The sequence below is a fragment of the Rutidosis leptorrhynchoides genome, chromosome 1 (genome assembly GCF_046630445.1).
Source record: "Rutidosis leptorrhynchoides isolate AG116_Rl617_1_P2 chromosome 1, CSIRO_AGI_Rlap_v1, whole genome shotgun sequence".
NCBI lineage: Eukaryota > Viridiplantae > Streptophyta > Magnoliopsida > Asterales > Asteraceae > Rutidosis > Rutidosis leptorrhynchoides.
In genome coordinates, this window is record NC_092333.1 from 450,191,295 (window position 1) to 450,263,383 (window position 72,089).

The window sequence follows — 72,089 nt, forward strand, 5'->3', positions numbered from 1 at the left end:
ACAAAGCATTTTGGGCTTTGAAATCATGTAATCTTGATTTACATGAAGCTGGACGTCTCCGATTAAGTCAACTAAATGAATTAGAAGAATTAAGACATGAAGCATACGAAAATTCGTTAATCTATAAAGAAAGAACGAAGAAATGGCATGATAAAAGAATCAGAAGTTCAAAAGAATTTAAAGAAGGAGACAGAGTTCTTCTTTTCAATTCACGATTCAAGCTATTTCCTGGAAAATTGAAATCAAGATGGTCTGGACCATTCATAATCAAAAGAGTTTTCCCATACGGAACGATAGAATTAATAAATTCAAATGGGATTGAATTTAAAGTTAATGGTCACAGAGTTAAACACTACATACATGGTCCGATGGAAGTTGACAACGAAGTTAATCACAATTTCGATACCACAGCTAACTAAGTGTGGGGAGAATCAAGTCTTTAAAGGATAATATGTATTTCTGTTAGAGTTAGATTGTCTGTTTTCATGTAGTTCTCGAAAATAGAACCCGAATGGTCTTTCCCTAGCAGACCCTAAAGAACTAGTCTTCTCCCCCCATTCTGAATTTTTATTTTTTTAGGTTTTTACAAAATGAAGACTGCCTGTGAACTAAACCATGGTCTAATGCTACACGCTTTGATCACTAAACGTAATAATGACATACTCCCGAGTGAATTAGTATCAGTAATCAGAGAAAGAATGGACGGAGTTAGAAAAGAATCCATATGTGAAGATAATAAGTTACAATTTGGTAAAGGAAAATCAAAATCCGCAGCGAAAAGAAGAGCACGACACCTAGAACGATGTCACAAATGCGGAAAATGGTCACATGGAGGTAAATGTTAAAATAATCAAACCTATTCAAATACCGAATTTGTTACTTTATGTAGAGACGGACCGTTCATATGTTTAGAAGAAAAGACATTGAATGCTCGAGGTTACGCCTATGTAGCTATGGAAAATCAATTAAACCGACTATCTTATGAATGGGATAGATCATATAACTAAGAATACTATCTCACAGGTAAGTCTGTACAGTTTTTATTTTTTATTTATTTTTATTTTTAACCTTTTGATAATAAACGCTAATTTGTTCGCTATAAAGTATTAAATTGGTATTAAATAAAATTAGGTTTGGCGACCGAAATTATTGATATCATTCAAAAATTTATTACATCACTGCGAAATTTAACGTTTATTCTTAAGGTATAAATATCTTTAATCAATCAACCCAAAATATTTCAAAAATTCGTGAGTTAAATTAGGTTTTGGAACTGAAATTACTTTACCGAAAAGAGGGGCCCATATTTTTGATAATATTTGATTGATTAAAGGGGGATAAAAAGCCAAAAAGATTTTTAATTTTATTTTTACCATGTTTTTAAAATTAATATTTAAATCTTAAATTAATATTGTAAACTTTGTAAAAACAATATATTTAAAATTGTAAATATTTGAAAAATTAATATAAGTTTGGTGTGAATTTATAATGTGAATTTTTAAAATTAAATTTGGTGTGAATTTTTAATTTTTAAAATATGAATTTTTAATTTTATGCATTTCAAATTTTAAGTTTGGTGTGAATTTTTAATATTAATTTTTAATTTTATATTTAAGTTGTGTGAATTTAAAAACAAAAATTTACTTTATCTCATTAAGTTAAAAATATGATTTTTAAAATTCGTCGTAAGTTGAAGACTAGGTCTTTGAACCGAAATTACTTTACCCGAGGGAGGGACGAGAACTATTATTATCATTATTTTTAATCTTATTGAATTAAAGTATGCCAAAAACATTGAAAAAAAACCCAAAAATCTTAGCTTTTAAAACAATCGCTACAAAAAGACAAATTTTAAAATTTTGTCGAGGGTCGGACTAGGGCATCGTTCCAAAACGCCCTCATTCTTAAAAGAAACAAAATTTTAAAATTAATTAATATTTGTTTTATAAGTTAAAGGTTTTAAAAAAAAAAGTATGTATATATTTGTTTGTAGTTTATCTTATAAACAGGGTAAAACAACGCGTTTCCAAAGACTGGCATTAAGTTCAGCAAAAGTAACTAATTTTAACAACAAGATGCAAAATTATATGTGATGTAACAACAAACGGAATGAACAAATGACGTGCACCATTTATCATTCAAAACAAACGCCAATATGTTTGGAAGTTTTGGTAAAATTTAATTACTTTACTACGCTAATCACCCTCAATAATTTAAATTGTTACTGATTTCTTGCAAATGAGGGCATTGCATGATCTTAAGTGTGGGAAGGGGTTAAATTATTTCGGATTTTAAAATATTTTTTTTTTGATTTAAACACTGGGTTACCATTAAAAATACTAGTAAAGCAGTAGTTGTATTAGAATCTAGTGCTCTCTGGTAATAAGGAACAGCCCTAGTCTTATATACTGACTACCCACTTCTAGTAAAATTTTTCAAAATTTTCAACAAAATGAATTCAAAATCATGTTTATACATATTTATGAACGATGAAAACTAGGTCATTGAGCCGAAATTATCGTTACCTCGAAAAGGACATAAATTGAGAAACAACCCAAAATGTTAGAATTCATTTAGAATGGAATAGAAGAGAATAAAAAGGCAAATTAAGGAAAATAAAAGCCAAGTGTGGGAAATTTTTACCAAGTTATTCAAAACATATATCACATATTTTTGTACAAGATTATTGCAGGTACTTTTGCTTTGGACAATACTAATCAGTTTTACCCAATTTACTGTAATATATTTAAAAGAATAGATGGATCTACACGATGAATCAATTCCATTATTAAAAGGAAGTAAAGTCTTCCGAAAAAGACACGCGCTTCTTGATTTAGGTCAAGAAGTTGTCGTCCAGACCAGCTGTAGGTTGACGAAAAATCTAGAAAAGTCATCACTAAAATCGGCTGGAAATCCACGGACCTCAGCATCAAACAGGGTAGCCAAGTGGTCAGATTTATCCTAACCATGAGAAGGATTTATCTCGTACAATGGGGGGGCACCGTGCAAATTAGCTGGATAAGACTAATGAATCAGATCCCCAGAAAGGATAATCTCCTTAAAGATTAAAAATCAACTTTTAAGCCTGATATTAATCAATCCTTGAGATTGACCTTAAAGATTGAGAATTCAAACTCATGGAATTCGATGATATCTAAACTCGAGCTTGAACGAGAAAATATTTTGATCAAAAATTACAAACCGATTTGTTTTCTGAAAAACCATTTTCAATGCGTTCATTACCATTGAACGTAAAATCCTAGGAATTCACCTGGAATTCATTAGGTCACCTGAACCAAATCTGGTGTCAACCGTAAGAACGGTGGTTGCATAGCATGGTCGGAGACAGGACCTTGTGCTAGACCGAAAAATCATAGGATGATCTTTACTATCGCTCCTACCAAGGATAGTTCTAGCATCCGACACGTTAAAAGACCATAATCATCTGCATGTCACGGGACATTGCCTTAACAGTTTCTTGTTCATCGCTTTCCTTTACAACCGGACGGTAGTTTACCGAAAGGTAATATACGGAACAAGTAAACTGGATGTGTGCTATTCGATACCGGGATAGCAGTGGATTACACGAACCTAAAAGTTTTAGCCAAAATATTGATCCACAAATATATTTTGCAACACCGATGATGGATCAAATCAGAAAACTTGTCTAGGGTAAAATCTAGCTTGAATTTTTAAAAGATCAAATGTTTTCATAAAGATCCAATTTCCTTAAAGGATCTAAATTTTTATAGTCATGTGGGACTGTAAACCGCCTTTCAAATGTGCACTTTGCTTTGGAAACCGAAAGTAAATTGGCTATTTGATTGCAAGTGTCGTTGACCTAAACCCAAGGCAACTGTGGATGACACACCCACCTTTAACCATATCGTTACTATCATTGTTTATACCACCATATCAAAATCACTGATGTATAAAGTGTGAAGAATAAAGAAGTGATTTGTATGTTTTTATTTCAAGACTATATTGCTTGAGGACAAGCAACGCTCAAGTGTGGGGATATTGATAAGGCTAAAAAGGAACATATATTTCATAGCATTATCCCCCAAGAAAGACAAGATTTTAGTTGCAATTGTTCCATTTTCAAGTAATATTCGTTTATTTTAAATAAGTGCGAAGACAAAAGGTGAAAACGACGATTTGAAGACAAAAAGGTCCAAAAAGCTAAAAAGTACAAGATACAATCAAAAAGGTTCAAATTATTGATGAAGAACGTCTAAAAATGACAAGAGTACAAGTTAGAAAACGCAAAGTACACGATATAAAATTGTACGAAAGGACGTTCGAAAATCCGGAACCGAGGCATGAACCAACTCTCAACGCTCGACGCAACGGTGTAAAAATTACGAGTCAACTATGCACAAGAATAAAATATAATATTTAAATAATTCATAATAAGAATAATATTAAATAATAAAAAGTTGTTAATTGAGCATAGTTCAGGGGTCATAAATGAAAATTCAAATTTATAATTTGCCTATAAAAGGCTATGTAATTCGATCGATATAGGGATACCTTTTTCTATCATATTTCTATCTATATATCGATCCATCTATCTATTATCAATATCAATTATCAATATCTATATTCTATATCTCTATCATAATGTTAACTTAATAAGATATAACAATAATCTTAATTTTAATTTTAAATTATGATAATAATAAGATTTATGATAGAGATCGTTTGAGTGTGTAAGTCGAAATTCTGTCCGTGTAACGCTACGCTATTTTTAATCATTGTAAGTTATGTTCAACCTTTTTACATTAATGTCTCGTAGCTAAGTTATTATTATGCTTATTTAATCCGAAGTAATCATGATGTTGGGCTAATTACTAAAATTGGGTAATTGGGCTTTGTACCATAATTGGGGTTTGGACAAAAGAACGACACTTGTGGAAATTAGACTATGGGCTATTAATGGGCTTTATATTTGTTTAACTAAATGATAGTTTGTTAATGTTAATATAAAGATTTACAATTGGGCGTCCCTATAAATTACCATATACACTCAATCGGACACGATGGGCGGGGTATTTATATGTACGAATAATCGTTCATCTAACCGGACACGGGAATGGATTAATAGCCACTAGAATAATTAAAACAGGTGTGAAATTATGTACAAGGACACTTGGTATAATTGATAACAAAATATTAAAACCTTGGGTTACACTCAGTCGACATCCTGGTGTAATTACTAAACAAAGTATTAAAATCTTGTTACAGTTTAAGTCCCCAATTAGTTGGAATATTTAACTTCGGGTATAAGAATAATTTGACGAGGACACTCGCACTTTATATTTATGACTGATGGACTGTTATGGACAAAAACCAGACGGACATATTAAATAATCCAGGACAAAGGACAATTAACCCATGGGCATAAAACTAAAATCAACACGTCAAACATCATGATTACGGAAGTTTAAATAAGCATAATTCTTTTATTTCATATTTAATTTCTTTTATTTTATATTTAATTGCGCTTCTAATTATAACACTTTTATTTATTGTTATTATATTTAATTGCACTTTTAATTATCATACTTTTTAATTATCGCAAGTTTATTTTATCGCACTTTTATTATTCGCAATTTCATTATCGTTATTTACTTTACGCTTTAAATTAAGTCTTGTATTTATTTATTATTTTACATTTAGTTTTAACTGCGACTAAAGTTTTAAAATCGACAAACCGGTCATTAAACGGTAAAAAAAACCCCCCTTTATAATAATATTACTACTTATATAATTATATATATTTTGTATAAATATAGTTGTTAAAAATATAGTAAGTATCACCAGCTCCCTGTGGAACGAACCGGACTTACTAAAAACTACACTACTCTACGATTAGGTACACTGCCTATAAGTGTTGTAGCAAGGTTTAGGTATATCCCATCCGTAAATTAATAAAACTTATGTCATATTTTGTAGTATTTTGTATTAAAAATAATACTATTTCGTACCCTCACGCTACATCATCAGCAACATACCAATCGTTAAGGTTCGTTGGAATGCACGAAGGAGTCCCGAGTTTACTTGGGAATGAGAGGATCAGATGAAACAAAAGTACCCACATTTGTTTCCCGAGAACGCAAAATAGGTACAACTTTAAAATTTCGGGACGAAATTTATTTAACGGGTAGGTACTGTAACGACCCGGATTTTTCCGATCGTTTTATACATATAAGATTAATATTTACATAAATTAAACATTACCAACATAATAAGCAATCTAAATTGTTGAGACTTATGTTTTTGAAAAGAGTTTTACACAACGTTTGACCGTCCAATTTGACTGATGATATCACGAACTATATAACATACGATAATTATACGTTTGTGTATATATATGTATTTATATATATTTAACATGATCTAAGGATGGTTTAACATCTCATTGTGTACCAATAACACTGAGTTATAAGTATACTTTGAGACTACTAACTTAAGTTTTCAAAACGATAACTATACGTAACGTTCTTTAACATATATACTTGTAACCTATAATGCTTATACAAGTATCGTATAAATATGTATTTAATCACTTTTAAAGGACTTAAATACATAAAACAATATAAGTATATTCACAAAAGATAGCTATATTTGAATTCTCGTTCCGATTTCTCAAGATTTCTATACGTATATCTAAGGTATATGTACCAGTATCATACCCAGCTTCTATACGTATTTACTATTAGTATATACATATCAAATCAATATCCTAATCAACATTATTACTGCCCTAGATATGAGGTAATTAGGGATTGGAAGCTAGCATAGATTTTTATACAAAATAACAAACTAAAAACTTGTCCTTGTCCCCCCCCCCCCATTCACGTTTTTAAGGGCTTCACCCATTTCATTTTTAGCTCACCATTCTTACTTCCAAATTACCCTCTAACTCACCTACTTACAAGCCATAAGAAACCCACATCAATTCAGCAAGTAACCATGAAGATCCAGCTTCAAAAACAAGCCTTAATCATCATAAGAAATTCCTTTCAAGAACACTTCAATAATCCTTCCAAGTATACAAGTTTACTTCCAACCTTTTGATCTAACTCCACAACTCTTTGATTCCAAGATTATTTCTTATCTCTTGCAGTAACTTTGTCCAAGTAACTTGAGGTAGTAACCTTGTTCATAATCTTATTCAATTCATATTCATATAGCTATCTTATTTTGTGTTATAAAATTTTAATAACAAGAACATAGTTTGAATGATTTCAAACTTGTTCGCAAACTAAATAGATCCTTCTAACTTGGCTTTTAAAACATGACCTGTAATATATCATAATGATATGCTAACTTAACAATATAAACCTTGTTTTTACAAAGAACACCTTAAAACTGAATCTACGTCGTCGGAGTGCAACCGGGGGCTGTTTTGGGTTGGATAATTAAAAACCATCTTGAACTTTGAATTGGAAGTTTATATTCTGGAAAAATGATATTTCTTATGAATATGTTAATATATAAAAATCTCATGGTGTAACTCAAAGTGTAAGTATTTTTGTAAAAATGATCATCTAGATGTTGTTTTTACAACAGAAATGATCACTTTCATAAGATTCACCAAAGTTTGACCTATAACCTGTGATTTTGAATGCAAACTAAGGTATTTACAGTTCATATTCATAAATAATGACTCGATCCAAGGAAGTGGCAAGTTGAACCAACAAAAACGGAGTTATATTGAAGAAACTATGATATTTTATATATATTTACTTATGATTTGATTTTATATATTTCAGGACCACCCGTAAACAACACGAGAAGATTAATTATAAGACCTCATGATTGTACGCAACACGTCATTTGAAAACACGGTACTTTATGTACGCAACACGTCATTTGACAACATGGTACCATGGGTCGAGATTAATTGTGATCAATACGAAAACGATGGGGTCTTTATTTATTTTATTGAGCAACTAATTGTGGACCACTAACATCGGACTGCTAACTACGGACTAATAGATATTAAAAGTATTATAAGTATATATGTAACGATTATTTGAAAATAAAATATGTTAATATATTATATATATGGTTAGGTTCGTGATATCAATCGGAGACCAAGTCGTGTTTATTACCTTCAAGGCAAAAGTGAGTATATAGTCCCACTTTTAAACTCTAAATATTTCGGGATGAGAATACATGCATTTTATGATTTACGTTATGGACACAAGTGATTAAAAATATATATTCTACGTTGAGTTGTACCACTGGCATACTTCCCTGTAACTTGGTAACTACTATTTACATGAGGTATTGTAAACGCGAATCCTGTTGATAGATCTATCGGGCCTGACAACCCCAACCGGACTGGACGACCAGTATTCAACGGTTGCACAGTACTTCATTTCGGTAACTACACTTGGTACGGTGTAGTGAGATTTCATAATAAAGGGAATATGCGACGTTGATTAAATGTTAAGTATGGTTATCAAGTGCTCAACCACTTAGAATATTTTTATTAAAACGTTTATGTATATTAAATCTTATGGTCTATATTTATAACGCTGCTAGCATTAAACCTATATCTCACCAACTTTATGTTGACGTTTTAAGCATGTTTATTCTCAGGTGATAATTAAAAGCTTCCGCTGCATTATGCCGAATTTAAGCAGGATTTGGAGTATGCATATTTGTGTCAAAAATAAAACTGCATATCGGAAGATTTGTAATGTGAAATATGTTGGAAATCGTATTGTTATTATCAAATGTAAAGTTTGTAAAACTAAGATTATCGCTAAACGATAATCATTATTATACTGTTTGAACCTTTGATTATAATAAAGGTTATTTTTTGTATTATAAAAACGTATGCAGATTTTAAAAAATGTCACATATAGAGGTCAATACCTCGCAATGACACCAATGAGTATGTGACGTTTATATTCGATATGAACGGGACGCTTCATATATAAAAATATACTTTCATATATCTTAAGTAAATAAATTTATAAAGTTCATTTAATATCATAGAAATATAATGATAGGTATTATTTATGTAATTATATTACGTGTAATAAAATATCTTTGTATTACATATTTATTTGATAAAATAATATCTTATAATAATAATAAGTAAAAGTTGTATTATTTTGTAATAATAATTATTATTATTCTATTAATAAAATATCAATATTTATAATTACAAAAAATGATATTATGATAAAATGATAATTCTAATTATGATAACTTTAATATTTACGATACTTTTTAATACTATTTTTAAAATAATAATTCTATTTAAAATGATAATAATAATGATATTTTATAATAACAATGACATTTCTATTAAAATGATAATTTTTGTTAAAATGATAGTTTTAATACTAACGATACTTTTAATAATAATAGTAATGATAAAAATAATAAGAACGATAATTTTATCTAAATCAATATCTTATAATATTTTAATTTCATCATAACACTCATACTCATTATTTCCTAATCGTTTCATTTAATAGCTTTTAATCGTCTTTTATATCGTGTTCATAATACTGATAATAATAGTAATCAAAAGAATTAGGTGTTACTAATATTAATTTTAATTACAATAATACTAATAATGATAATTACTATGATATTATTAATAATACTAATATCTATTTTAATGATAATAATAATAATAACAAAAATAACAATAACCATTTTTAAATAATGATATATATATTAATAATAGTAATAATAATAATAATAATAATAATAATACTAATTATAACTTTAACGATAATAACGATAGTAAAAATAATAAAAATAACAATTTTTAATGATAATTCCTTTTATTGATAAAGATAATAATAATAATAACAATAAAATAAAACTAGAACGACGATAATAACAACGATAATATTAATCATTTTTAATAATAATACCAAATTTCAATTGACTATAACTCCAAATCTGTTCATCGAAACCATTCAATATCTAAATGAAAAGTTCTTAATTTTTCGCTAGCTTTCCAATGACATGCATATCTTATACTTTATCTCAACTGATACGACCCGCCCTAATCCATAAGGACGAATACAATAACATATGATTACATCGCGAGGTACTTGACCTCTATATGATACATTTTACAAACATTGCATTCATTTTTAAAAGACGAACTTTCTTTACATCTAAAGTTGACGGCATGCATACCATTTCATAATATATCCAACTATAATTGACTTAATAATAATCTTAATGAACTCAATGACTCGAATGCAACGTCTTTTGAAATATGCCATGAATGACTCCAAGTAATATCTTTAAAATGAGTAAATGCACAGCGGAAGATTTCTTTAATACCTGAGAATAAACATGCTTTCAAGTGTCAACCAAAAGGCTGGTGAGTTCATTAGTTTATCATAAATAATTATTTCATAATTTTAATAGACCACAAGATTTTCATTTCCATTTCTCATAAATATACGTCCCACGCATAGAGACAAAAATATCATTCATATGGATTGAACACCTGGTAACCGACATTAACAAGATGCATATAAGAATATCCCCTATCATTCCGGGAAATCCTTCGGACATGATAAAACAACATCGAAGTACTAAAGCATCCGCTACAACGGATGGGGTTCGTTAGGCCCAATAGATCTATCTTTAGGATTCGCGTCAATTAGTAGACTGGTTTACTAATTCTTAGGTTACCAAGTAAAAGGGGCATATTCAGCTTCGATCATTCACCCATATAATGTAGTTTCAATTACTTGTGTCTATTTCGTAAAACATTTATAAAAATTACGCATGTATTCTCAGCCCAAAAATATAAAGGGTAAAAAGGCAAATGAAACTCACAATACTATATTTTGTAGTAAAAATACATATGACAACATTGAACAAGTACAGGGTTGGCCTCAGATTCACGAACCTATATCAGTAATATATATTAAATATATAATCACATAATTCCATTTATTAATTATGTGCTATTTATTTAAGTGTTTTAATTATATAATAATCATTCTCAATTCTATTTAATATATATATATATATATATATATATATATATATATATATATATATATATATATATATATATATATATATATATTATATCTTCAATTATGTGTTACATATATTTATTTTGTAAAATAATTACTATTTATAGTTATATTAACATATGTATACAAGTAGTTAGTATTATATCAAAAATCAGTAATTTGTTATAGGTAATATTTATATAATTAATGTCACTATTTTCATTCTATAATCTTATGTAATACTAATATAATTATATTATGTATCAAATATATATTTTTATGTATCTAATATTTATTTAATAAAATAATGTTAATAATAATAATAATAATAATAATAATAATAATAATAATAATAATAATAATAATAATAATAATAATAATAAGTAGTAAGTAAACTACCTCAAAGAAGTATCCCTTAAAAAATTTTCTCAAGTCCGGGTTTGAACCCGCGACGTCCCGCTATCTTGACATTCCCTTAGACCAGCTGATCCAGCCTACTTTTCTTGTTTAATTCCATTTTCAAACATAATTAACCCATTATTTCTCTTCTCTTCTTCTTAAAGAAAAAAAATAATAGCCACAGCCCAGCTCGAACTCGCGACCTATCGTTCACCTATCACATTCCCAGACCCTCCCTCTGATTATGTATTTACATTCTTATCATCGCCTAAAAACTATATAACCTATATTTATTTGTTTCCTAATTATCATCATCTATTCTTTATCAGCATCAAGTTATCATAATCAAATTATCATCGTGAATCTCGCGTTTAATCTTCATATCAAACACAAAATTATCAAATCCTACTTATTTTCTTCACCATCAATTATATAACATCACCAATCTCATCTCATCTCATCATCTTAATGATCCTCATAATTATTTTATCATTAGCAATACCGTAACCCTTATCATCATAATACTCTAACTATCATCATCATCTTAATCATCCTATCGTCACCATATCTAACTTCTAATATCATAATCATATCCGTCATCAATTATCTAACTTCGTTATCATGACATTTTATCATATCATCATCAGTTTTATTTTTCAACCTCACAACTAAACAAACTCGGCCCATTGTCAAACTTCACGGCCCAACTAGTTTCGGCCCAACAGGAAGTACAAAATTTCGGCCCAACAGGAAGAATATAAACTCTCAGCCCAATATCCAAATAAATAAATAAAAACTCTCGGCCTATAATTGATGTACTTTACTCTGAAGCTTTGCTGTGTTTCGGCTATATGAAAAAAAAATTATTTATAAAGCAACCAATTGTAAATGCCCAACATATAGCCACTACTTCACTCATTTAACTTGGATTTAAAAATAGTGGGACGTAAAAGTGGAGTGGCACAATCATTAACCTCGTACCTTCTTTTTAATGGTATCTCATCATTTTATAATTTATAAAGGATCAATCAAGAAATTTGTCTACCATGGGACTAGCTTTGTTCCACTTGAATAATAAAAAAAAAAAAAAAGAAACCTTGTATAATATACTCTATATATCCAAGTTGTCACCTTTAAATTGTGAGCATAATCAACTCATTTCGTTACTTTATGTAACTCGACCTCCTTATTTTTCTCGTATTTAATCCACAGAAAGAGCAGTCCCAAAAGTTTTGGTGGTGATGTTGGTTTGTTTACGAAAAAGAAAAGGAGAAGGAAGGTGGTGAAATGAGTGATTCAAATGAAAAGGGTGAAACCATGGTGGTTATCTGTAACAGAAGAATAGAAAGAAGATTGCTATTCGATTCTTGGGTTTGAGGTGAGTTTTCAAAGGTGGCGAAAGGTTGTGATGGAAAATGGTGAAGCTCGATGGTGAAAGTTATGTGGTATTGGAGTATTCAATGGTGAGGTGAAGGTGGCGATACCGGTGATGCAATGGGCTGGGGTGTTGACGGATGAGAGTGGTCATAGAGTGGTGATCAAAGTGATTGTAATAGGTGCTCGAGTTGTGAGATTTCTTCCACGAGTGATATTAGTAGGTGTTTGTAATTTAGTTAACTTGTTACACTATATTCCGTATATGTACACCCATGCTCCAACCAATTTCTAAATGATGTGGTTCTCGGTTTGCAATTTGATCACGAGTAAACCAAAAAGGAATATTAGCAGTGGAAAGTTGCAGTGGTCGTCGATGGTGGTTGTAATGTGGAGGCCGATGGTGACCGGTTGTCTCAGGAGAAGAAGAACACTAGAAGATGGAGGAGAAGATATATGAGTCTATCTATATCTAATGTGCATGTGTATATTTTCATATTTGAAATAATGATCAAATCACTCATAGGGTTTTTAATAATTCAACCCATTCACGGGTATGATTAGAGACATAATTCAATCAATAAGATAATTCAAAAAGTAGGGAAAAAGACTCGAAAAAGATTTCATTCATTCATCTGTATTATTAGATCTTTGATTTATTAAATAATAAATATAAATATATTAATAATAATAGATTTACTAATAATAGAATTAATAATATTATTAATAATAGTAATTTCAAAATAATACTAATAATAATAAAATAATGAAAAAAGGTAATTAAATAAGGATATTAATAAATTTTAAATAAAAAGATATTTGTTAGTATTCATAATAATAATAATAATAATAATCATGATAATAACTAAAGTTACAATTTTTCTACTAATTATGATATTAAGGATGATAATGATAATATCAATAATTAAATATGTCAAATTTCATATTATATATATTAATAATAATGACACTGATATTAAGATTTAATATTTGAAGGTAATAATAATATTATTAGTAAAGATAACAATTTAAATGTGTTAAAATTCATATCTATATATTATCTATAATAATATAACTAACACTAATATTAATTATTAATATTAACATTAGTACTAATAATAATAAAGAAAGTAATTACTATAACAACTATATTTCAACTTATATTTAATGTAGTAATATTACAATTTATTAATTATATCATACTTACTAATTATATATATATATATATATATATATATATATATATATATATATATATATATATATATATATATATATTACAATATATATACTATTACTTATATATAGAATTCATATATATATATATATATATATATATATATATATTTACATATTTGCTTACATACAATAGTTCGTGAATCGTCGAAGACAGTCAAAGATCAAATGATCTCATGATAATAGTTCAAAATTTTTAGACTCGATATTACAAACTTTGCTTATCGTGTCGAAATCATAATAATATAAAGTTTAAATTTGGTCGGAAATTTCCGGGTCGTCACATCAACCGCATATGTAACTAATTCAAGATTCAACATATCCTATCTAATGGCAATATTAAAAGTACAAGCATGCATAATCTTATATACTCGAGCACTAGTCAGGGATACACTATTAGTATGTAAAAGTTAAGTTATGAGTGCTCACGTATCAATATTGAGATTCAATATTGTAGGAAAGGTACGTAGACGCAACGAAGACGATAAACACTAGATTGGCCTCACGAGCTATACCCCTGATCCATACCCATCACCTCCATAGCTATAACCCATAATTTCCTTAGCCTTATCCTACTCATAAAACGTGTTTTGAAATAACTCGCGCGCACCTTTTGTCGTAGTATTTTATGTATAATACTAATACTAATAATAATAATACTACTTATATTAATATCATAATAATATTTAGTAATAAAATTAATAAATAAATAAAATAAATAAGTAAATGATACGGAGTAATATACAGAGATAGGTAGATGGATAATGAAAATGAGAATGAAACCAGATCGAGCGAGCTTTAAGGACTTCACCTCACCAAATCCCCCATGCGATCACATGGGGGCTCCTTGAGAAATGCATGCGTTCGCATGCACTAATATCCCAGCTCATATGCACTTCTAACTTGCTGCCGACACTTTTAATATTATTATATATATATTATATTTAATTTATATAATTACTTATATATTATATTATATTTACGTTCATTGTAAAAATGTAATTTTTGTTCCAAATTCTCGTACGTTGTCACTCGACTCATGTCCCACTTTCGGTTTTTCGAATGACGTTTCGTTCGCTGAGAAAACTAGCATTTTACGTTTAGTGACTCGTACCCTTATCAAAATATAGTCTTAAATCACTAACAAACAATATTACACGAAGTATAACTTATGCATTTGAGTGTTGTGGTCATTTGCTTCTATAAATCAAAGTCTCGCTTGCTTATTAAAATACGTTTAATAATATTGAAACGTTTTAAATTATACATTAACGCGTTTGTAAAATATATATATATTTTTACTTAAGAATATAATTTTGTATATCTTATATATAATTGAAATATCTATCTAATTATATTTCAAAGTTCAAAACGTTTAAGTAATAGAAAATATTATATCGTATCACGTTTTACGTTTTTGAAACAATATATATATATATATATATATATATATATATATATATATATATATATATATATATATATATATATATATATATATATATATATATATATATATATATATATATATATATATAATTTATGAAACAAAGCTTTAATTAAGTTTCTTAAAACTTATGAACAATTTATATTATAAAACGTTTCACTAATAAAGTTCTTTAAAAATTGTTTTTGTTCATTTGAAACAATATTAAATAAATATGAAAACTTTGTTTTTCCAAACTAAGTATATTTAAGAATCATTTTACTAAAAAGATTATATTAGAAGAAGTTGGTATATCGTAAAACATTTTAGAGAAGTAAGATTAAATATACTTTTCATAGGTTTCAAGTTTTTAATGTTTGTTGGTGCAACGTGATATAAAATCCAAAGGTTAGACAAACGTACGAAATCACCTTAATGTAAAATGTCGATACCCAATGTCTAAGTTATTTACATTCCACATTCCAACTTTAAAATGATAGTCATAATAGTTGTAACATCCCAACCCGTTAACCAACCAAATACGCGTAAAAAAATTTTTTTGTATACTCAGTGTAGTGCGCGGCGCGCACCACCCTCTGTGCGCGGCGCGCACAGAGGCCTGGACAGTTCTGATCAACTTGTTCGTTTCACGCAAAAAGATCTTCGACTTCCCGACACAATTAGACCAAACGGTTTTCACAACACATTATAATAAGTAAAACTAACACGTTTTGATTATAAACAAGTTTTACGACACCGGGTCTACATCGGCCCGTTTTACGAGTTAAGTACGAAATACAATTTTCGACCCCAGTTTCTAACACAAAATAAAAAGCCGAGCATGGCGATTGGGGATACGCTACCCAATCCTAATCCAAATCCAAAGCAAGTGCACTAATCCCCGTGCTCACCCGAGCCACCGTCTCCAAAGCAAATCTATAAAAAAGGTAAACAACGAGAGGGTAAGCTAACGCTTAGTGAATGCAATAATTATACATATACATATATAATATACCTACTTGCATACACTTACACAAATACCTCATACACGCTAGCAAGTTACATAGCATACCTTCGCAAGTATAACTCTAAATTCTTCAAGACCACAAGCTAGCACCACAACAACATATATATAACTCGAATAATATAAAATGTTACACTACAACACATCACCATGGTTAACCGATTACACAAGGGAATGGTACTTCGAATTTCCCACCGGTATTCATAACAACCGTTAGTGTACAACGAAATATATCACTAATCCCTAGGCCATTCGGACAACGAAATATCCGTTCAAAGCAAGTTAGTGTATAACGAAATATATCACTAACTCTTGGTTGGATTGGACAACGAAATATCCGTTCAAAGCAATCGTTAGTGTACAACGAAATATATCACTAACTCTTGGTCGGATTGGACAACGAAATAACCATTCAAAGCAATCGTTAGTGTACAACGAAGTATATCACTAACTCTTGGCGGTTTGGACAACGAAATGTCCATCGTTAGTGTACAACGAAATATATCACTAACTCTTGGGCAATTTGGACAACGAAATATCCATCGTTAGTGTACAACGAAATATATCACTAACTTTGGTGGTATAGACAATGCATACCCGGCCCCTCCCCCGCCCTACAAATAGATACATTATATACGCACATGTATAATCATTCCACTCACCTTGTCGCCTTGATGAAATGCTACCGAATAATCCGCAACTCGCCGATGAAATGTACCTATTCCATCATCACAATTACAACAACACACTTAGAGTGGATTTACAAACCAACCCAATTCGACCCTTAGTGCAAATTCGACCAATTGCACTTACAAACCCAAAACGCGCCCAAACTAACCAATAATCACTAACACAAGTGAAAATGGTCTTATTATGCCAATTGAACCCAATCTTAAGTGTTAAACACTTATCATTCTCAAAATCAACCAAAACCCCAATTTTGACTCATTTCCAAAATTAGTCTTTCAAATACACAAAATGGGTTCTAACACTTCCATAATCACTAATCCTAGTGATTAAACCCAAATACAAGTCCTAATCATGGCCAATTTGTTCACCAACCCAAAATCCACCAACAACAACCAATAACCCGATTACTAGCATCAATAAACTCACTTCATGAGTTTAAATGGGTTTCCTAACAATTTTAAGTTCAAACTCTAACTCGAGTACCAAAATCAACCAATGAAATTCGGAGTTTGAACTTACCGAAACTACCACAACGTAGCCGTGAACGAGATGAACAACTTTAAAACCCGAGCTTTGGTGAGAATCCAACTCCTTCTTCCCCAAATGAAGCTTTCTCTCTCTAAACTCTTCTCTCACTAGGGTTTGGAGATAAGAGTGATGAATGGATGTGAAATTGATCCACAATTGGATTCAAACCATTTGATATGGCCACAGATCCGACCCCAAGTGAAATGACCAAAATGCCCATCATTAAACTCAAAAAGCAGAAAAATAGAATCCTGTCGCTGGCAGTGTGCGCGGCGCGCTCACTTAGTGGTGCGCGGCGCGCACAGTGGTCTGAGCAGTTTCCTGAGCTTTTTAATTTACGCCATGCACTATACATTTATGTACGCCATTTGCACTCTATGTACCATGAATATTTGGGTGTTACAACTCTCCCCCACTTAGAATCGATCACGTCTTCGTGATCCTCGTCACTTAACCGTCCGGATCTACACTCCACGGTCCTCAACATAAGTTCCAAATTCGATCTCCACCACATTACGCATTAATCCGAAGATTATTCCAATAACTAAAAACATACTTGTACGCGTTCCGAAACGTGCAATACATACAACATCCGAAATCCATAACGATCACTTGGAATACGCGAGACCGCCACGTACTCTTCCAACTTCTCTAGGCAATCCTTCTCTAAGAGTTACCATTAATAACCAAATCATCACCCACGATCTATTAAAATTCACAAATTCAAGCACAAGAATTTGTTAAATCCCTCCAATCGGGAAAACTCAACCAATCTCGTACCGAGATATCAATCCCTGGACGTACTCTCACCAAGTACAATGCTAAGAACAACCAAGTCTCAACCTAAGGTCAACGACCCAAACGATGAACACCAAGCAAAAACGAATCCTTACGGATAACACTTACCCCTAGCATCCCCCGTAGTGCGCAAACACGGCTATTACGCAACTATCGTACATCGTAAGCAAGCGACCAAAACCGCTAACGTCCAAATCGACTAAGGCATCACATGTTCAGATCGTGTGAGTAAAACACGGCTATTACTCACAATCATACGCACAAACACGGCTATGTGTATAAATATGGAATGTGGACAACACATGAATGGTACTCCCATTCCGATATGGTTATACCACGATTAACCAATAATACAAGGGAATGGTACTTCGGATTTCCCATCGGTGTTCCCAACAACCGTTAGTGTACAACGAAATATAACACTAACCCCCGAGGTGTTCCAAAATGGCTATGCAACACTATTACCAACGTGTGAGTAAAAATCGGCTATTATTCACCACCATGTGCACAAAATGGCTATGTGCACAATTCATACGGTCAATTAACATCATAAACCTACAAGTAATGGTTCTTTTCGAAAACCGCTCACCATCAATCACAACCAAGAGTGGTTAACTAAGAGCTAATCCTTCTGGATATCACTCATCACCTATCGTTAGTAAAACGCGATCAACCTAGAGATAACCCCAAATAAACACATACACGTAAGCACCTCGTAGTACACAATAATGGCTATCGTGTAACTACCACCCAAAGTATACGATAATGAGGCATCGTACCCTTTCTCAAAGTCCCATTATGCTATTTCCAAAGGTAACCAAACGGCTAACACAATCAAGCCAAGAACCACCCATATTGCGCATAGGCACAACAATAATTCCCTAGAAGAGAATCCGGCACGCACATTCCTTAACCGAGGGATCTTACCTTGCTCGTCGAACGCGTAAATTATCTCCCAATGAGATTTACCACATCACCACCTCGGTGATAATTTAAATCCAAAAACCATAAGTACAATTTATTCCAAATCGTACTTTTACCACAATCGACCAATGTAGGTCTCAACACTAGCTTCGAATCCCTACGAGCATTGTCCAAATATCACTACAATAGAACACCTTCGTGCGAGAGTACAAACTCCCCCACTTAGAACTCCGCTCCGTAACCACATCACCGAACAATAGCATCCCGTGGAACGACCACTTATCAACATACACAACCAATATCCTCATTGGTCATAGTCCTCGAATTCTCATGGATTCGTTTTCAACAATAAATCCCGACGATAAACACATGCTCACTCTCATGGAAGGAGTGACCACTAATCCAACAACTAATGCGCCATTTGCATTATCATAACCCCTAAAAGAGAGACGAGGTACACCCGTCTTGCATAGTTCCTAATACGCACGTCATCAAACCTTGCTCCAACTTTGAGCATACGAAGGTTTTTAACCTATTCTTAAACACTTCAAACGAAGAGTTTACCACAAATTTCGCAACTTAAACCTTGCAATGCTCCGGTTGCTCTAGCTTGTCAAATTTCCACCTAGTCACTCATGTACTTAAGGGTTTCTCCCCGGTACCCTAAGTACAATGTAACCGCAACACCATCGGAGTCGATCACCACGCTAGTAGGTATGAAAGAGGCACCTAACGTTGCGTCCCGTAGACTCCATTACTAACATTCATCTAGGCCAAACACTTGATCTCAATGGTTCCGTCCACCCGATGAACCTCATGGTTCATCAACTTCAACACGAAAGCGAGCACGCTCTAACATTCGAACACCAAAGCCCATTTCCATGGCTTAGTAGAAATGCTTTCCGAAACATTAAGGAATGCTTGGTTGCACCAAGTCTTACGCCCTTCGCCCGACAACCAAACGTCACTATAGGGTACTTCCATTAGGAACTTCACCCATAACAATAAAACGCGCAACACAACGCACTCAACAAAACAGTACACATCGGCACACAATAAATATTCAAAGGACATATTTATTAAAAACGAAAAGTGCCTTAACGTCCCCTTACGGCATTTGCCGCCGCCAACTCGAGACAATCCGGCTTGCGATGTCCCTCTTTATGACAATAGTAGCACATTCCGTCATCACTTCTCGGTATCGTGCACTCCCATAGCTTGTGGCCCCTAACACCACAATTGAAACATCTAGGCGCATGAGAACTCGTAATTTCTTTCTCTACATTTCCCATGCTCACATTTGCACCCTTAGCCTTCTTACTTGGAGCACCATACGAATCAACCCTTCTCTTACTCAAAGGTTCACCAATTATCGATCGCGAATGCGATTCAAAGCCCCTAGCCACGGTGAATAACTCCGCGAACGAGTTCACTTGACCAATACTAATTTTGTTCCGCAAGTCATCATTCAAAGCTCGACAGAAATCTTCCATCAACATACAATCATTCCCAATATACTCCGGGCAAACACGAGCCTTTGCCATAAAGGTCGTCTTGAGAGTATTCAAATCCATAGAACCTTGTTGCATATTTCGTAACTCATTACGCAAGTCCAACAAATCCGCTCGAGTCCGGAACTCCTCGAAGAATTCCTTCTTAAAATCGTCCCACAATAACCCCTTAAATGCTTCACCGCCAACAATATCAGTCTTACCATCCAACAACTCCCTTGCCCTACCCCGCAACAAGCTAGTAGCGAGTCTCGTCCTCTTCTCGGGAGGGCAATCAATAGAACGAAAACACCCTTCGGCATCCGAGATCCATGTTGTGCTTATCAAAGGATCCGGTTTCCCGTCATATATCGGAGGTTTATTCTTCATGAAGCTCTTACGACAACGCTCCATTTCACCATTACTTCGAAAATCGGAATACATCCTACCCATTTGCTCCGCAACGGCGGCCTCAACTCTAGCATTAAACTCAACGTCATTCGTCTCGATCCCATTTCCAGTCACCATTTTAAGAAATGCAAAGATTAGATCATGAACGTATAGAACCATACATGCAACGTCGCCCCATCTTGCTCAATAATCGTCTTACATAACTTGTTAGACACGATTTGCACCCATATTAATGATAGCTAGTCACTAATACGCGAACACGTCGCATCCACTCGTTAGTACCACGACCATCTTGCTCGATGATTTTCTCAAACACAAACATAAACACAAAACAACACATTAGTATATTAATAACATCCGCATATTAATATAAACGTTAGTCCACCTATAAACTAGGTCACTAACCAATTTCCCTTTCCGACCCGTAATCCTACAAGTCCCACAACAATTTCGCACACATAAAAGTCTAAGTCTAGGCACCTATCTCAAGTCACCTAAATCCCTTAGACCATGCTCTGATACCACTTGTAACATCCCAACCCGTTAACCAACCAAATACGCGTAAAAAAAAAATTGTATACTCAGTGTAGTGCGCGGCGCGCACCACCCTATGTGCGCGGCGCGCACAGAGGCCTGGACAGTTCTGATCAACTTGTTCGTTTCACGCAAAAAGATCTTCGACTTCCCGACACAATTAGAACAAACGGTTTTCACAACACATTATAATAAGTAAAACTAACACGTTTTGATAATAAACAAGTTTTACGACACCGGGTCCACATCGGCCCGTTTTACGAGTTAAGTACGAAATATAATTTTCGACCCCAGTTTCTAACACAAAATAAAAGCCGAGCATGGAGATTGGGGATACGCTACCCAATCCTAATCCAAATCCAAAGCAAGTCCACTGATCCCCGCGCTCACCCGAGCCACCGTCTCCAAAGCAAATCTATAAAAAAAGGTAAACAACGAGAGGGTAAGCTAACGCTTAGTGAATGCAATAATTATACATATACATATATAATATACCTACTTGCATACACTTACACAAATACCTCATACACGCTAGCAAGTTACATAGCATACCTTCGCAAGTATAACTCTAAATTCTTCAAGACCACAAGCTAACACCACAACAACATATATATAACTCGAATAATATAAAATGTTACACTACAACACGTCACCATGGTTAACCGATTACACAAGGGAATGGTACTTCGAATTTCCCACCGGTATTCATAACAACCGTTAGTGTACAACGAAATATATCACTAATCCCTAGGCCATTCGGACAACGAAATATCCGTTCAAAGCAATCGTTAGTGTACAACGAAATATATCACTAACTCTTGGTCGGATTGGACAACGAAATATCCGTTCAAAGCAATCGTTAGTGTACAACGAAATATATCACTAACTCTTGGTCGGATTGGACAACGAAATATCCATTCAAAGCAATCGTTAGTGTACAACGAAGTATATCACTAACTCTTGGCGGTTTGGACAACGAAATGTCCATCGTTAGTGTACAACAAAATATATCACTAACACTTGGGTAATTTGGACAACGAAATATCCATCGTTAGTGTACAACGAAATATATCACTAACTTTGGTGGTATAGACAACGCATACCCGGCCCCTCCCCCGCCCTACAAATAGATACATTATATACGCACATGTATAACCATTCCACTCACCTTGTCGCCTTGATGAAATGCTATACCTATTCCATCATCACAATTACAACAACACACTTAGAGTGGATTTACAAACCAACTCAATTCGACCCTTAGTGCAAATTCGACCAATTGCACTTACAAACCCAAAACGCGCCCAAACTAACCAATAATCACTAACACAAGTGAAAATGGTCTTATTATGCCAATTGAACCCAATCTTAAGTGTTAAACACTTATCATTCTCAAAATCAACCAAAACTCCAATTTTGACTCATTTCTAAAATTAGTCTTTCAAATACACAAAATGGGTTCTAACACTTCCATAATCACTAATCCTAGTGATTATACCCAAATACAAGTCTTAATCATGGCCAATTTGTTCACCAACCCAAAATCTACCAACAACAACCAATAACCCGATTACTAGCATCAATAAACTCGCTTCATGAGTTTAAATGGGTTTCCTAACAATTTTAAGTTCAAACTCTAACTCGAGTACCAAAATCAACCAATGAAATTCGGAGTTTGAACTTACTGAAACTACCACAACGTAGCCGTGAACGAGATGAACAACTTTAAAACCCGAGCTTTGGTGAGAATCCAACTCCTTCTTCCCCAAATGAAGCTTTCTCTCTCTAAACTCTTCTCTCACTAGGGTTTGGAGATAAGAGTGATGAATGGATGTGAAATTGATCCACAATTGGATCCAAACCAGTTGATATGGCCACAGATCCGACCCCAAGTGAAATGACCAAAATGCCCATCATTAAACTCAAAAAGCATAAAAATAGAATCCTGTCGCTGGCAGTGTGCGCGGTGCGCTCACTTAGTGGTGCGCGGCGCGCACAGTGGTCTGAGCAGTTTCCTGAGCTTTTTAATTTACGCCATGCACTATACATTTATGTACGCCATTTGCACTCTATGTACCATGAATATTTGGGTGTTACAATAGTTATCTTATTAACATCACGAGGAAAATGTTGTAAGGTATGAATTGAAAGTCAAATAGGAATCTTCACTAACTCTTGTCTAGTTCTCGTTAGTTGACACTTTGTTTTTATTTGTAAAATCACGTTACCATTTTCCGAATATGGTTAAAAAGGAAAATTTTCCTGAATCATAGTGGACCTTCTAATAGGGACTCGTAATCATAATTCAATATATCTGATAATTCAATCATTTGATATTATCTTTTAATTCCGTCGATAATTATTTTAAATATATTTTAAAACAACAACGTTCATGTAAAGTTTTATACGTCTAATACTTGTTAACATTTTCAAGTTATAATATATACATATATACATATATAATCATATCCGCTCCTATAATGGTTCGTGAATCTTTGGAATTTGGTCGAGGTTAAATGAATATATGAACACAGTTTAAAATTCTTGAGATTCAACTTACAAACTTGGCTTATCGTGTCGGGAATATATAAAGATTAAAGTTTAAATTTGGTCAAAAATTTCCGGGTTGTCACAAATATGACTTCATATATTTTAAAAATTTATGGTTTTTAGGTAAACAAACAATAAGATTCAAATATTACAAATAAGCACGCACAACTAACTAGCACTTAGAACCCGATTATTACAGCACTTAATGTAAGTATCCATTTCAAGTTCGTCCCAAGAGAGTGGTATAAGTTGAATAATTGAAACTATTAATTGTCCTAGGGTTTGTTTGATTGGGGGGTTGAAATTTAACTATCAACTAAACTTGCTCAAATAAACAAACCTAAACTTAGCAATTATACCTAGCAACAAGTAACAAGTAATTAAGAATTGAGATTTAAATCAATAAACAAGAGAGTGTTCACTTACCTAATCCTCTCTATGTTTGGATTGCCCTATTTTAATCAATTTGATATCGCATTAGTTGTTGAACTATTAGTTGTTTAGCATTACTACCAAACCTTAATCAAATTATACTTTTGCAAACTCACATAAGCATTGTATCCTAAGATCAAGTTAAGTATAAGTGGTTATTGAGATTATGCTTGGGTAGAAATCACTTAAAACCATTCAACTATCAAAATCACTTAAGATAATCAAACACCACTATGTTGAACAAAGGTCAATTGAAAACCAACATAGACTAAGAACACAATCACTTGAAATCCTTATTCTAGTTGTCTAGATCACCTAAGGTGTTGAAGCACAAATTGATTTACTTCTCAAATCACTAAGAGAGCTACTCAATCTATATAATCAAAGTAAAACCTAAATCAAATCATAGCAATGGACATCATAGCTAACACAATAACATAGCTCATGTATTTCATTCAAAAACAACTTTATTTAATTGATTTAGGGCAAATAGATACATTAGAGATTCATAGATAAGTAAACACAAACAAATTTAAGCTAACATCATGAGATAAACAAGAACAAAATCAAAGAAACAACTAGTATTCATCATTACAAGTAGAGAAAATAAGAACAAGTGCTAAAATGGAAAGAAAATTACAAAATGGAGAATGGATGATGTAGATCTAGCATTTAGCTTCACTAATCTTCAAGTTGGATCATCAATTGAGCTTTGATCTTGATAGAATGATGAAATGGACCCTTTTAGGGTTCCATTTCGGACCCCAATCGCAGCTCTCTCACTCAAAAACCCCAAATATGCTTTTATGGGTGGGCTGAATTTTTTGGCTGAATCAGCGTCAGGAGCGGCGATTTTGGGAGGATATGAGCGGCGCTTTTGGCACATAGGAGCGACGCTTTTGTGCTGGAGCGGCGCTTTTGTCTACTGATCTTTTTAACTCTCATTTTAGCACATAGGAGCGCCGCTTTTGATCTTAGAAGCGCTGCTTTTGACCCTGGAATTTCATTTTCACTCCAAAACTTCACTTGGTTCATTCCTTTGGCCCAAGGGTTGATATCTTAGCATAAATACGAACCTTTAGACCACTTTTGTCCCGAAACGACTAAATACCACAAACCGCTCACTAATTATCACAACCCGTATCGAAATGCCACGAAAGTAGGGAGATATTGCGAAGATAAATATGTATATTTTGAGCAATATCAGTAGCATACCACTAAATTTAAGAATATGACTTCATATATTTTAAAAATTTATGGTTTTTATGTAAACAAACAATAAAGTGCCATTAAAATATAATTATCTTAAAAAAAATTGGAGGCTCCATTGAATTTTCATCCTATTTTGTCTAATTTATTATTAAAATAATTTATAATTTATTATTATATTTTTTTGATATTTTTTTTGTTTATTGTAGACAAAATTACATGGGGGTCCCTGTGGTATGTTCAAAAGTACAACCGGAGTCCAAAAGAATTTTTTGACTTGAGGGGTCATTGTGCTATGCATGCGATTCATGGGGGTCCAATTGCCTAACGGCAGTCCGAAAAGTCGTTAAGTTACTTCACATGCCTAGCATGTGAGAGTATAAACGTCATTTTTCTTCACCTTCTTCTTTTTAACTCTCTTTCTTCACTTTAGAAATATATTTTTTTCTTTTTCTTTCTTTTAATTTTTAAATAGTACAAACTCCTTATTTTACACCATCAGATCCATCCAGATATTACTAATATGTCTACCAACAACATATCTTGTTAGAAGAAAAATTCAAATCAGATTTCTACCATTTCTCACAACCCAGTTGAGTTGAAGTTTTCTTTCAACTTCCTGAACGTACATAAAGTAAGCAAACTATCGGAACCAGCCTGATGAAAAATCCCAATTCTTCCTACTTCCGACAGTTCAGCAAGCTTATTCAACCCTCCATGAAACTATTACCAAACTTCATCAGATGCTTTATGTTGTAAATAGTCAAAATATACATATTGATAGTTAAAGAAATCAGCTTGTGTTTCATGTAAACTCTTACAAGTCAAACCTTTAACAAATAACCAAAATCATATTCACTATGAAATGTCACCCATTACACATTGTCATTATCATTTGATATTGCTCTAAACATACATATTATTCGACGCAATATCAGTTATATTTCATCAGCTTTTATCATTTAAAAAGACATTCAACGTATAATATTCAAGAAAAACGACAAAAGTGGACAAGAGCTTGCTATTTGAAGAAACAACGATAAACGATGAGTTTAAATCAAATATATATCGAGAAAATGTTTATCCGAATTCAAGAACGAAGAAGACTGAAGAAAAAGGTTACACAAGTCGTCCAAAATGGTACACATCGATACGGGATCAACAAAGAACAAACGAAAAAGAAAAATAAAGAAAACTGCCATTAACTCATACACGAATTGTGTAACTCTACACGAAACGTGTAGCCTGTTGGTCTTACGCGAATCGTGTAAGCCTACACGAAACGCGTAATGTTAGGCCAGACAAGTTCCAGAACAAAAGAATGGGGCGGCTGGCTTTTGATTTTTAAAACAATTCTTTTGTCTAGTGCTAACAGCAAATGGGGCTTTTTGACCAACTATACCTAATATCTCAATGATAAATACGAAGTGCAGGAGACACATTAAAAGAGGACAGAGACTACACACAAATTAATATACATACATGTTATTGTTCTGTATTATTTCCATTTCAGTTTCAAAGTTCAAATATTAGGATTAGTTTCAAATATTAAGGGTGTATTGTTCGTGAAAAGGGTGTTATTATTGTAATTTTCTACCATTTGAAGTTAATGAAAGTGAAGAATTTTTAGTAAGTTTACTCTGTTAAAATTATCGTTGTTATTATGTTTGCATATCTATATTTTTATGTTTACCTTAGTGTAATGAATAGCTAAATTTCCTTAGTGTTTGCTTAGATGTAGAGCCCCTAGTGAAATGGATTGTTATCAATTGTAAAAGTTAAAATGTAACTTTAGTATTTTTAATATTGAGCCTAGTTAAAAGAACCATTATTGTGTAATTAGGTATTTAACCCTTGCCACTTAATTTATTAAATTTAAATAACGAAAGTTGTTTTTATTTACATAAATTAAGCTTCAACATTAAAAATGATCTAGACGAATTTATGGATAAGTTATTAACACCAATTTAGAAATAAACTTCGGTGGTTTGGGTAATATCAATAATTATATGATAGTGAAATTGTAAAAAGGGAAACCGTTATAATTTGGGTATTGGCGAAAGTCAAAACTAGGCTAGGTCTCAATTTAAATACTTGGGGAATAGTAGCTTTCTAAAAAGAATCCGATGAAAATTAGATTTTATTTAGTTAAGTTGTAACCTTATATTTATTCGAAAGAAAAATATAAAGTTTGATACTAGAACATTTTAAATAGGGCGTAAACTTAAAACAATCCATGGACCTAGGGGTGACACATTTAAGTAAATACTCCCATTTTATCCCATTATTATTTCTTGTAAAAGTATTATTATCATTATTTACGAATTATTATTTTAAAATATAAAAACAATACATAAAAACATTTAAATCCGTAACAGTTAGTTTTGTCACATCGTATAAGTCATACGCGAAACGTGTATAATTACACGAAACGCGTACGCCTATAAATCAAACTGTACGATCAGAATCACACAATTCGCGTAAGGTTTAAAGGTATACGCGATACGCGTATAAATACGCGAAACGCGTAAGGTAATAACGCGGCTACAGTACCAGTTAGGGTAAAATTAGGGTTTAGTTATTTAATTATTTATATTTAGGTTATTACTATATAATTATTATTAGTTATTATAAATTAACTTTAATACATGTTTTAATCCTAATAATCAGTATTAATTATTATAAATTTACAATTTGTAACTAGTTTATAATTAGTTAATTAATTTTATTCCTAATAATTTATTTTAGTATAATTAAAACTTGTCATTTAGTTAATTTAAATAATTTTATATTATAATTACTCAAAACAAAATTCTAAATATATAGTTTTATTAAAAGTTACTATTTTACTAATTACCATTTAGTAATATAATTGTCGCATCATAATTAGTATAATTTCATTTAGTTCCTTTTTAAGTTAATTATTGTAATCTTGTAATTTTATTTAGTAAATTAGTTTAATTTATTTTCTTTTACTGTTATATTATAAATTCCTAATCCAAAACCCCCTTTAAATAAGTTTGACATCAAAGACTATTAAAAACCATTAAACACTCCATCTTCCTGTGGAACGAATCGGATTTACCAACAAACTAAACTACATGAATAGGACTAGTTGCCTATATATGTGTGAAATCAACCTGAATTCAATAAAATACCACATATACAATAAATCAATTCGTGTAACAAAACAACTCAAATCCGTTCAAAATAAAGGTTACGATCCAGCACATCAACTTTTTGGCGCCGCTGCCGGGGAGTTGGCAGTTAAATAAATAGATAATTTATCTGATTCGTAGTAGTAGTTGGATTTGTACGTGGACCGGGTTGTTGGATCACCAATTTTATTGGTCAATAGAAGGATCCTGCCCCTCTGCTGCATCTTTTGGCTATTCGAAACGTGGGCAAAATCAGAAGGAAAATCTTTTTGTTTAAGGGTTTTTATCATTGTTTTTATGTTATTCGATCCTCTCAAGGAAATTCATTTCCAAGAAAGTTCAAAGTTTTTGAATAAATCCTTTAGTTCTTTGTACAATTTCCCAAATTGTATGATCCGTTCAATCTTAAACTCATTAAACTTAATCCGGAACCTCAAAGAATTAATAAAAGGACAAAAACAACAAAAAGAAATAGGAAGTACTAGTAATTTTAAAACACCGAAAAACACTAAAGAGAAACAAATAGGTAACCCTAGCTAAACCTTCAGTGTTGTGATTTCATAATAGAAATTAATGCATGAACTTATGTTCCTCCAACGCTGAATTAACTCCTTCACATCCTGAACCCGAAAGAAAATTCCACGAACGCTTAAGAGCTCAAGAAGTAGAATCTCTTGCTAAAAATTTAGAGTCACTTTTCTTAGAATCCGACTCTGAACCAATAATTCAACCAATCATAGAGCCGATTATTAAAGAAGAAGAAGAAATGGCTGATACAAATCAAACGATGGAAGCATTAATGAAGGCCACAAGAAAAGGTCAAGGCCACGCAATCATCCAACCCACGATGAGTGATGGCTTTGAAATAAAAGGTCAATTTTTACACATGGTGACTAATACATGTCAATTCGGTGGAGCCCCAAATGAGGATGCTAACGAGCATCTTCGTAAGTTTGTAAGCATTTGCAAGCTTTTCAAAATCAAAGATGTCACCGATGAAGTTGCATGTTTAAAAATCTTTCCATGGTCCTTAAAAGATGATGCAAGAGATTGGCTAGACTCATTACCAGAAGGTTATATTGAAAACTGGAATGATATGATGGATAAGTTTTTGTCAGAATTCTTTCCTGCTTCAAAAGCAGCAAAATTGCAAAGTGATATAAATCACTTTATGCAAAAGCCTAATGAAACTCTTTATGAAGCTTGGACCCGATTCAACAAAATGCTTAGGGTATGTCCTCAACACGAGTTGAATACATTCCAAAAGGTCCAAATATTCTATAAAGGAGTCAATGTGGCAACTAGAAAAGATATAGATGTTGCAGCCGGAGGTTCGATCATGAAGAAAACACCTGAAGACGCTCACACAATCATTGCTGATTTAGCTTCCCATTCCCATAATTGGCATCAAGAAATAGAATTCTCTAGATCATCAAATGTTGCTAGTATTGAAAGCAATGATGAAATTGCTTCTTTAAAAGTTCAAATAGCAAATCAAGCAAGGCAAATCGAGAAAGTAACCAAGGAAATGCATGCTATCAGAGTAGGATGTGAACTATGCCAAGGTCCCCATCTTACTAGAGATTGTGATCAAAGTACAATGGAAGAGCAAGCAAATTTCTTAGGTTACTTACGAAAAGGTGAAATGAACTTCAGTGATTTTCCAGCTATAGAAGCAAACAACCGAAAATATCCTCCTATAAACAGCTATCAAGTAGGAGGACCTTCAGGATCAAATAATAATAACTATCAAAATAATAATAACTATCAAGGAGGAAATCCAGGTTACCAAAATAACCGGAATTTCCCAAATCAAAATCAAAGAAATCCGCCACCAGGCTATAATAACCGAAATCAACCTCAACGAAATTATCAAAATAAATTCCAACACAATCAACCACAACCACTAGCACTTATGCAACCACAACCATTAGCAATTATGCAACCTCAACCTGAGAGGAAATCTGGTTTAGAAGATCTCTTAAGAGATTTTATGGTTAAGCCCGAGCAAAATGCAGAGCTCCAAACTCAGCAAATCCGAAATCAACAAGCCACAATACAAAACTTAGAAAGGGATGTTGGAAGGATATCACAGTTACTATCAGAGAGACCACCAGGTACTCTCCCCTCAAATACTCAAGTGAATCCCAACAACCCCCAAACAAGGAACGAGCATGTAAATGCTATAACTACTAGAAGTGGTTTAACTACTAAACCGGAGACTCTTAAGTCCCCGGAAGTTCCTTTATGTCCTTCTGTTTTACAAATACCGGTTGATGAAAAAGAGCAAGTTGACAAAGAACAAGAGAAAGATGATCCACCTGAGGTCATACCAAAGAAAAGTGAAGAACCAACAGTAAAGGTGCATAAGGAACCCATTCCATACCCAAAAGCATTAAAGAAAGACAGACTCGCAAGGCGGTATGAGAAATTTGCGGACATGATTAAGCAAATTAGCATTAACATGCCACTCGCGGAGGTTCTTAGGGATATGCCCAATTATGGGAAGTTTTTAAAGGATCTCATATCCTCGAAGGGTAAATACCACGATGTTTTTGCCACATTCCTTCATGAGGAATGTTCGGCCATCTTAAAGAAACAAAATGTACCTCCAAAATTAGGAGACCCTGGTAGTTTTATCATACCATGTATGATGGGTGATTCGGTGGTGTACGATGCACTAGCCGACCTAGGTGCAAGTGTTAACCTAATGCCTTACTCATTATATTTAAAACTTGACTTAGGAGACTTAAAACCAACCCGGATGGGTATTCGATTAGTAAACCAATCATTTGATACTCCCATAGGTATAGCCGAGGATATACTTGTAAAAGTTGGCTCACTTATCTTTCCCGTCGACTTTGTTATTCTAGAAATGCAAGAGGACACAAAAGTTCCTATCATTTTAGGACGTCCTTTCCTAAACACTGCAGATGCTATCATTAATGTCCAAAAAGAACAATTGAGTCTAGGTGTGGGAAACGAGAGAATAATTTGTCACATTGACAAAGCCATGAAAAGACCCACTTCTATCGATGACTCTTGTTTTCAAATTGATGTTATAGATCTTTGTGTCGAGAATGAATTGAAGGAGCTACTTGAAATTGATATCCCGGGGTTAGCCCCGGTAAGTGAGAATGAATACTTCAATATTGATAAAGATTTTGATGAGTTGATGAAGGTGGTCACGGATGACGAGACCATAATAGAAGAAATTCCCATGGAAGAGGAATCGTTTGAGGAAATCAAAAATGAAGATAGATTTTGTATAAAAAATTCCTTAGAAGAACCACCCGTACTAGAGCTTAAAGAGCTACCCAAACACTTGGAGTATGCTTATCTCGAAGGTACATCTCAATTACCAGTAATTATTGCTTCACATCTTTCAGATAATGAGAAGGATAAGCTAATTTCTGTATTAAAAACCCATAAAAAGGCTATAGCCTGGAAAATAACCGACATTCCGGGAATAAACCCGTCTTATTGTACACATAAAATTCTCCTTGAGAATGACTACAAACCCGTAGTACAAAGACAACGCAAGCTAAATCCCAACATGAAAGAGGTTGTTAAAAAGGAGGTTGTCAAGCTTCTTGACGCCGGGTTAATCTACCCCATCTCCGATAGTCCATGGGTTAGTCCAGTACAAGTAGTACCCAAAAAGGGGGGTACAACCGTTATATTAAATGAAAAGGACGAACTCGTCCCAACTAGAACAGTTACCGGCTGGAGAGTCTGTATTGATTACAGACGTCTAAATGATGCCACTAGAAAGGATCATTTCCCGTTACCTTTTATTGATCAAATGCTTGAACGATTAGCGGGAAAAGAATATTATTGCTTTTTAGACAGTTTCTCCGGTTACTTCCAAATTCCAATTGATCCCAACGACCAATAAAAGACCACATTCACTTATCCTTTCGGTACCTTTGCCTATCGCCGCATGCCGTTTGGTTTATGCAATGCACCCGGAACCTTTCAAAGGTGCATGATGGCAATCTTAGATGATATGGTAGAGGATTGTATGGAAGTCTTCATGGATGACTTTTCCGTGTTTGGAGACTCCTTTGAATCATGTCTTTTCAATCTAGAACGTATGCTTATCCGATGTGAGAAAGCAAACTTGGTCCTAAATTGGGAAAAATGCCACTTCATGGTGAAAGAGGGCATTGTACTTGGTCACAAAATATCTCGTGCGGGAATAGAGGTAGATAAAGCTAAAATTGAAGTTATCTCTAAGCTACCTAAACCATCAAATGTTAAAGCAATTAGAAGCTTTCTTGGTCACGCAGGATTCTATAGGCGATTTATCAAAGATTTTTCTAAAATCGCCCGCGCATTGACCAAACTTCTTGAAAAGGATGCTCCATTTGACTTCGATTCTAATTGCGAGAATGCATTCTCGATTCTAAAGTCAAAACTCACACAAGCTCCAATTATGGTATCTCCGGATTGGAGTATGCCATTTGAGCTAATGTGTGACGCAAGCGACTATGCTTTAGGTGCTGTTTTAGGACAACGTCCCGATAATCATTTTCTTCCGATTTATTATGCAAGTAAAACTCTAACGGGAGCCCAAATTAATTATACCACCACGGAAAAAGAACTCCTAGCGGTTGTTTATGCATTTGATAAATTTCGGTCATATTTGGTGTTGTCCAAGACCATTGTTTACACGGACCATTCGGCACTTAGGTATTTATTCTCGAAACTAGATGCAAAACATCGTCTCATACGTTGGGTTCTTTTACTTCAAGAATTTGACATTGAGATACGTGACAAGAAAGGAGCTGAGAATCTAGCTGCCAATCATTTATCCCGACTTGAAAACCCCGAATTAGATAAACTTGATGATACAATCATCAAAGATACATTTCCTGACGAATCTCTAATGAGGGTTGAAAAAGAATCTGAAATCCCATGGTTTGCCCATTTTGCAAACTATCTTGCTTCAGACATTCTACAAAAAGGACTTACTTATCAGCAAAAGAAGAAATTCTTTGCAGATTTGAAGTCATATTTCTGGGAATACCCAGACCTATTTCGTGTTGGTGCGGATCAAATAATTCGCCGTTGTGTGTACGGACAAGAAGCTCAACAAATTCTTGAGCATTGCCATCAAGGGCCAACCGGCGGTCATTTCGGACCAAACCACACTGCAAGAAAAATCCTTGAATCGGGCTTTTATTGGCCCACGATCTTTAAAGATGCCCATGATTTCGTTCAGACTTGTAACGCATGCCAACGAACGGGTAACATCACGAAAAAGGATGAGATGCCTCAAACTGGCATTCCAAGTTTGTGAAATCTTTGACATTTGGGGAATCGATTTCATGGGACCCTTTCCAAGTTCACATAAGTGCAAGTACATACTAGTAACCGTTGACTATGTATCCAAGTGGGCTGAAGCAAAAGCTTTGCCTACAAATGATGCTAGGGTGGTGGTAAACTTCTTGAAAAATCTCTTCTCACGCTTTGGAATCCCAAAAGCACTCATATCCGACCGAGGAACACATTTTACCAACAACCTTCTTGAAAAGGTGTTGAAGAAGTATGGCGTAACTCATCGTTTCTCTACTCCGTACCACCCGCAAACAAATGGTCAAGTGGAGAACACGAATCGTGCCTTAAAACGCATACTTGAGAAGACGGTTAATAACAACCCTAAAATCTGGCAACGCAAGTTAGATGACGCGTTGTGGGCTTTTAGGACTGCGTATAAAACACCAATAGGTACCACACCATTTAGACTTGTATACGGTAAAGCGTGTCATCTACCTGTTGAAGTTGAACACAAGGCATACTGGGCTATGAGAGAATGTAATACTGACCTTGTACAAGCCGGAGAAAATAGGTTATTACAACTTAACGAACTAGATGAATTAAGATTACAAGCCTACGAAAATTCTAAAACATATAAAGAAAAAACTAAAGTATGGCACGATGCACGATTAAAAAAGAAAGAATTTGAACAAGGGGATAAAGTATTGGTATTCCAATCATGTTTCAAGTTTTCACCTGGTAAACTTAGATCCCGATGGACTGGGCCATATATAATAAAACAGGTTTTTCCATCTGGATATGCAGAGTTGTATGGTAAAGACGGTGGAACTTTCAAAGTGAACAGACACAGACTCAAGTTATACTTTGAAGAAATCAATACTACGGAAAGAGACGAAACCACCTTCTACCCTAAGGAAAAATAAATTCAGGGTAACTCTAAGGTTTTAAACTCCATTCTCGATTTTTATTCTTATCTTTAAGAGTGGGGTTAGATTGGTCTTTCCCTAGCAGACCCTAAAGAACTAGTCTTCTCCCTCCATTCTACCTTTTTAATTTCTTTTTGTTTTTATTGTGTGTAATTTCAAGATGCGCAGTCAGTATATCTACAACCATTTCATTTTAAAGTGCGATAAGATTTTACCGAGGGATGTGGTGTTAGATATTAAGAAAAGATGCGATAAGGCGAGGAAAGAAGAAAGACAGAAACTAAATGAGACAAACTATGCAAGAGGAAAATCTAAATCAGCTAAAAGGCGTCGAGCACGTCATTTGGGTAAATGTGTGAAATGTGGAAAACCGACTCACTCTGGAGATTGCCCAAAGAACCAAACGGACTCTAATTACGAGTACGTAACCTTATGCCGAGAAGGGCCTTTAAAATGTGCAGAAGAAAACCTCTTAAACCAGCGAGGTTACGCCTACGAAGCAATGGGGAGCGAAATAATGCGACTCCACTACGAGGCGAGCCAACGAGGCTTCACTCTTTAAATCTTTTTCTCGCCAATTGTGTGTTTGTGCATTTTTGTGTGTAATGTTTTGTTGTGTTTGGTTTGTTTTATTTTGTTGTATGTTCTATTAAAACGGTCTACCATTTAAAAGTGATGAACCTTGAGTTCAATATGTTTTCATTGAAAACGATAAATGTTAAGTGTTACAACTGAATTATCATTTTTCAAATTGCACGAAATTTCTTGTTGGATTCATAAGATATCTGTTAAATAGTAAACCACGAAAACAAAATAAAAAAAAAAAATTCCTTTCTACTAAATTGAAGGTGAAACGCCTTGAGTTTAACTTGTTTCTTTGAAAATGAAAATGTTTAGGTGTCACAACTGAATTTTCATTCTTCAAATTGCACAAAATTTTTTGTTAAATTCTAAAAGTCTACAGTAGATTGCAAAATATACCTTTTTATCAATAACCGTAAAAATATATAACTTGTAAATCTTTGTCGTGGATAATGATAGGTTTGACGATCGAATTTATCTCTACCTAATCGATAGGAAACAAAGTTTTAAGTTTGAAAATTAGTTGATTTAGGGGTATACAAAAAAAATAGAGTGTATTTTAATTTGTGTAATTTTTATTTTTCATGTACTTGTTTTAAAATTAAAAATGTTAATAATTTTAACACAAAAATAGAGTGTTTTTATTTTATTTTATTTTAAATTTGTTTTCGAAAAACATTAAAAATTTTAACTTTTAATGGATTGAATTTTATAAATTGAAATTATTAAAACATGTATTGAAATTAAAAATTTATAAACGGATTAAGATCAGGTCTAACAACCGAATTTCCGTTACAAATATAAATTTATAAAAGATATTTTTAAATTCAATTGATTTTAAGTTATATATATAAAGAATTTTTAGTAAAAAAAAAAAAAAAAATTACAGACAAAGCATACGCGAATGGTGTAGACCTACACGAAACGCGTGGAATTCAAAGCATACGCGAATCGTGTAGACCTACACGAAACGCGTAAGGTCAAAAATAGCTGAACATAACAGATGGGCAGCAGTCTGTTCTTTACACACTCTTTTCAATTTTTTTCTGCTGTGGACGAGAAGAAAACACAAAAACCCGAAAATCACACCCAAAAACTTAAATTAACACTTCCAATCTTCTCCAATTCTTCAATCTTTCAACATGCCTAGATTGGTAAGGGTCCTAAACCCATTTTACCTAGTGTTCTTCCAATTTTTCATTATATTTCTTTATAGCTTTAATCCGAAGTATATACATGTTCTTGTTGATTTTTGCTTGATTATTGCTATATTATTGTTGTTAGTATGATATTAAACCCGATTAGCATGAAAAATTGATGTTTAATTGGTTATTAAAAAATTAGGGTTTATACAAATTGGGGATAATTGTGAAATTGCTACTGAGGTGTGTTATTTTGGTTGTAATTAAATGTTTTTAAGTGTTTTGTCAGTAGTTATAACTCTTGAACACGATTTTGTTTGTTTGATTTTGTTATTTTTTAATTTTAGTATGTTTTTGATAGTTTTTGTCATTTTAATGAATCAAGTATGAACTTTAATGCTATTAAGGATTGTTTAGAAGCTGAAATACACGCAATGTGATTGAATTGAATTAGATACACTTAGATAAATTGCGTGTTTTCACTTGTGAATTAAACTTTGCATATGAAACTTGATTTTTGATTTATGATTTTTGGTTTGTTTCTGTTTTGTTTTGAATCATAGAACTAAAACTTCCAAAGTTGTTGAAATAAATTGATTCATGTGGTGTTGAAAACAAGTTTGTAGGTTGAATTTAGACTCTTTGCTAACATTAACACATCCTATTGGGATGATTTTCTTGTTTTAAAATGTTATGCAGGGACCATTTAAAATGAGGGCATTTAACCAACAACAAGCACAAGATCAAGTTATCCCCGAAATGGAACAACAACTCTTGAACCTACACCCGATCCTGCAATTTCCTAACGAATTACATCAAAGGGTACAAAAAGTTAAAGATTTACTCATTCTGGTAAATCGAACCATCTCTCCAGTTTAGGTTGTTGATTGGGATCCCCTAGGAGACCCAGTCAACTTAGATACACCGATAAGGGAAATTTTAACCCAAAGTTTCACGAATGAATTTGGGGAAATCACGTATTATAATGACTTTGAGAGATTGTTTAGGTTAAATTCTCCTGTATATAGAGAATGGTGTTTAGAATTTTATTCTACCGTTAGGATGAATATACACCCGGAAAATATCGAAGATACTAGTTTCCTACAATTTATATTGGGTGGTGTAGATAGAGTAATGTCCCTAGGCGACATGACTATGGCTTTAGGGATTTACGACGGTAATGAGATGAATGCTCCAGGTTTTTGGGAATATATTTTTACAGGAGCTAGGTATACAGGAGATTATGATTCTTTGAGTGTTTGGCGCTCTTTTTCCCAAAAGAATACTTATGTAGCAGGCCAAGAATCATACCTTAAGATCACTGATGTTCGCTATCGAATAATTCATAAATTTATAGCGAACACAATTAACCAAAGGGCATTCCTTAATACAGATAAGATTAATTATGTTGACCTTTGGTATTTGGATGCAATCAGAGATAGGGATACGTTTATTAGTATACCCAATGGAGTGGCCTACTTTTTAGCCCATTTTGGTAAGGGTGCTCGAGGATCCAGTGACATGTCGGGGGGTCACTATATTACGTGTTTGGCAGCCTGGTTCGGTCTCAACCCGAACGAATTAGACCCTCCAATCCAACCAATAGATCAACCGGTTCGTAATTTGGGATTGGAGGTGTATAGGACAGCTAAGGCTATACGTGTAAGGGGTGGGGTACGTAGTTTAAGGCAACATGAAGTTGCTGCTCACGCACCTATGGAAGAGGATGATGAACCCGCGAGGGAAGCTAGGAGGAGACGCAGAGAGACAGATCAGGCTAGCTCGTCTCATACAGGTACTTCTGATTTCGATATGCTCCAAAATTCTTTTAACGCATTGAGTTTAGATGTACGTAACTCATATCAAAACTGGGGAGTGAGATCAGAAGACCAGTATACTGCTTTGTCTCGGCAATTGGGGGATATTAGGCATACCCAACTAGATCAGTATAATATTCTGTCTAACATCCGATACGATCAGGGGGGTCAGGGAGCACAATTAGAGTGGGCGCATCATCAGGCATATTTATACGCGTCTAACCCGCAGAATTACGCACCCTCAGCCTATCCTTCATACCCCCAATGGCAGACACCCAATGACCCTCTACCTCCACCATATGACCATAACGCCGCCATAGCCGCGAGTCAGGATGCATATAGGCGTTTCTACGAGGAACAACGCCTAAACGAACAACGGCAGCGACAGCAACAGGAAGAAGGCGAACAGGGAGGCCCGTTTTGGAATCCATTTAACTAGTTCTATTGTTTAAAACATTTTTATTTTTATGGTTTGTAATAACATAATTGTATGGTGTGTATTGATACTTTTTATACTTCTTATGTTTTATTATATATTAGTAAGAAATTAGTGTGGGGTAAAATTGTTTTGTACGATTGAAGTACAACCCCATGTTTTGTATGTTTTTAACATGATTTTGACAGGTACAGAAGAAAATGCAATTAGACGAAACGAAACATCGGATTACATTGTGATACAAACGTTGGATAAAATCATAGGTAAAACAATTTGAAAATCCAAATCGGTTAACAAAGGAAGTTCCAAATACTTCACACTATTTGTCCTCTCAAATTATACATTATTATCTGATTTTATGTAATGAGGGCATTACATAATCTTAAGTGTGGGGTGGGAATATATAAATCCTCGAGAACTTATAATTTGGTGATTTTTATCAAGATTTATAAAAATTTTAAACAAATATATCAAATAAATTTTTAAGGTAACTACGAGCGATTAAAGCATAGGTGTCAAAAACCGAAATTATCGTCTCAATACATTAAAAACGCATAAGTTTATTTGTTTAAAACCTATAAAAGAAAACCAATTATAACAAGAATTTATAAAACCTTATGTTGAGAACCATATATCACATGTTTCTATGAAGTTATTGCAGATATCATTGCTTTGGAACGTATAAACCTGAATATTCCACTATTACGAGTAATAGAGGATGAATCAAGTCCATCCCGTAAGGAAGTAAAGTCTTCCAAATTGACACACTTTCTAACTTATGTTAGAAGATGTAGTCCAGAACAGCTGTAGGTTGACGAAAAATCTTGAAAAGTCATCCCCAAAATCGGCTGGAAATCCACCTAACCTCAGCATCAAACAGGGTTTTTGGTGGTCAGACTTATCCTAACCATGAGATGGATCTGTCTCGTACAATGGGGGGGCACAATGCAAATTAGCTTTTAAGACTAATGAATCTAATCCCCAGATGGATGATCTCCGTAAAGATTAACCGCATCTATGTTTGACCGCGGTCAACATACATATGCCATAACAAATTGAGGTGTACAAACTCATGGTTCACCGATGATATTTGGACACGATATAATTTTGTTCTAAAACCTATGCTATTTTATGAATTATATTGTGTAAAACTATTTTTTGGACATTCGGCTTCAAGTTCCATGATACTACAATCATGGGGGCGAATAGCTTGCTAATCGCCGACTGAGACTTCGGTTTTCAGTTACCCTCAACCGGAATTTGAGGTTAAAACCGGAAAACGTGTCTAGTGTAAAAACTAGCATGACATTTTATAAAATCATAAAACGTTTTCACAAGGTCCAATTTTCCCTAAGGATCCAAATTTTTAAACCCTAATCACGAGTTTCATGTTTGTTTCTGTTGTCAGAATTTCGTTTCGTGTGGTGTGCGTGTGATTCAATAAAAATTGTGTAGTGTTTCAAACTATTCCATATAGCGTGTGTTTCATTTCGTGTAGTGTGTGTTGTGTGATCTAATGTTCAATAAGGAAAAATATGTAATGTTCCGATTCTGTTAAAAGATGTAATTGCTTGAGGACAAGCAACGTTCAAGTGTGGGGTATTTTGATATTGCTCTAAACATACATATTATTCGACGCAATATCAGTTATATTTCATCAGCTTTTATCATTTAAAAAGACATTCAACGTATAATATTCAAGAAAAACGACAAAAGTGGACAAGAGCTTGCTATTTGAAGAAACAACGATAAACGATGAGTTTAAATCAAATATATATCGAGAAAATGTTTATCCGAATTCAAGAACGAAGAAGACTGAAGAAAAAGGTTACACAAGTCGTCTAAAATGGTACACATCGATACGGGATCAACAAAGAACAAACGAAAAAGAAAAATAAAGAAAACTGCCATTAACTCATACACGAATCGTGTAACTCTACACGAAACGTGTAGCCTGTTGGTCTTACGCGAATCGTGTAAGCCTACACGAAACGCGTAATGTTAGGCCAGACAAGTTCCAGAACACAAGAATGGGGCGGCTGGCTTTTGATTTTTAAAACAATTCTTTTGTCTAGTGCTAACAGCAAATGGGGCTTTTTGACCAACTATACCTAATATCTCAATGATAAATACGAAGTGCAGGAGACACATTAAAAGAGGACAGAGACTACACACAAATTAATATACATACATGTTATTGTTCTGTATTATTTCCATTTCAGTTTCAAAGTTCAAATATTAGGATTAGTTTCAAATATTAAGGGTGTATTGTTCGTGAAAAGGGTGTTATTATTGTAATTTTCTACCATTTGAAGTTAATGAAAGTGAAGAATTTTTAGTAAGTTTACTCTGTTAAAATTATCGTTGTTATTATGTTTGCATATCTATATTTTTATGTTTACCTTAGTGTAATGAATAGCTAAATTTCCTTAGTGTTTGCTTAGATGTAGAGCCCCTAGTGAAATGGATTGTTATCAATTGTAAAAGTTAAAATGTAACTTTAGTATTTTTAATATTGAGCCTAGTTAAAAGAACCATTATTGTGTAATTAGGTATTTAACCCTTGCCACTTAATTTATTAAATTTAAATAACGAAAGTTATTTTTATTTATATAAATTAAGCTTCAACATTAAAAATGATCTAGACGAATTTATGGATAAGTTATTAACACCAATTTAGAAATAAACTTCGGTGGTTTGGGTAATATCAATAATTATATGATAGTGAAATTGTAAAAAGGGAAACCGTTATAATTTGGGTATTGGCGAAAGTCAAAACTAGGCTAGGTCTCAATTTAAATACTTGGGGAATAGTAGCTTTCTAAAAAGAATCCGATGAAAATTAGATTTTATTTAGTTAAGTTGTAACCTTATATTTATTCGAAAGAAAAATATAAAGTTTGATACTAGAACATTTTAAATAGGGCGTAAACTTAAAACAATCCATGGACCTAGGGGTGACACATTTAAGTAAATACTCCCATTTTATCCCATTATTATTTCTTGTAAAAGTATTATTATCATTATTTACGAATTATTATTTTAAAATATAAAAACAATACATAAAAACATTTAAATCCGTAACAGTTAGTTTTGTCACATCGTATAAGTCATACGCGAAACGTGTATAATTACACGAAACGCGTACGCCTATAAATCAAACTGTACGATCAGAATCACACAATTCGCGTAAGGTTTAAAGGTATACGCGATACGAGTATAAATACGTGAAACGCGTAAGGTAATAACGCGGCTACAGTACCAGTTAGGGTAAAATTAGGGTTTAGTTATTTAATTATTTATATTTAGGTTATTACTATATAATTATTATTAGTTATTATAAATTAACTTTAATACATGTTTTAATCCTAATAATCAGTATTAATTATTATAAATTTACAATTTGTAACTAGTTTATAATTAGTTAATTAATTTTATTCCTAATAATTTATTTTAGTATAATTAAAACTTGTCATTTAGTTAATTTAAATAATTTTATATTATAATTACTCAAAACAAAATTCTAAATATATAGTTTTATTAAAAGTTACTATTTTACTAATTACCATTTAGTAATATAATTGTCGCATCATAATTAGTATAATTTCATTTAGTTCCTTTTTAAGTTAATTATTGTAATCTTGTAATTTTATTTAGTAAATTAGTTTAATTTATTTTCTTTTACTGTTATATTATAAATTCCTAATCCAAAACCCCCTTTAAATAAGTTTGACATCAAAGACTATTAAAAACCATTAAACACTCCATCTCCCTGTGGAACGAATCGGATTTACCAACAAACTAAACTACATGAATAGGACTAGTTGCCTATATATGTGTGAAATCAACCGGAATTCAATAAAATACCACATATACAATAAATCAATTCGTGTAACAAAACAACTCAAATCCGTTCAAAATAAAGGTTACGATCCAGCACATCATCATTCAACAAAATTCCTGATGACATCAATAACTCACTGAATCTCCTTACATCGATCCCTTTTTCATTATTTTTCATGAAATCGATATCGCTCTCTCAAAAGCTCAATCGAATCATTAGTGAAAACATCATAATTCACATTAAATTCTTTAAAATTGAATTGCCATGTACAATACTTATCATCTAATTTAGGCAATTTACCCTGTTCATCATTGCCCTAGTAGCCGAACCCATAACACCTATAAAGAAATAAAAAGAAATAAGAATGGAAGGAAGAAAAAAACAAAGAAAAAGAAGGAAAATAGAAAGAAAACGTTTCAAACTCAAAGTCTTTCAGGCGACACTGAATCCCGACGGTGATTCAAAACAGCGGTTTAACGTCGGAGCGGTGTCAGCGACGCCGGTATCTCAGCGCCGGATTTTGGCAACGGTGAAAAAAACCTTACGACTCTGAGTGCTCTAATATTCTAGACGATAGATTACATGTTAGAATAAAAGTAGCTAAAGATTTATAGCTAGAGTTCAAGCTTATGGCTAAAGCACTAAAGTTAAAGTTGGAACTTAGTTGCAGTTGTTATATTTTATAAATGTTAGGGAAACTAGCTCGAATTTAAGCTTATGATTGTAAATTGACAATATAGAACAATAATTATATGTAAAATAATATGATAAACAACATTTTCGTAATTTTTAATTCATAAGCTCTACAAGCAACATCTGAGAAGTTTATTTTTTAGAGCTTGAGATATTCATAAGGTCTTTTTTTATGTATACAAACGAAATTTATGACTTGAAGCTTATTAAAAGGGAAATTGATCAAAATGCCCCCATTTTCGAAAACGTTTAACAATATGCCCTGAAAATTTTGTAACTGCAATAAAGCCCATTGACCACGCATCATGCGTGTAACTTGGTGCGTGATGTGTGTTAACGAGATTTTCATCGAGACTGCATAAACTTCTAGCATAACGCACATTCTTCCTGTTGTTACATGCATTATGCACAGACCACAACGCATCATGCGTGTTGGTCTGTGCGTGATGTGTGTAACCCGAGGATAAGATAATGTTTTAACTTTCAGATTTCTTGACATTTTTCAGATTCTTTGAATTTTCAATATTAGATTTTATGTCTTTAAAAGAGTGCTATATGTAGAACAAGAATGTAACACCCCGTTTTTCCCCGTACATGATTTACAGGTGTATCGCGTATGTACGATAGGTGTATGAAGGAATTGAGACATGTTCGTGCGTTAAAGTTCTTGTATGCGAAAAGTGATCAGACCAAGTTAAAGGTCGCGGCGTGGAGGTATGGGTCGCGGCGCGACATTACAAACAAATCAGGATTAGGAGGCACGGTAAGGAAGGCACCAGACCATGCCTTGGGTCGCGACGCGACGGAAAGGGCCGCGGCGCGGCATTCAGCTGATTTCAATTCTAGGAGGCATGTTAAGGAAACCACCACAATACGTTATGGGTCGCGGCGCGATGATTGAGGCCGCAGTGCGACATTCTGGGCGAGCTGGTACTAGATTTGCAATTTTAAAGGGTATTCGAGGGCATTTTGGTCATTTCACGTATGTGCCAGATTTGGGATCTTAAATCCCATCCATTCATTCATTTCTCTTATTTCTTTTTCCTTTTCTTTCTATTTTTCCCTCAAAACTTCAAAACCCCATTTGATTCAAAGTGTGATTTGGGAAGGGAGACTCGTGATTCGATTTTTGACATAGAAGACAAGTGTGTTCTCCTCGTTCTTAGCTTCAAGGTGATACTAGCGGTAAGCTCTAACTCCGAATTTCATTTTCGTGTTCATCATTCAAATTTAGGGTTTTTGATTGTATGTTCATACATGGAACCCCACTAGTTATTAATGGAAGATAATAACCAAGATTCGGGTTTATAAGTGATGAAGGTGGGTTTTGGGTTGGTTAATGATTTAACCATGTTTAAGGATAGTAAATGGTGTATAATCACTAGTGTTAGTGATTATGGAAGTATTGGAAATCATTTGAGGTGTTTTGGTTGACTAATTTTGAAATGGGTCAAAATTAGGGTTTAAGTGTCATTTTGGGCAAAATGGGTGTTTAACACCTATGATTGGGTTTAATTGGTGTAATAGGACCATTCTCACGTGTGTTAGTGATTATTGGTTAGTTTAGGCGCGGTTTATGCTTGGAAGTGCATTTGGGTCGAAATTGCACTAAGTGTCAATTGGGTTGGTTTGTAAATCCACCCTAATTGTGTTGTTGTATTTGTGATAATGGAATAGGTACTTTCCATTGGCGAGTTGCGGATTGTTTAGTGGCATTCATCAAGGCGACTAGGTGAGTGTTAATATCCTATGTGCATATGTATGTGTAGGATGGGTGCGGGTCGGGTGAAGTGGTTCTCGGTTATAGAGCTCACTTCACATATAGGTGGATTTGATAGACTTGTGTAATAGGTCCAATTGGCAAGATTGTGCGTTTTTGGTTGACCACCTTTGGCGAGGTGCATATTTTGTGTGTACGTTATCACATGTGCTTGTGATGTGGATTATACAACCCCAATGGCGAAGGGTTGGTATTGAGTTGTGATTGGAGAAGTGGATCACGTGTGTATGCGGATTCACGATGACTCGTGTGGTTCGGTCATCTTATTGAGGTAGTGATCTCGTGTGGTTTCGGATTCACTAAGGCTCGTGTAGTTCGGCCAACCTCGATGTTGTTGTGGTATTGAAGATAGTATTCTCGTGTGGATGCGGATTTACTAAGGCTCGTGTAGTTCGGCCAATCTTCATTTTGGTATTTGGTTTTCGGTATTCGGGTTAAGGGGTTAACCTTGGGCGGTTTACGCTTTGTTATATTGTCGTTTTGTTGTGTTGTAGCTAACCCTCCGGGTGTAGCTAATTGGCGTTGTTCACATCGTCGTTGGTGAACTTATATTTGTTGTTATTTTTAGCTCGATGCTTAGTCATCGTACGATATGCTTAGTTTAGCTTGCCTTTATGCTTGGATGCTCCGGTATGTGATATTTTGATTTGTTGTGTGGCGTGTCCATTTTATGCATATATATGTATGTAGTATATTTTCACTCACTAAGCGTTAGCTTACCCTCTCGTTGTTTACATTTTTATAGATCTGCATGGAGGAGGTAGCTCGGGTAAGCGTGGGGACTAGTGGACTTGCGAGCTTGCTTTAGAATATGTGCTTTTGGATCGATTAGGATTGGGTAGCGTATCCCCAATCACCATGCTCGGTTTTGTTGGACATTAAAATAGTCGGGTCGTGTTTACCCGTTCGGATATTTAAACTATGTATTACATGTTTTAAAGCTTATTGAACTTGTTATTGTGTTAAAGATGTTTTTGGAAACATAAATGGGACCTAATTATTAATGTATTAAAGAAAAATTTTACGGGCCGGTTTAAATACGGGTTGGGCTGTTTCAAGTGGTATCAGAGCATGGTCTAAGGGATTTAGGTGACTTGAGATAGGTGCCTAGACTTAGACTTTTGTGTGTGCTTATTTGTTGCGGGACTTGTAGGAGTACGGTTCGGAATAGGTTATAGTTAGTGTCTTGTTTGTAGGCGGACTAACGTTTGTATTAGTAATGCGGATATTATTAATATATTATTGTGTTGTGATAATAATTCTCGCGTGTGTTTATATCGCGTAGAATTTTGTTTGTGTTTGTTTATATCATCGAGCGAGGCGGTCGTCGTACTAACGAGTTGATACGGCGTGTGTGCGTAATAAGGACTTGCAAACCTTATTACGGGTGTAAATCATGTCTAGCAAGTGATGTACGACGAGTGTTTAGCAAGATGGGGGCAGTATTGTGTGTGTGCTTTATACGTTCGTGATCTAATCGCTTTTGCATTCCTTAGAATGGCAACGGGAAACGGGATCGAGACGAACGATCTGGAGTTTAACGCTAGAGTTGCGGCCGCCGTTGCGGAGCAAATGAGTGCATTTCGAGAAGAAATGGATAGGAAGTATTCCGAATCTCGGAGTAGTGGTGAAATGGAGCATTGTCTTAAGAGCTTCATTAGGAATAAACCCCCGATGTATGATGGAAAACCGGATCCTTTGGTAAGCACAACTTGGATCTCAGATGTCGAAGGGTGTTTTCGTACTATTGAATGCCCTCCAGAGAAAAAAACAAGACTCGCTACTAGTTTATTGCGGGGTAGGGCGAAGGATTGGTTGGATGGTAAGATTGATCTTATTGGTGGTTAGCCATTTATGGCGTTAACGTGGGATGAGTTTAAGAAGGAATTCTTCGAGGAGTTCCGGACTTCGACCAACTTGTCGGAATTGCGTAATGAGTTGCGAAATTTGTAACAGGGTTCTATGGATTTGAATACTCTCAAGACGACCTTTATGGCGAAGGCTCGTTTTTGCCCGGAGTATTTAGGGAATGATCATTTGTTGATGGAGGATTTTTATCGAACTTTGAATGATGACTTAAAGAACAAAATTAGCTGGGGTTACGCGAAGTCGTTTGCGGAGTTATTCGCGGTAGCTAGAGGTTTTGAGTCGTATTCACGATCGAAGATGAGTGAACCTTCAAGTGAGAGAAGGGTTGTTTCGTATGGTGCTCCAAGTAAGAGGACTAAGGGTCCGAGTGTGAGCACAGGTGGTACACAGACGGGTATATCGGATTCTAGTGCATCTAGGTGTTACAATTGTGGCTTGAGGGTTCACAAGTCTTGGGAATGTTCGGTGCCAAAGGGTGATGGCACGGTGTACTTCAATTGCCAAGAGGAAGGACATCGTAAGTCGGAGTGTCCCGAGTTAGCGGGGACGGGTGCGGCAAGAGACGTTAAGGTACATTTCATTTTAATAAATATGTCCTTTGATTATTTATTATGTGCCGTTGAGTTTGAGTTTATTAGATGCATTGTGTTGTGCATGTTATTGATATGGGTGACGCTCTTAATGGAAGTACCCTATGGTGACATTTGATTGTCGGGCGAAGGGCGTAAGACTTGGTGCAACCAAGCATTCCTTAGTATTTGGGAAATGTTTCTACCAATCCATGGAAATGGGTTTTGGTGTTCGGTTGTTAAGAGCGTTTTCGCTTTTGTGTTGAAGTTGATGAACCATGAGGTTCGACGGGTGGGATGAAACCCGAGAAATCGAGTGTTGATCTCGATGTATGTTGGTGAAGGAGTCTAGGTGACGCGACATTAGGTGCCTCTTTTATACCTACTAGCGTGGTGTTCGACTCCGATTGTGTTGTGGTTACATTGTACTTGGGGTACCGAAGTGAAACCCTTAGGTACATGAGTGACTAGGTGAAATTTGACAAGCTAAAGCAATTGGATAATTGCGAGAGTATAGTTTGTGTAATTTGTGGTACACTTTTCGTTTGAAGTGTTTAAGGATAGGTTAAGATCCTTAGTATTCTCGAGGTTGGAGCAAGATATGGTGATGGGTCGCGTGAACCCAATTGTTAGTAAAGTTTACCTTTGGTAGCATTGTACGATTGTACGAGATGCGGTTATGGAATGTGGTTCCAAGTGGGGAGTTACACTCCCGCACGAGGAGGTTTTAGTGTGAGATTTCGGATGACACTTTTAGTTGATCCAAAATTTATGTTGGGACCTAGTTTTGGTCGATTTGTGGTAGAGTACAATTTCGGTTAAATTGTACTTATGATCTTGGATATGAATTATCACCGAGGTGGTAAAGTGGTAAATCTCGTTGAGAGATAATGGACGTGTTTGGCAAGCAAGGTGAAATCCCTCGATTAAGGGATGTGTGTGTCGGATTCTCTTCTAGAGAATTATTGTTTTGTACCTATGTTTGATATATGTGGTTCTTGCTCGATTGTGTGAATGGTTAGTGGTATCCGTTAGGATTCACTATGGCGTAGCAGAGCGCAATGTTACGCTACTCGTTGTCCGAGGCCAAAAGGGCGTTGATTGGTGAAGCATGACCTTCGGGGTCCGCTGACTTCATCATGGGAGTAGTGTTATATTGGTGAAGCATGACCTCCGGGGTCCGCTGACTTCATCATGGGTGTGGTGTTATATCGGTGAAGCATGACCGTTGTCGGGGTCCGCTGACTTCATCCGGTGTTGATATTGGGAAGTGAAATGTCCCGTTCATATTGATTATAAACGTTTCATATTAATTGATTTCGTCGCGAGGTTTTGACCTCTATATTAGACGTTTTTCAAAGACTGCATTCATTTTTAAAACAACCATAACCTTTATTTTATCTATAAAGGTTTAAAAAGCATTACGTAGATTATCAAATAATGATAATCTAAAATATACCGTTTACACATGACCATTACATAATGGTTTACAATAAGAATATATTACATCAAAAATAAGTTTCTTGAATGCAGTTTTTACATAATATCATACAAGCATGGACTCCAAATCTTGTCCTTATTTTAGTATGCAACAGCGGAAGCTCTTAATAATCACCTGAGAATAAACATGCTTAAAACGTCAACAAAAATGTTGGTGAGTTATAGGTTTAACCTATATATTATCAAATCATAATAATAGACCACAAGATTTCATATTTCAATATACATCCCATACATAGAGATAAAAATCATTCATATGGTGAACACCTGGTAACCGACATTAACAAGATGCATATAAGAATATCCCCTATCATTCCGGGAAATCCTTCGGACATGATAAAAACGAATTCGAAGAACTAAAGCATCCGGTACTTTGGATGGGGTTCGTTAGGCCCAATAGATCTATCTTTAAGATTCGCTTCAATTAGTAGATCGGTTTACTAATTCTTAGGCTACCAAGCAAAAGGGGCATATTCGGCTTCGATCATTCACCCATATAATGTAGTTTCATTTACTTGTGTCTATTTCGTAAAACATTTATAAAACTGCATGTATTCTCATCCCAAAATATTAGATTTTAAAAGTGGGACTATAACTCACTTTCACATATTTTTACTTCGTCGGGAGTAAGACTTGGCCACTGGTCGATTCACGAACCTATAACAAATATATACATATATACAAATATATACATATATACATATATATATATATATATATATATATATCAAAGTATGTTCAAAATATATTTATAACATTTTTGATACATTTTGATGTTTTAAGTTTATTAAGTCAGCTGTCCTCGTTAGTAACCTACAACTAGTTGTCCATAGTTAGTTGTACAGAAATAAATTGATATATATATTATCTTGAATCAATCCACGACCCAGGGTATACACGTCTCAGGCTAGATCACAACTCAAAGTATTTATATTTTTGGAATCAACCTCAACCCTGTATAGCTAACTCCAACATTACTGCATAGAGAGTGTCTATGGTTGTTCCAAATAATATATATACATGGGTCAATATGATATGTCAAAACATTTGCATACGTGTCTATGGTATCTCAAGATTACATAATATATTAGACTACATGTATAATACAATATAATTTAGCTAGGATATTATTTGTATAGAATTGTTACAATATTTCTCGTAGCTACAACAATCAAAAAATATCCAATCTTGTTTTACCCATAACTTCTTCGTTTTAAATCCGTTTTGAGTGAATCAAATTGCTATGGTTTCATATTGAACTCTATTTTATGAATCTAAATAGAAAAAGTATAGGTTTATAGTCGGAAATATAAGTTACAAGTTGTTTTTCTAAGAGGTAGTCATTTCAGTCGAAAGAACGACGTCTTGATGACCATTTTGAAAAACATACTTCCACTTTGAGTTTAACCATGATTTTTGGATATAGTTTCATGTTCATAAGAAAAATCATTTTCCAAGAAGAACAACTTTTAAATCAAAGTTTGTCGAAGTTTTTAATTATCAAACCCAAAACAGCCCGCGGTGTTACTACGACGGCGTATGTCCGGTTTTACGGTGTTTTTCGTGTTTCCAGGTTTTAAATCATTAAGTTAGCATATCATATAGATATAGAACATGTGTTTAGTTGATTTTATAAGTCAATTTAGAATGATTAACTTTTGTTTGCGAACAAGTTTAGAATTCACTAAACTATGTTCTAGTGATTTCAAGTTTAAACCTTCGAATAAGGTAGTTTTATATATATGAATCGAATGATGTTATGAACATCATTACTACCTCAGGTTTTGTGGATAAACCTACTGGAAATGAGAAAAATAGATCTAGCTTCAAAGGATCCTTGGATGGCTTGAAAGTTCTTAAAGCAGAATCATGACACGAAAACAAGTTCAAGTAAGATTTCCACTCGAAATAAGATTGTTATAGTTATAGAAATTGAATCAAAGTTTGAATATGAGTATTACCTTGTATTAGAAAGATATCTTACTAGAAATAATAAAGATTTCTTGAGGTTGGATGATCACTTTACAAGATTGGAAGTAAGCTAGCAAACTTGGAAGTATTCTTGATTTTATGAAACTAGAACTTATAGAATTTAGGAAGAACACTTAGAACTTGAAGATAGAACTTGAGAGAGATCAATTAGATGAAGAAAATTGAAGAATAAAAGTTTTTGTAGGTGTTTTTGGTCATTGGTATATGGATTAGATATAAAGGATGTGTAATTTTGTTTACATGTAAATAAGTCATGAATGATTACTAATATTTTTGTAATTTTATGAGATAGTTCATGCTAGTTGCCAAATGATGGTTCCCACATGTGTTAGGTGACTCACATGGGCTACTAAGAGCTGATAATTGGAGTGTATATACCAATAGTACATACATCTAAAAGCTGTGTATTGTACGAGTACGAATACGGGTGCATACGAGTAGAATTGTTGATGAAACTGAACGAGGATGTAATTGTAAGCATTTTTGTTAAGTAGCAGTATTTTGATAAGTTTCTTAAAGTCTTTCAAAAGTGTATGAATACATATTAAAACACTACATGTATATACATTTTAACTGAGTCGTTACATGTAAATGTTGTTTTGAAACCTTTAAGTTAACGATCATGTTATATGTTGTTAACTCAATGTTTATTATATCTAATGAGATGTTAAATTATTACATTATCATGATATTATGATATATTAATATATCTTAGTATGATATATATACAGTTAAATGTTGTTACAACGATAATCGTTACATATATGTCTCGTTTCGAAATCTTTAAGTTAGTAGTATTGTTTTTACATATGTAGTTCATTGTTAATACACTTAATGACATGTTTACTTATCATTTATCATGATTAAACATAGTTTATCAATATCTTAATATGATTCATATGTATTTAGTAAGACGTTGTTATAACGATAATTGTTATATATACCGTTTCGAGTTTCTTAATTCAATAAACTCAATTTTATGTATATAACTCATTGTTAAAATACCTAATGAGATACTTACTTATCATAATATCATGTTAACTATATATATAATCATATATATGTCATCATATAGTTCTTACAAGTTTTAACGTTTGTGAATCACCGGTCAACTTGGGTGGTCAATTGTCTATATGAAACCTATTTCAATTAATCAAGTCTTAACAAGTTTGATTGCTTAACATGTTGGAAACACTTAATCATGTAAATAACAATTTCATTTAATATATATAAACATGGAAAAGTTCGAGTCACTACAGTACCTACCCGTTAAATAAATTTCGTCCCGAAATTTTAAGCAGTTGGAGGTGTTGACGTATCTTCTGGAAATAAGTGCGGGTATTTCTTCTTCATCTGAGCTTCTCGTTCCCAGGTGAACTCGGGTCCTCTACGAGCATTCCATCGAACTTTAACAATTGATATCTTGTTTTGCTTAAGTCTTTTAACCTCACAATCCATTATTTTGACGGGTTCTTCGACGAATTGAAGTTTTTCGTTGATTTGGATTTCGTCTAACAGAATAGTGAGATCTTCTTTAGCAAAAAATTTCTTCAAATTTGAGACGTGGAAAGTGTTATGTACAGCCGCGAGTTGTTGTGGTAATTCAAGTCGGTAAGCTACTGGTCCGACACAATCAATAATCTTGAATGGTCCTATATACCTTGGATTTAATTTCCCTCGTTTACCAAATCGAACAACGCCTTTCCAAGGTGCAAACTTAAGCATGACCATCTCTCCAATTTCAAATTCTATATCTTTTCTTTTAATGTCGGCGTAGCTCTTTTGTCGACTTTGGGCGGTTTTCAACCGTTGTTGAATTTGGATGATCTTCTCGGGAGTTTCATGTATTATCTCCGGACCCATAATCTGTCTATCCCCCACTTCACTCTAACAAATTGGAGACCTGCACTTTCTACCATAAAGTGCTTCAAATGGCGCCATCTCAATGCTTGAATGGTAGCTGTTGTTGTAGGAAAATTCTGCTAACGGTAGATGTCGATCCCAACTGTTTTCCAAAATCAATAACACATGTTCGTAGCATGTCTTCAAGCGTTTGTATCGTCCTTTCGCTCTGCCCATCAGTTTGTGGATGATAGGCAGTACTCATGTCTAGACGAGTTCCTAATGCTTGCTGTAATGTCTGTCAGAATCTTGAAATAAATCTGCCATCCCTATCAGAGATAATAGAGATTGGTATTCCATGTCTGGAGATGACTTCCTTCAAATACAGTCGTGCTAACTTCTCCATCTTGTCATCTTCTCTTATTGGCAGGAAGTGTGCTGATTTGATGAGACGATCAACTATTACCCAAATAGTATCAAAACCACTTGCAGTCCTTGGCAATTTAGTGATGAAATCCATGGTAATGTTTTCCCATTTCCATTCCAGGATTTTGGGTTGTTGAAGTAGACCTGATGGTTTCTGATGCTCAGCTTTGACCTTAGAACACGTCAAACGTTCTCCTACATATTTAGCAACATCGACTTTCATACCTAGCCACCAAAAATGTTTCTTAAGATCCTTGTACATCTTTCTCGTTCCAGGATGTATTGAGTTTCTGGTTTTATGAGCTTCTCTAAGTACCATTTCTCTCACATCTCCAAATTTTGGTACCCAAATTCTTTCAGCCCTATACCGGGTTCCGTCTTCCCGAATATTAAGATGCTTCTCCGATCCTTTGGGTATTTCATCCTTTAAGTTTCCCTCTTTTAAAACTCCTTGTTGCGCCTCCTTTATTTGAGTAGTAAGGTTAGTGTGAATCATTATATTCATAGATTTTACACGAATGGGTTCTCTGTCCTTTCTGCTCAAGGGACAGCTACCACATTTGCCTTCCCTGGGTGGTAACGAATCTCAAAGTTGTAATCATTCAATAATTCAATCCATCTGCGCTGCCTCATGTTCAGTTGTTTCTGATTAAATATGTGTTGAAGACTTTTGTGGTCGGTATATATAATACTTTTGACCCTATATAAGTAGTGCCTCCAAGTCTTTAATGCAAAAACAACCGCGCCTAATTCCAAATCATGCGTCGTATAATTCTGCTCGTGAATCTTCAATTGTCTAGACGCATAAGTAATTACTTTCGTTCGTTGCATTAATACACAACCGAGACCTTGCTTTGAGGCGTCACAATATATCACAAAATCATCATTCCCTTCAGGTAATGACAATATAGGTGCCGTAGTTAACTTTTTCTTCAACAATTGAAACGCTTTTTCTTGTTCATCCTTCCATTCAAATTTCCTCCCTTTATGCGTTAATGCAGTCAAGGGTTTTGCTATTTTAGAAAAATCTTGGATGAATCTCCTGTAATAACCAGCTAGCCCTAAAAATTGGCGTATGTGTTTCGGAGTTTTCGGAGTTTCCCACTTTTCAATGGTTTCAATCTTTGCTGGATCCACCTGAATACCTTCTTTGTTCACTATATGACCGAGGAATTGAACTTCTTCCAACCAAAATGCACACTTTGAAAACTTAGCGTACAGTTTTTCTTTTTTCAGCAACTCTATCACTTTTCTCAAATGTTCTTCGTGCTCTTGATCATTCTTCGAGTAAATAAGTATGTCATCGATGAAAACAATGACAAACTTGTCAAGATATGGCCCACACACTCGGTTCATGAGGTCCATGAACACAGTTGGTGCGTTAGTCAATCCAAACGGCATAACTATAAACTCGTAATGACCGTAACGCATCCTAAAAGAAGTCTTTAGAATATCATCCTCCTTCACCCGAATTTGATGATATCCAGAACATAAATCGATCTTCGAATAAACAGACGAGCCTTGTAGTTGATCAAATAAGTCGTCGATTCTCGGTAGTGGGTAGCGGTTCTTGATGGTAAGTTTGTTTAACTCTCGGTAGTCGATACACAACCTGAATGTACCATCTTTCTTTTTGACAAACAAAACAGGAGCTCCCCATGGTGATGTGCTTGGTCGAATGAAACCACGCTCTAAAAGTTCCTATAACTGACTTTGTAATTCTTTCATTTCGCTGGGTGCGAGTCTGTATGGAGCACGAGCTATTGGTGCAGCTCCTGGTACAAGGTCTATTTGAAATTCAACAGATCGATGTGGGGGTAATCCCGGTAATTCTTTCGAAAATACATCGGGAAATTCTTTTGTGACGGGAACATCAATGATGTTCTTTTCTTCAGGTTTAACTTCCTTGATGTGTGCTAGAATGACGTAACAACCTTTTCTTATTAGTTTTTGCGCCTTCAAACTACTAATAAGATTTAATTCCGCGTTGTTCTTTTCTCCGTACACCATTAAAGGTTTTCCTTTTTCACGCATAATACGAAACACATTTTTGTAACAAACGACCTCTGCTCTTGCCTTATTCAACCAGTTCATGCCAATTATTACATCAAAACTCCCTAACTCGACTGGTATTAAATCAATTTTAAACATTTCATCACCCAGTTTAATTTCTCTATCCCGACATATATTATCTGCTGAAATTAATTTACCATTTGCTAATTCGAGTAAAAATTTATTATCCAAAGGCGTCAATGGGCAACTTAATTTAGCACAAAATTCTCTACTCATATAGCTTCTATCCGCACCCGAATCAAATAAAACATAAGCAGATTTATCGTCAATAAGAAACGTACCGGTAACAAGCTCTGGGTCTTCCTGTGCTTCTGCCGCATTAATATTGAAAACTCTTCCACGGCCCTGCCCATTAGTATCCCCCTGATTCGGGCAATTACTTCTAATGTGGCCCAGTTTTCCACATCCATAACAAACAAAGGCGGCATTACTTGTTTCGCCACTATTTGTTCCTTTAGTTCTGTTAAACTTTGGTCCGTAGACCTTACACTTTTTCACACCATGGCCAGTTCTTTTACACTTGGTGCAAAATGTCGTGCAGAACCCATTCTGGTGGTACTCTTCACACCTTTGGCATTTTTGGTTTTTGTTGCCGTTGTTGTTATTGAGGTTGTTGTTGGGATTGTTATTGTTGTTAGAACGGTTGTTGTAGTTGTTGGGACGTTTGTTGTAGTTATTGTTGGGATTGCGGTTATTGTTACGATTGTTGTTGCGGTTGTGGTTGTAATTGTTGTTGTTGTTGTATTGGTGACCCTTGTCACTGGTTTCTTCCCACTTTCTCTTGAGTTGTTTCGTGTTGGCTTCTTCAGCCGCCTGCTCTTTAATTCTTCCCTCAATCTGATTTATGAGTTTATGAGCCATTCGACTTGCCTTCTGTATAGAAGCGGGCTCGTGTGAACTCACATCTTCTTGAATCCTTACTGGTAACCCTTTTACAAATGCGTCGATCTTCTCTTCTTCATCTTCGAATGCTCCCGAACACAATAGGCACAACTCTGTGAATCGTCGTTCATATGTGGTAACGTCGAACCCTTGTGTTTGTAACTCTCTAAGTTCTGCCTTGAGTTTATTGACTTCGTTTCTAGGACGGTACTGCTCGTTCATCAATTGCTTGAATGTCGACCACGGTAGTGCGTAAGCAGCATTTTGTCCTACCTGTTCAAGATAGGTGTTCCACCACGTTAACGTAGTACCTGTGAAGGTATGCGTAGCGTACTTAACTTTGTCCTCTTCAGTACACTTACTTATGGCAAACACCGATTCGACTTTCTCAGTCCACTGTTTCAATCCAATTGGTCCTTCGATTCCATCAAATTCCAAAGGTTTGCAGGCAGTGAATCCTTCGTAGGAGCATCCTACACGATTTCTTGCACCGTTAGCTGCATTGCTAGATTTAGAGTTATTGTTGGTATGTAGCGCAGCCTGTACTGCGGCTATGTTTGCAGCAAGAAAGGTACGAAATTCCTCTTCGCTCATATTCATGGTGTGTCGAGTAGTCGGTGCCATTTCCTTCAAAATAGCCAACTGAATCGAGTTAATCATACAGAATATTAAGAGTAGTCAATAGTATTTCGTAGCATAATATGAACTCATTTATAAAAGCTTTTTCTTCATATTAGCGTTTTATAAGTTTAAATTCGGGTACTACCTACCCGTTAAGTTCATACTTAGTAGCTAATATACAATTCAACTACTACAATTCCATATGAAAAACTGATTATAATAATATATCACATACAAATATTCTTCAAACTTACAACTTCGGTATATTACATATAACATGAAATATAGTACACTTTGATACACGACAGTTTTGAAGATAAATCTAGTTAATACGCAAGTTGTTCAGCAAAGGAAATAAAGACACGTAATTCATAAGTCCAGAAACAAATCATGCATTCTGGTTTTACTAAGACGACTTCCCATCCTTGGTCTTGTGGAAAATAACCGTTATGACCATTGGCTAGGCATCATGTTGTAATGTCGTCAAAAGGACGAGGGTTTCGTAATGTCCAACAGCCCCGTAATAATCTAAAAACCTTGTTTCTCACCCCAACTACTGAATTCGTCACTTGTGGGAAGGTTTTATTTAAAAGTTGCAATCCGATGTTCTTTTTCTCACTTTGGTAAGAAGCGAACATCACTAACCCGTAAGCATAACATGCTTCTTTATGTTGCATGTTAGAAGCTCTTTCTAATTCACGAAATCCTATGTTGGGATATGTTGAGTCAAAATATGTTCTTAACCCGTAGCGTAAAATTGCATTTGGGTTCCCCGCATTTAATGCTTTAAAGAAAACACGGCGTAACTTACAGTCTCCCCAATGTGATATACCCCACCTATCAAAGGAAAGCCTTTTATAAACTAAGGCATTTCTGGAAAGTCTTTCAAATGTTTGACAAGTTAATTTTGCCATAATTAATTGTGCTGATGAATTCTGACCGACTCTAGACAAGATTTCCTCAATCATATCCTCTGGTAGATCTTCTAAAATATTCGGTTGTCTACCCTTAACGTCCATTTTATTTTTATACTGTAAAATAGATAAGGATTAGATTTGTAAAAGATAATTAACAAACAATACAAGCAATTTTTACATAGAACATAAAAGTACAAGTACACTACAATACATATAATACACAACATGATTACAACCCTCTAATCTGAATCACTGGTTTCTTCTTCTTCGGACTTGGTTCGTTTTCCTAATTTTCTAGGAATATAAGGTGTTCCTCTAATACGAGCCGTCGTTTTCCATAATGGTTTAGAAAAACCTGGTAGTTTAGAGGTTCTCGAGTCATTGTTACATTTTAGGAAATACGGATGTTGCCGATACATATAAAGTTCATCAGGGTTGGAAACGGGTTTCTCTATTTTTATACCTTTTCCCTTATTATTTTCTTTCTCTTTATTAAATTGGGTCGAGGTAATTTCTATAACATCATCGAAATCCTCATCGGGATCCGATTCATCAAAAAATTGATAATCTTCCCAATATTTTGCTTCCTCGGCGGAAACACCATTGACCATTATTAACTTTGGTCCGTTGGTTGAGGATTTTCTTTTATTTAATCGATTTACTATAGGTATCAATATTTCTTCCTCCGGAACCTCTTCTTCTTCTGGTTCCTCCTCTTCCGGTTCCTCCTCTTCTGGTTCCTCCTCTTCCGGTTCCTCTTCTTTTGGTTCCTCTTCTGGAATTTGTGAATCTTCCCAAAGTATATTCGACTCTTCATTATTATTAGGTGAGTCGATGGAATTTGTACTAGTGGTAGACATCTATCACACAATATCAAACACATTAAGAGGTTAATATATCATATAATATTTACATGTTGATAACATATAGTTTCCAACAAAAGTGTTAAGCAATCGTTTTTAAAGAAAACACGGTCGAAGTCCAGACTCACTAATGTATCCTAACAAACTCGATAAGACACACTAATGCAAATTTCTGGTTCTCTAAGACCAACGCTCTGATACCAACTGAAATGTCCCGTTCATATTGATTATAAACGTTCCATATTAATTGATTTCGTCGCGAGGTTTTGACCTCTATATGAGACATTTTTCAAAGACTGCATTCATTTTTAAAACAACCATAACCTTTATTTTATCTATAAAGGTTTAAAAAGCATTACGTAGATTATCAAATAATGATAATCTAAAATATACCGTTTACACATGACCATTACATAATGGTTTACAATAAGAATATATTACATCAAAAATAAGTTTCTTGAATGCAGTTTTTACATAATATCATACAAGCATGGACTCCAAATCTTGTCCTTATTTTAGTATACAACAGCGGAAGCTCTTAATAATCACCTGAGAATAAACATGCTTAAAACGTCAACAAAAATGTTGGTGAGTTATAGGTTTAACCTATATATTATCAAATCATAATAATAGACCACAAGATTTCATATTTCAATATACATCCCATACATAGAGATAAAAATCATTCATATGGTGAACACCTGGTAACCGACATTAACAAGATGCATATAAGAATATCCCCTATCATTCCGGGAAATCCTTCGAACATGATAAAAACGAATTCGAAGTACTAAAGCATCCGGTACTTTGGATGGGGTTCGTTAGGCCCAATAAATCTATCTTTAGGATTCGCGTCAATTAGTAGATCGGTTTACTAATTCTTAGGCTACCAAGCAAAAGGGGCATATTCGGCTTCGATCATTCACCCATATAATGTAGTTTCATTTACTTGTGTCTATTTCATAAAACATTTATAAAACTGCATTTATTCTCATCCCAAAATATTAGATTTTAAAAGTGGGACTATAACTCACTTTCACAGATTTTTACTTCGTCGGGAGTAAGACTTGGCCACTGGTCGATTCACGAACCTATAACAAATATATACATATATATATCAAAGTATGTTCAAAATATATTTACAACATTTTTAATACATTTGGATGTTTTAAATTTATTAAGTCAGCTGTCCTCGTTAGTAACCTACAACTAGTTGTCCATAGTTAGATGTACAGAAATAAATTGATATATATTATCTTGAATCAATCCATGACCCAGGGTATATACGTCTCAGGCTAGATCACAACTCAAAGTATATATATTTTTGGAATCAACCTCAACCCTGTATAGCTAACTCCAACATTACTGTATATAGAGTGTCTATGGTTGTTCCAAATAATATATATACATGGGTCAATATGATATGTCAAAACATTTGCATACGTGTCTATGATATCCCAAGATTACATAATATATTAGAATAAATGTATAATATAATATAAGTTAGCTAGGATATGATTGTATAGAATTGTTACAATATTTCCCGTAGCTACAACAATCAAAAAATATCCAATCTTGTTTTACCCATAACTTCTTCGTTTTAAATCCGTTTCAAGTGAATCAAATTGCTATGGTTTCATATTGAACTCTATTTTATGAATATAAACAGAAAAAGTATAGGTTTATAGTCAGAAATATAAGTTACAAGTCGTTTTTGTAAGAGGTAGTCATTTCAGTCGAAAGAACGACGTCTTGATGACCATTTTGAAAAACATACTTCCACTTTGAGTTTAACCATGATTTTTGGATATAGTTTCATGTTCATAAGAAAAATCATTTTCCCAGAAGAACAACTTTTAAATCAAAGTTTATCATAGTTTTTAATTATCAAACCCAAAACAGCCCGCGGTGTTACTACGACGGCGTATATCCGGTTTTACGGTGTTTTTCGTGTTTTCAGGTTTTAAATCATTAAGTTAGCATATCATATAGATATATAACATGTGTTTAGTTGATTTTAAAAGTCAAGTTAGAAGGATTAACTTTTGTTTGCGAACAAGTTTAGAATTAACTAAACTATGTTCTAGTGATTTCAAGTTTAAACCTTCGAATAAGGTAGTTTTATATATATGAATCGAATGATGTTATGAACATCATTACTACCTCAAGTTTTGTGGATAAACCTACTGGAAATGAGAAAAATATATCTAGCTTCAAAGGATCCTTGGATGGCTTGAAAGTTCTTGAAGCAGAATCATGACACGAAAACAAGTTCAAGTAAGATTTTCACTCGAAATAAGATTGTTATAGTTATAGAAATTGAATCAAAGTTTGAATATGAGTATTACCTTGTATTAGAAAGATATCTTACTAGAAATAATAAATATTTCTTGAGGTTGGATGATCACTTTACAAGATTGGAAGTAAGCTAGCAAACTTGGAAGTATTCTTGATTTTATGAAACTAGAACTTATAGAATTTATGAAGAACACTTAGAACTTGAAGATAGAACTTGAGAGAGATCAATTAGATGAAGAAAATTGAAGAATAAAAGTTTTTGTAGGTGTTTTTGGTCGTTGGTATATGGATTAGATATAAAGGATGTGTAATTTTGTTTACATGTAAATAAGTCATGAATGATTACTAATACTTTTGTAATTTTATGAGATATTTCATGCTAGTTGCCAAATGATGGTTCCCACATGTGTTAGGTGACTCACATGGGCTGCTAAGAGCTGATCATTGGAGTGTATATACCAATAGTACATACATCTAAAAGCTGTGTATTGTACGAGTACGAATACGAGTGCATACGAGTAGAATTGTTGATGAAACTGAACGAGGATGTAATTGTATGCATTTTTGTTAAGTAGAAGTATTTTGATAAGTGTCTTGAAGTCTTTCAAAAGTGTATGAATACATATTAAAACACTACATGTATATACATTTTAACTGAGTCGTTAAGTCATCGTTAGTCGTTACATGTAAATGTTGTTTTGAAACCTTTAAGTTAACGATCATGCTAAATGTTGTTAACCCAATGTTTATTATATCTAATGAGATGTTAAATTATTACATTATCATGATATTATGATATATTAATATATCTTAGTATGATATATATACAGTTAAATATTGTTACAACGATAATCGTTACATATATGTCTCGTTTCGAAATCATTAAGTTAGTAGTCTTGTTTTTACATATGTAGTTCATTGTTAATACACTTAATGACATGTTTACTTATCATTTATCATGATTAAACATAGTTTATCAATATCTTAATATGATTCATATGTATTTAGTAAGACGTTGCTATAACGATAATTGTTATATATACCGTTTCGAGTTTCTTAATTCAATAAACTCAATTTTATGTATATAACTCATTGTTAAAATACCTAATGAGATACTTACTTATCATAATATCATGTTAACTATATATATAATCATATATATGTCATCATATAGTTTTTACAAGTTTTAACGTTCGTGAATCACCGGTCAACTTGGGTGGTCAATTGTATATATGAAACCTATTTCAATTAATCAAGTCTTAACAAGTTTGATTGCTTAACATGTTGGAAACACTTAATCATGTAAATAACAATTTCATTTAATATATATAAATATGGAAAAGTTCGGGTCACTACAGGAAGTGGATCGTATGTGTTTGCGGATTCACGATGACGCGTGTGGTTTCGATCATCTTGTTGTGAAAGTGAGTCGCGTGTAGTTCAGATTCACAAATGACTCATGTGGTTTCACTCATTGTATTGTGGAAGTGAGTCGCGTGTAGTTCGGATTCACAAATGACTCGTGTGGTTTCGGTCATTGTATTGAGGAGTGAGTCTCGTGTAGTTCGGATTCACAAGTGACGAGTGTGGTTGCGGTCATTCTTTTGGGATAGTGACTCTCGTGTATTTCGGATTCACTAGGGCGCGTGTAGTTCGGCCAATCCCGATTGTTGTGCGGTGGAGGTGGTGAGTCGCGTGTGGTTGCAGATTCACTAAGGCGCGTGTAGTTTTCGGCCAGCCTTCATGTTGTGTGATCTATCGGTTGTTTTATACACCGATGGTGGGGTCGTAAGGACCATGATGTTTGATCTATTGGTTGTTTTATACGCCAATGGTGGGGTCGCGAGGACCATGATGTGTGATTAGTGATGCGATAGCCGTGTTTTGCTCACATGTGGTTACGGGTGCGACGATAGTCGATGTCGTACACCTTGGGATTAGCATTGCCATAGTCGTTGGGCGCTATCGGTTTTAGCCGTTTGTTTATGATGTTACGGTAGTTGCGTATTGGTCGTGTTGCGCACTACAAAGGATGTTAAGTGGTAAGTGTTATCCGTAAGGGTTCGCTTTTGTTCGGTCTTCGTCGGTCTAGATGGTTGACCTTATGTTGGTATGTGGTTACTTTGCCATTGTACTTGGTAATGGTACGCTAGAGGGTTGATATCTCGATTCGAGATTGGATGAGTTTTCCCGATGTGAGGGAATGAGGAAGGTTTTAGTGCTCGAATTGTGGACTTGATAAATCGCGAATGACGATTTAGTTGTTAAGGGTAACTCTATGAGAAGAATTTCCTAGAGGAGTTGGAAGGATACGTGGCGGATTCACATATTCTAAGTGATTGTTATAGACTTCGGATGTCGCGTGTATTGCACGACTCGGAATGCATGTAACTGTGTAATTAGTTAATGAATTAATCTTCGGGTTAATGAGGAATGTGTTGGAAGTCGGATTGGAACGATTGTTTGAGAACCATCGAATGTAGGTTCGATTTGGTTAAGTAATTAGGATCACGAGGACGTGATCGAATCTAAGTGGGGGAGAGTTGTAACACCCCGTTTTTCACCGTACATGATTTACAGGTGTATCGCATATGTACGATAGGTGTATGAAGGAATTGAGACATGTTCGTGCGTTAAAGTTCTTGTATGCGAAAAGTGATCAGACCAAGTTAAAGGTCGCGGCGTGGAGGTATGGGTCGCGGCGCGACATTACAAACAAATCAGGATCAGGAGGCACGGTAAGGAAGGCACCAGACCATGCCTTGGGTCGCGGCGCGACGGAAAGGGCCGCGGCGCGGCATTCAGCTGATTTCAATTCCAGGAGGCATGTTAAGGAAACCACCAGAATACATTATGGGTCGCGGCGCGGCGATTGAGGCCGCGGCGCGGCATTCTGGGCGAGCTGGTACCAGATTTGCAATTTTAAAGGGTGTTCAAGGGCATTTTGGTCATTTCGCGTATGTGCCAGATTTGGGATCTTAAATCCCATCCATTCATTCATTTCTCTTATTTCTTTTACCTTTTCTTTCTATTTTTCTCTCAAAACTTCAAAACTCCATTTGATTCAAAGTGTGATTTGGGAAGGGAGACTCGTGATTCGATTTTTGACATAGAAGACAAGTGTGTTCTCCTCGTTCTTAGCTTCAAGGTGATACTAGCGGTAAGCTCTAACTCCGAATTTCATTTTCGTGTTCATCATTCAAATTTAGGGTTTTTGATTGTATGTTCATACATGGAACCCCACTAGTTATTAATGGAAGATAATAACCACGATTCGGGTTTATAAGTGATGAAGGCGGGTTTTGGGTTGGTTAATGATTTAACCATGTTTAAAGATAGTAAATGGTGTATAATCACTAGTGTTAGTGATTATGGAAGTATTGGAAATCATTTGAGGTGTTTTGGTTGACTAATTTTGAAATGGGTCAAAATTAGGATTTAAGTGTCATTTTGGGTAAAATGGGTGTTTAACACCTATGATTGCGTTTAATTGGTGTAATAGGACCATTCTCACGTGCGTTAGTGATTATTGGTTAGTTTGGGCGCGGTTTATGCTTGAAAGTGCATTTGGATCGAAATTGCACTAAGTGTCAATTGGGTTGGTTTGTAAATCCACCCTAATTGTGTTGTTGTATTTGTGATAATGGAATATGTACTTTCCATTGGCGAGTTGCGGATTGTTTGGTGGCATTCATCAAGGCAACAAGATGATTGTTAATATCCTATGTGCATATGTATGTGTAGGATGGGTGCGGGTCGGGTGAAGTGGTTCTCGGTTATAGAGCTCACTTCACATATAGGTGGATTTGATGGACTTGTGTAATAGGTCCAATTGGCACGATTGTGCATTTTTGGTTGACCACCTTTGGCGAGGTGCATACTTTGTGTGTACGTTATCACATGTGCTTGTGATGTAGATTATACAACCCCAATGGCGAAGGGTTGGTATTGAGTTGTGATTGGAGAAGTGGATCACGTGTGTATGCGGATTCACGATGACTCATGTGGTTCGGTCATCTTATTGAGGTAGTGATCTCGTGTGGTTTCGGATTCACTAAGGCTCGTGTAGTTCGACCAACCTCGATGTTGTTGTGGTATTGAAGATAGTAGTCTCGTGTGGATGCGGATTTACTAAGGCTCGTGTAGTTCGGCCAATCTTCATTTTGGTATTTGGTTTTCGGTATTCGGGTTAAGGGGTTAACCTTGGGCGGTTTACGCTTTGTTATATTGTCGTATTGTTGTGTTGTAGCTAACCCTCCGGGTGTAGCTAATTGGCGTTGTTCACATCGTCGTTGGTGAACTTATATTTGTTGTTATTTTTAGCTCGATGCTTAGTGATCGTATGGTATGCTTAGTTTAGCTTGCCTTTATGCTTGGATGCTCCGGTATGTGATATTTTGATTTGTTGTGTGGCGTGTCCATTTTATGCATATATATATATATATATGTATATATATATATATATATATATATATATATATATATATATATATATATATATATATATATATATGTAGTATATTTTCACTCACTAAGCGTTAGCTTACCCTCTCTTTGTTTACATTTTTATAGATCTGCATGGAGGAGGTGGCTCGGGTAAGCGTGGGGACTAGTGGACTTGCGTAGCTTGCTTTAGAAGATGTGCTTTTGGATCGATTAGGATTGGGTAGCGTATCCCCAAACACCATGCTCGGTTTTGTTGGACATTAAAATAGTCGGGTCGTGTTTACCCGTTCGGATATTTAAACTATGTATTACATGTTTTAAAGCTTACTGAACTTGTTATTGTGTTAAAGATGTTTTTGGAAACATAAATGGGACCTAATTATTAATGTATTAAAGAAAAATTTTACGGGCCGGTTTAAATACGGGTTGGGTTGTTTCAAAGAACAAGAAATATCATTCAAACTTAATAATCAGACACACTTAAAATGGAAGATGATTGGGATTTTCTTGCAAATATGTCCCAAAACGATATCTCTAAAATGTTTTCAATTCCGAAAAGTTCATCTGAATCTCAACCTCGAACCATAACACCACCCCCGTCGCCACCACCACCGCTAGTTCCAGAATGTCATCATGAATATATTTAACTTGGATAAAATATTTCAGGTCCGACGGGTATTAGTCAGTCTGCTATTCGTCGTAAAAGCCAGGGTGAATTTAACGAGGGTTAACATCCGAGGTCAACCCATGAATATATAAGGCAAGTGATTGAAGAGGCGGCGTTTGATGATACCTTTGAACAACGTGAATTTTGGCGTCACGGTGGGCGTATGCTGACGGTGGACATAATAGTAATCAATCGTGTATTGGTTTTCAATTGTACATTAAAGTTAAATTGTATATAAGGTAGCATAGCACACGTGTTTCATTTTAAATACACTTTGTAACATTGGGTTTATGTTTTATTGTGAAGGGGACTTGAATTTAATAGAAATACCTTGTTGTCTGAAAAAAGGTAAAATCGATAAGATTATTGACGTTATCAAGTTTTGTGTTCCAAATGAGTTGGATGATATATCATTAGTGTTAAAGTAAGATCCTCAATATGCTATGATTTGTATTTAACTAGTTGTTGAACCCTCGCTTCGCGTCGGGGGTTCGGTTTTCAATGTATTTTATTGCGTTTAGTTTGTAAAATTATTTCGTGGCTAAAGAATAATGTCGTTGAATCGCAACTCGAGTCGAACTAAAAGATATAACCCGTGAAAGATTTAAATGTTATTTTAAATTAACAATATATGTCCATCTCCGTGTTTAGCTATGTAATTATCGACTTTTTAAAAATTTAACGCAAAATCAATGTGTATGAAAAGTATCCCAAATATTTAACGTTTTTTAAAAAGCGTCCGTTTTGCGTATAGTTAGTGACATTGTGTTCCTAAAATTATTTTGAGTTTAACGATGGTGTCGGAAAAATTTAACTCGTTTCGAGCGAGAAAATATGACCTGTTGAATATTTGGGTGGAGTTTATTTAAGATTTTTTTATGAAAATGGTTATTTGACACTTTACCCCCCTGGTTGGGGGGTCGATTTGAATATTTGAAAAAAGTGTGGGGTCTGGTGTAGTAAATTTAGTTAGAATTAAAAAAAAAAAAAAAAAAAAAAGCGAAATGATGAAAATAACCCTAGTTACTATTCGCCATTTTTGTCTATTAGATAATATAGTAATTATGCGTTATGAATATTTAGTTACTTATATGTTTACAATTTGTCTTTAGGATACTACATCTTGTATATGAGCTATTCATCACAAAATCACCGACGAGGTTAAGGGTATATGTGTTGGACGTGTTCTGGTACTCCAAAATGCTTATGTATCAGCACCTACGTTTAAACTTCTTTCAAATATTTTCTCTACATACGGTGCATCAACTTCATATAAGGATAATTGTGTTCAAGTGTTATGTTGATTGTATGATATTTGTAGCAGTATTGTGATAATTGTGTTTGTGTCAGATTTCCACAATAATAAATATAGTTTTATTAAGTTCCGTTAATTATATCAGACAATATGAAATATTATAAATAAAGCAATACATTAATTAATAAGAACGAGTTACAAACACACGTTTTATTTATAGAAAACGACACATAGAGAGATATCCAAATTATGTCGTCTAATTTTGCAGTTGGATAATAGTCGTCAGTTGGCTTCGCCTTGATCTTTGACTTCGACTTTCGCTCGGTCTTGACCTTTGTGTTTCTTTTCGTATTTGGCTCGTTGTTGACCTTTATATTTGAATTTGAACGTGACTTGCCTCGAGATTTTGACCTAGAAGTAAATTTGGACCTTGAAGTAGATGCTTTTCTCTTTTCATAAAGATCAAAGCATTGAGATCGGCAATGTCCGGGTGCACCGCATCGAGAACAATGTTCTTACGGCGATGTGCGTCGCAAAAGGCTGACACCAAAAGACCAACCAAATTATTTTTTTTGAAACAACTGGGTTTTTTTTTTACGACGATGAAGCCTACCATATCGCCGCAAATAGTGGTCGGGAAAAGACAATTTGTTATCCTTTTCTTTAAAAAAGGGTGGGTCCCATGTTAGTTCGTCGCAAATAACCGTCGCATAGAAATCTTTGGAGTCGTATTTGCGACGATATGTCGTCGCAAAAGGGGCAACTTTTTTCGCCACAAAAAGGCATATTCCCTCTAGTGAGCGACGACGAGGAGTGGCTAAAACGTCAGTTTCCTATGTTTCAGAAGGGTGACATCGAAGAAAAAGTCGCTCCTCGTGCTAACCCAACTGAACTTGATATATATGCAAATTATTCAATCTACTTTACCACATTAATCATCAAATAATTATGACAAGATTCTCTTTATCAACAATTTTAGTTCAACAATTTTCGTGACTTGTTTGTTTTTCTTTCCCTTGTTTAGTTGGCTTGTGGTAGGATCGTTTGTTTTCGTTTCTTGGCCATGGTTGTCATTTTGTTTGTTTTTGTTTCGAGTCTTATCATTTTGATAAAGTTTCTAACGTTGTTACAAAGTTATAGTTTTTTGTCAAAAAAAAAAAAAAAAAAAAAAAGAAAAAAAAAAAATTTAGTTCAGCTACGTGAGTGGTCGGAAGGTTGATACATCGGGGTTGTTGAGGCACGGTTGGTGATATATTTGTTTGATAAATCCTACTTTCATTTTGATCCCTACACTATTTATAATCTACAACTTTCATCAACTCTGTATTTTATATAGGATTTTTTTAAAGTATCTTTAAGATTTTTGGACATGCTTTTTTTTCTTGTACGTTCTTGATAACCACTTTACTAATTTCTTAATAACTACCTCACTAATCTTAAAGTACCAGTTTTTATGCATAAAATTTTCCTTAAAGATAGTCCTAAGGGCTATGATTAGAAAATTTCTTTTATTTATTACACGAGTTAATTTATAGTACATTTTTGAAAACGTATCCTTATTCGTTGCCATTTATATCCACACATTTATATATTATGCTTGCACTTCTATATTTGTTATTTATACGTTTGTATCTATAATACCATAAATAAATATAATGGACACAATTTTAATTTTATTTTATCATTTTATAAATTCAAAGAATTTTTGACACACACATATATGGGAGAAAAAATGAATATGATGCTATTGTACATATAAGCTTATATGACAAACATCTCAATATTTCATTATTTTGAATAGTTAGAGTATTTTCAACATGATACGTCAATCCCTCACCAAAGGCGTTACCCTTTTTGGCGCTGATGGCAGCATGAGCTAAAGCCACGTCAAAATTAACAATTTCGCGAATTTCACGTACAACTTATCACATATACTTAAGCTTTAATTAATTGTAAATTTAAATTTAAGATTTGTACTATGGTATAATTAATTTACAATGGTTAAGGATGTGTATAATGGTTGGGATTGATATGGAATGAGTTAGTGATGATAAATAATTGTTGAAGTGTCGTTGATGTAACAATATGTAAATTTGAAGAAATATATAATGATTTGAAACGGTTTTAAACACTAATTAAACAAATATTTTCTCACACTCCTTCATAGTTGTTTTTAGCTTATCTCTTTATCCTGATATGGATCCAACAATTTAGTTAATGAAAATCAATAGCGAAACACCACTGAACTATTGATTGAGTGGTAAAAAGTCTCAGTTGATTATGAGCCGTATCTTTGAAAAAATAGGTGCAAGTTCAAATCCCGAGGGAGGAGTTTTCTTCAAGGTTGTGCCTATGATATTCTTCACTCTATGCTGGTCAAACAATTAACCTAAAGCATTCCGGGTGCACTTTACGCGATGAGTGCGAGGAGTTTCTTCCTAACGGATACGTGTGTGAAAAATGACGGTATTCAATGTGAAACTTGCCGTTCTAAAAAAATCAATAGCGAAACACATGAACTTATTATGTTAGAGCAGTACATAACTAATGGTATTCAACACTGACGTTAACAACCAACAAAATATAGGGATCTATATTGTACACACCCTTAATTTATTGGACCAAAAACGTATTACTTTTACATTATAAAAGAAGCAACAGATCTACCAATTTTGGTGTGCCCTGACTGCCCTCCAAAAGTGGTGTTTTGTTGTGAAATCAATCAGACCACAAGATCCGATTCCACATCACACAAACACTAAACCATCTCTCTCCCTATCTTTCTGTAATTCATCAAAATGAAGGTAATTCAGAAGATTCTAGAATCAACGGCGGCCGGAGACGCCGGAAAAGTTGTGTTCTCATTCGAATTCTTCCCTCCGAAAACAGAAGAAGGCGTTGAAAACCTATTCGAACGAATGGAACGAATGGTGGCTCATGATCCTACGTTTTGTGATATAACTTGGGGAGCAGGTGGATCAACGGCTGACGTGACATTAGAGATAGCTAGAAGAATGCAGAATTTAGTGTGTGTTGAAACTATGATGCATTTAACGTGTACTAATATGCCGTTGGAGAAAATAGATCATGCTTTAGAAACTATTAAAAAAGATGGAATTCAAAATGTTTTGGCTCTTAGAGGTGATCCGCCACGTGGACAGGATAAATTTGTTCAGATCCAGGGCGGTTTTGCCTGTGCTCTTGATCTGGTATATACACACATATAACCTACTAATATATACTATCCTACTGAATATATATTAATTAAATTTAAATTAATTAATTAAACGAATTGGAATTAGTTCATTAGTTGTATATACAAGCTACCGACATAAGTTAGGTGAGGTAAAGGCCTGAACGCACATGTTATATTACTGTATTTAGCCTTGAATTAGGTTTATAACTGCTAACTAGTGCTGACTTTATGAATTGAGATACCTATGTGTATAATTAGCTGCATAAATTCATTAGTTAGATCTTATCAATCATGATCTGCTGTGTGTTACGAGTATTTAATAAGGTTTTAAATTTGTGATGCTGACATTGTTTGAGTTGATGATTTGAATGCCTGGGAGTGTTAGATTTCTGAATTAAGGATTAGATGAGGTTGCTAATCGGAAATTAGTTTTCAAACTGTGAATTTGGATCTAATTGATGATTAAGTTACTGACATAATATGGTCTTAACTAGATATCGATATCAACTGATAAGATTTTAAATTGTTACTTCTATAATGACATAAGTTAGACGATCTAAGTGGCGAACATATTATATTTTTGTATACAACTTTTAAGTTACTCAATTCACTTATTTTAATTATTAGGAACTAGGAGCTTTAGTTTTGGGGGTGTAGTATTGACGTATTGTTGTAGAGTGCCTTCATGTTGATAGTAACTACCTAACTGTATTTGATATACTAGGGCCATTTATAACATTGTTTTGGTAAGTATTTGATTTTGAGATCTGTGTAGTGCGTGATAGTTTCATAGTGTTCTTAATAAGTTTTATCCGATCATTATGTCACTGACTTTTCTACACCAGCTACCGACACACGTATAATATACTCTGTAACTTTTAGGACCACATTTGCTTAGTGTTTACTTATTAGTTTTGATCTGTTCTATTGTGAAGTCTAAATTCAAGTTATGGTAATGTTAAT

General features: G+C 34.3%; 1 protein-coding gene and 1 long non-coding RNA gene across 2 annotated transcripts in view; one reads left to right on the forward strand and one right to left on the reverse strand.

Annotated features, from left to right (window-relative positions):
- Window positions 1-16,369: 16,369 nt before the first annotated feature.
- LOC139873197 (uncharacterized) lies at window positions 16,370-17,850 on the reverse strand. The gene is made up of 3 exons (XR_011767288.1): window positions 17,693-17,850; window positions 17,146-17,201; window positions 16,370-16,395 (listed from the first exon to the last, which is right to left on the reverse strand). It is a non-coding gene; the product is annotated as an uncharacterized lncRNA (long non-coding RNA).
- Window positions 17,851-70,642: 52,792 nt separating this feature from the next.
- The window catches only part of LOC139873204 (methylenetetrahydrofolate reductase (NADH) 1-like), a 6,872-nt gene continuing 5,425 nt past the window's right edge, over window positions 70,643-72,089 (forward strand). The window contains exon 1 of the mRNA XM_071861139.1: window positions 70,643-71,139. Within this exon, the coding sequence (XP_071717240.1) occupies window positions 70,729-71,139 (411 nt within the window). The 5' untranslated portion in view covers window positions 70,643-70,728. The remainder of the gene's footprint in view (window positions 71,140-72,089) is intronic.